At 38.2% G+C, this 64,509-nt stretch overlaps 1 protein-coding gene across 1 annotated transcript; it reads right to left on the bottom strand.

Annotated features, from left to right (window-relative positions):
• Positions 1–33,821: 33,821 nt before the first annotated feature.
• Positions 33,822–63,932, bottom strand: LOC116782502 (coiled-coil domain-containing protein 169-like). Its single transcript, XM_032679253.1, has 8 exons — positions 63,415–63,932; positions 57,353–57,435; positions 56,801–56,911; positions 56,670–56,710; positions 41,991–42,089; positions 41,744–41,797; positions 39,375–39,451; positions 33,822–35,957 (listed from the first exon to the last, which is right to left on the bottom strand). The coding sequence occupies exons 1-8, from the start codon at positions 63,930–63,932 to the stop codon at positions 35,855–35,857; spliced, it is 1,086 nt and encodes a 361-aa protein (XP_032535144.1). The 3' UTR covers positions 33,822–35,854.
• Between the last annotated feature and the right edge of the window lie 577 nt (positions 63,933–64,509).

Below are 64,509 nucleotides of genomic sequence, written 5' to 3'. Positions count from 1 at the left end.
TTTTCAGATGCAAGATCCTAGAAGAGGAGCACCTCCACATTGAGTATTTCAACAGCAACATTGCTTTTTAGTCTATTGTTTTTGAAAACCTCTCGGTCTCTGTTTAGTTGTAACAGATACAGTGATATTAGTAATGTCGGTACACCCGATGGGAGAATGGAAACTAATTTAAAAATAATTCTGATAGTCTCGTAACAAAATTCTAGTCTTTAAACCACTTCTTTTGTAGGTCGACAGTCAAGTAAAATATTCATGACCATCTTAAATTATAAGAAAAGTCAGGAGATCACAAAGATTAGAGATGGAAAATACTATCACGGTTCTGACAAAGGGTTGCTCTTTAACATTTTTCACTGCTGTTTTGTCCAGTTCATTTTAAATGTCTCGAGTAATGGGGCTTCTTCTTCCCAAAGGAGACATCTCTTCGGAGTTGAATTCTTCCAATTATAAGGAATTTTTTTCTGATGATCAGGTTAATGGAAGTTTCTTATGTTTCAACTCATTACTTTAGCTATAGTGCCCCGTGTTCACGTACATAATTTATTTCTCCCATTGGTGTTTACATCTCTCTAACATGTATTATTTACGTCTAGCCTAAGTGTGCAAAATATTTCACAGATGTTCAAGGAAGATCTTCACTCCAGTTATATTTAAAAGCAAAGAAAGGAATACAATATAAATCAATACAAAAACCCAGTAGGAAAGTATCTTTTAAAATGTGTTGTTTTGTTCATTTACAGTTTTGTGTCTAACATGAAGACACAACACTATAGTGTACAGTCTGATTGCTTCCGTCAAGCATGCTTACAGTGCTTTTCTTTTTAAAGCACTTTAAAATATGTTTTTTCTTTAGCTTTTTCCATTTGTTTGTTCTCAAATTAAAACAATGCCATTCTAAATAGAAATAAAACTTAAATAAAATTTAATAGAGTTTAATATAGTCACCCTGATAACAAAACATACTGTTTTGCTAGTACAAAATTATCTTTCCTTGTTGGACAGACTTTGAAGTATTGCATTTCCTGAGCCCTTGTAATGCATCTTTATTAACCACGAAACAGTCACTTCTTAATTCCACTTTGGCTAAAATAAGTAACCTGGCCTTCTCATCTCTGTTATTCTTAATCAAGACTCAGATCTGACAGTATTCCAGCAGTGCTCTTCTGAACATTTGGAATTTTGAAGCACTTTTGTCAAACTAGAATTGGATACAGTTATGTCACCACTCAACACTCCTGTATCTGAAGGCTATACCAAATGCCTTGGAACACTGTTCTGGGAGCTTCTCTTTAGATGGCTAACCACTGTGACCCTTAAATCCTTTTCAGAGTCACTGCTTTCCAGGACACTGTCTCCAGTCTTCTAAACGTGACCTACATTCTTTGTTCCTGCTGAATGACCTTGCATTCAGCTGTCTCAAAAAGCATGTTCGAATGATCCTGGCTTACTAAAGGATGTCAATTTCCCTACAGAAAAACTGTTTTTTGCTTGCATTATTTAGTGCTTTATGCATTTGATGTCATCTGTAAATTTTACAGTTAATGCTGTTAAATATTTCTTCAGATCACTCATAAATTTATGTAGTAGCAGAGGACAGCATTTTCTAAAATGTGGGGCTCAATCCCCCAAGGCAGCGGTATCAAGGGTGTGTTTATAACTCATTCCGCTTCATGTCAGAGAGGCACTCAGCTCTCAGGATGCCAAACCGGGCCAAGGGAACTGGTGCTAGTGCCGTCACATATGCCCAGCAAACAGTCTGTGCCAGCTCCCAGCAGGGATCTGAGCAACTGGAGCAGCACCAGCCAGCTGAGCACTGCAGAGGTGTGGGGTGGGGTGGTGGAGTCCTGGCACCAGCCACACGTTGGGAAGAACTCGCTTATGAAAAAGAACAGAACTATGTGAATTCCTCAAGATTACCCAGGGGATGATGATTAGCTGTTTATGGTTACTTTTGCAGATCTTCTATTTAGCTGGTTTTTAATTAATTATTATGTGTTACACTGATTTTGTATAATGCTAATCACTCTAATTAGATTGATATACTGCTGTGTGTCTGTTGCTTTACAGAAGGATATGTCAATGTAGTCATCTTTATCAATCATATTCAACAATTTCACCCAGCCCAATTTGACATGCTCACTGTCACTAATTACACAATCATTTTCTGTATTGATGGCATCACATATCAGGTCTTCAGTTGTTTTACCTGTTAGTGATTCCAGCATAGATAGAATTATATAACCAAGATCATATTTTTGTGTTGTTCAAATGTAACCCTAGCTTTATCCATGTTTTTAATACTTCCTTAGCATCCTTCTGTTTTCTGAATAGCAACATTAAATGTTCAGGCAGACCAGCAATAATTTCTTTTTAAAGTACTCACGTATGAAAAATTATTTGCATATTATTTTAGGCAAAAGCATATTACATTCCTGACTAGGATGGAACCACATTATGCATACATGATGACCACATCATGTTCTGGATCATTATTGACAATTTCAACTGTTCTCTTCTAATAACAATCCTATCATTTTTCTAGGATTAATTTTTATTCACAATATATTTTTTTAATTCCTCTTTCTCCTTAGTATTTCTGGCTGCAAAATTTCTCACTGATAATTTGTCATGTGTCTGTTGTTGATATTTCACTTGTCCAAACTTACTTGTCCAAATAATGGGCAAAAGAAAAGCTTTTGCTATATTGTCTGATCTTCTATATTTCTCTTCAGTGGTAAAACCATTCAATGTTAAAGACTTTTTTTGCTCATTTATTGGCTTGTAACTGACTTCTTCAAGAAATTCACCTTTTTAGACTACAAATCAAGAGTTAATTCTCTTTGCATACAGCAGATCTAAATACTTGCTGGTCATTGGATAAAACATTCTTAAAGTTATTTCCACATGTTTGCCCACTAGAAAGAGGTCCCATTATAAAGTGAACACATTTAGTATTGGAAAATTTTCTCATTTCACTTTCTGATATTCCACCAATATTTTCACTACGTCAACAAAAGACCTTCAACATGGTTTATCAAACTTATGTCTTTTATTTTTCTTTCAGATATTGTTGAGATGTTTCAAATATTACTATTACTAATTCAGGTATTATTAAGGACGTGTTTAAAGAGCTGTTTTTCTGATTTGATTTTATTGCCCATATTGGTTAACAAATTGAACCTGTAATTTGGGATTATCAATTATAAATGAACCATCCATGTGGCAGGTCAAATCCTACCTGTGAAAGCACTCCATGCATCTCCAAAATATTCTCCATTGCCATGTAATATAGAAAGATGTATATCTGAATAAACTGCTCCTATAATCTTTCTCTTTTCCAGGTTGCCAAGAAGCTGAATTAGAATAATTCTGAAGTGCAGAATCTTAATTTTTGCTCATCTTTGGTTCAAACTAATTAAAGTGAATTGATATTCTTTGCTGACTGGTAACCTTTAGCAGCAGCATTTTAAATAATTTAGAATATGTATGTCAACAATAACCTTAACTCAATCTTAGTTGTATTCACAAGCTCAAAGCTGAAGATTTCAGGAATTTCTTTTTCATTTGGAGAGAAAACTGGAATGTTTTATGAATATAAATACACAAACTGTTTTTTTGAATGACCAAAGAAGAGCATATGTAGTAGTTTTGTTTACCAGTGTTCAAAAAGTAAGTTAGGGGGGCTAGGGTTGGAACAAAATTTTTACAAATATTACTTTTAAAAAGGACCTGCTTTCCAAAAGGATTTAGAGGGTGACATATTTCACCAACTATTGGCACTTTTTAAGTAAATCCCCAAATAATTTTTTTTACAATGTGGGTTTGGTCAGTCAGAAGAGGGTTGGAACATCACAGTAGCTGAGGCAGGATTTTATGAGGAGAAGAAGGGATACACCACAGCAAGGAGCCCCAAAGAGGAGATACAAGGACTCCCTGAAACAACATCTCAGCCTTGGCCATATTGATCACCATAACTGGTCTACTCTGGCCTCCAATCGGGAGGCCTGGAGACACACCATCTATAACGCTGCTGCTTCCTTTGAGAACACACGCAGGATCACTCTCGAGGAGGAAAGACAACGCAGAAAGAATCATGTCCTGCAGAATATACCACCTAAGGAGTCTTTCTGCTGTGCCTTTTGCAACTGGATGCGTCTATCTCGCACTGACCTCTTTCACCACCAGTGCACTTGAAGCAAATGTGAGTAGAGTCCTTCCCAAATCTTTGTTCGCGAAGCCCAGGCGTGAATTGTGACTCTTGTGGTAACATGGCTCAAGGTAAAATCACATCAAAGTATAATATTCCATAGTCATCATAAATTGTACCAGGGGTGCACAGATAACCAAATTAGTACACACAAAGGGAAAAGAATGAAAGTTAGAGACTCTTTGAGATAAACTAAACAGAAAGACAACTAAACATAACTAATAGTCTTCTCACCTTCCCCTGAAGAAAGAATTTAAATGCCTAAAAGTGTACTCAGACTTTAGAAACCTAAATACAAAACTGAAATCGGCCAAACACAATACCCTTTTGGACAGTTCCAGGTGCCTCCAGTTCTACTGCACCAAACTAGAATTACCCAAAAGTTCATTAAAAACTTGAGTTTGAAAAGTCTTCAACCAGTTTAAACGACAATAATCTGGAATGATTCAAAATGAAATATCTTCAGGAGTGGCTGTTTTAGAATTACTTGTTAGAAAACGTAAGGCAAAAGCTCTGGACTGGGGTAGGTTGATGTTTGCTCTAATTTTAAAATTCTCTTGATTGTCAGCTTAGTCAGAAATAAGGTCATTGTTATCTATATGGTAACTATGTTTAGGTGGGGAAATTAATGAGCTTTAGAAGAAAATAGGGTAACTGGCTGATAATTCTTCTTCTGCTTGTCCCTGTGATTATATTTGGAAGGTTTAGGTGCAGTCAATGTGAAATATATTCACATATAGCCTTACACAAGAATTTTGATAAAAAGAGGCTATTGCAATTAATAGCCATAAAGAACTCAAAGGCAATTTTTAAGATTACAAATATCAAATCATTGTGGATAGGAAGGAAAGTAGTATTAAGAAAGCTAATCCACATGGTCTTAGATAGTAACAACACAAAACCTAATTTACCGTGACAGTGGAATTCAGAGTCCACTGTTTTGAATAACTAATTAATTTTGCTTTAGTATATGAAAGTTTAGTGTAAAATATCCCTTGAAAATTTATGAAGGGCTGTTTTACAGAAACAGAATTACTGCTCTTTAAAGAACCTTAAATCATGCATGGTTTAAGTTTGTAAAGCTTCAATAATGGAATTTATTGTGGAAAAAGCAGTATTTCTTTAGGCTTAATGATTAATTTATGATAGTGACAATAGCAGTAGATCATGACAATAAAATTTATCTTTTTTTCTTCCTTTTTGGGTGATGTAGGCCTAGGGGAACTGCCTCCAAACAATTATTCTTGTTTTGTTTCCTCAGTTTAATTTTATCAGAGTTATTACATTTAGAATTATCTAAACAACAGAAAACCTACTTCTCAGTTTAAAAAATTGACTGTTTTTTGATGCTCTGGAATGCCACTGTGGAAGGAATCAGACATTAAATAGATATGTGGAACTTCTATGGAGCCAGAAGCTCTCACAGAAGCTAGTTTCGACCATTTTTCAATCTTGTTAATTACACAGTTATCACAGAAGAGGAAGATCTTTTCTGTTCTTTCATTGGTCAGGTTCCTTTTCAAGTATCTCTAGTTCCTTAATTATATGTCCATTGTAAGAATCTCTCACAGTGATGTCAATATTGCCATGGTAAATTGAGGTTTCCCTGTAAAGCCAGGTGACAAGCTTAAGAACTAATTTCTCACTCTGTAACACTGCTGTCTAGTGTGATGGTAATAGCTCACTTTTCTAAGCAGTAAGTCACTTCGGGAGTTGAAGAGTAACCCATGTCAAAGTTGCAGGGAAAGCTTCAGCTAAGTTTTTTTTGGTCACTGACTTAATTTATCCTCTGTGGAATCTCCTATCCCTCAGTCAGTCTCGTAGCTGAAGTACTCTGTCATCCACAACTTACTGAAAAGGTTGGATGAGTTTGAGTACCTTTGGGTATCCAGCAGACCTGTGAAGTGTCACACAATTAAACAGATCCTGCCTCTCCTCTTTATCTCTTTCTGTACCTCATGCATTCATGCAGTATAATACTTTGCTTTCCTAGTCTATCATGTTCCTCAGATGACATCCTAGCTCTGTAGTTACTTCCTTCCCTCCCTTCCTCCCTCTCCTCAATCACATGTTATAAGGTGCCAGACACATCCCACACCATAAACCAATCTGTAGTGCTCTCCCATCCACAGAAGATAATTAAGGAATGTATGGAGTATGGTGTGCTTTGCAGAAGAAATAAAGCTCTTAGAAAGATCTTTTTTAACAAAAAAACAATCTAAAGATATGTTTATATTCCTTTAAGACATACAATTTTGTGTTGGTCATCTACGAAGCCTCGTTTTTATCAAAATATACCAGAAGTGTTGACTATGTCTCAGTTTTGTCCTTGCAAACTTGATTTTTCTCTGTCTTACAGGGTCCTTTTTTTACCCTGCTATCATTCTTCCAGCCTGTGTTCTCAAGCTCTGGCTCTTCTGGCCTTGTCTTCTCAAGAAGAGTTTTCAGGACCTATGTCTGTGGTCATTGACCCTTAACAGCTTATATGTATGTTAGAATACCTACATTGAGAAAATTTCTTTTCTGCCTGTTTCCTCAGGCACGGTGCTGCCGGATCACTCCGAATATAGCAAATATCCCTTTAACCAAGTAATACACCTAATCTCTCTCAGAATAGCTCTAAATTTAACACGGTCATAAAAAAAAATGCTGCTAGGGATTCATCTCATAGATCTGCTACTATTCTCTTGCCTACAAAATAAAAGACTAGTACACCATCTTAATTGTGCCAAATAATTATGAGTTACAATCAGAGACTCTTAAGATACATTTTCTCCAGAAGCTGAAGGGAGCATATGAAAAGGGGAGGGAATTAAAACGAACTTGATAATAAAGCTGAGATTTTTCCTTACTATGCATGTTACCATGTCAACCTGAGTTATGCAGCATCACATTCAAGATCTATTCAAGACCCCTTCAAAAGCTTAGCAACTAACCAGGATATTATAGATGGATTTTCAGCTGATTTTGACATCTTTTGCATGATAAATGCTTCTTAAACACATTCCTTTTCTGGTTTAATATCAAAAACAACTGAGCAAATGTTTAATTATATCCATGCAGATGGTTTGTTATGTAAGAAATAATCACTTGTCCCACTTTGAAAGTACTAAACCATGCAGAAAACATGAGGCTCAATCATTTTAAGATGACAAGTAACTTAATATAAAGTATTATTTCTTACACATAGCAGAGGAAAAACATGAAACCTCAATATCCTCTATGTGTTTGAGTTTTGATTGTTTAATGAGGATTCTTTTAAGTTATTATGTGAATATTTCCTCTGTTCCCTCTTAGCATCAGCATAGCTTTCCACTGCTGTTTGGCAGTGGTCTAAAGCCTTTTATTGAAAACTGAAGCAATGTAAAATTTGACAGCTAATCTTTCAGAAAATGCACTTTTCTTTTTTCTAAAGTACTTAAGTATATATAATGTCTTTATGATTCAAAATATTTTACAAATGTTCTGAGGAGTGTTAGTTCTGGTTTTAGCATCTTAGATTTGAGCATTGTCTAAGCTAGCACACAGCAGAAGTTGGTAGATAGAAGCTGTCAAAAAATTATAACTTTTTTACCTGTTTCCCATGTTAGTTGAGCTATTTAAGTGTTTTGAGGAACAAAAGGTGCAAAAAATATGCCTCAAAACTAAAATAAAAATATCAGCCTGAAATAGTTTAAATTTGCATTCTTAGTAAAGAACCTGGACTTTTTTTTTTTTGGTAGTAAAACACTGTATTAAACCTGCAAAAGGGAATAAACCCAGAAGTGATAAATGCACTGCACAACACCATGGTAATAACTTAGCTAGATGAAAGTCACCAATAATGTAAAAGTGGTTAAGCAAAGTTTATCATCAGTTGTTGAAAGTTCCCTCACTTTTAAGACAGATGCTAAAAAAATTGTTCCCGGAGCAGCAGAACAAATAGAGTTCATCTTGCCTGTAGAACATCTTGCCTGTATTGATTCTTTGATGTCCAATGGTGAGTGAGCTTCTTGATCTTTTCCTCAGCACAGACACAAATACCCTTTCCCTCTAGCCAGCTGCCTCACTTCATAACATTTTAAGGAATTCAAGGTACTTGAGCTCTCTCCTCTTGTCCAGTTTGATTACAGTTTCCAGTGGCTGCGTGTGAGGAGGAGGCAGCTGAATGGATTTGCTCACCAATGATAGCAGGCTGGCAGTGATCCTCCAGAGAGTGTGTGTAGTCTCTGTTGGGAGAATGGATGGGCCACACCTTAGCACTGCCAAAAACATGTTGAAAGTTCAGGTAGGTACTCAGTCTGACAGTATTTGCTCCATACTTTAGAGAAGCTCATTTTTAATTGAGCATTACTGAATTTTCTGAGTTTCATATCTTTAGCTGAACCAGTGCAGAAAACTTCTGTCTCAGCAAATGTCTGACAGACAGATCCATTTATATAATCCCTGCATATTCCTTGGCCAGCTCAGCATGTTCCCCAAACGCCCATAATCGCAGCAAGAAAATTGTCTTCTTATGCTACTTCCTATTCTGTAATGAAAGTAGGAGTACAGAATAATCGACACTCCCCTTTGGTTTACTTGTGTAACATCTGCAGGCTGATAGCATGCAGGAGCATAACCATACTGCCTAGTTACTAGTTGCTCAAAGATGTAACTCCTAGACTATGCTTTCCAGGGATCCTGTATTTTATCTAATCCCTGGTGATGCTGGATAGAGAAATAGTCCAGCAGACAGTGGGTATCTGAACCCAGGAAAAACCCATGACTTGTGTTGTTTTCTGCTTTCTCCCCTTTCTTCAGCAAATGGAAATAGAGAGCAAGAGGGAGAAGGAAGCAAAAGGAAAAGGTGGATTAGAAAGAAAGAAAAAAAATTATAATAATAATTACTTTTCACTTGTGTGACTAGTTTTGAAAAACGTACCTATAGCAAAAATTGTGCTTTTGACAGGCTTATGAGATAAAAATAATATTGTTAGAAGTTGGTAGTTGCATTTTGCAAAGGAGCTGAAGTGACCCTAGACAAACAAAGGCTGAACTCCATAGTAAGGTGAATCCTTGAATATCTGGAATGAAAAATGCTTCTTCCTCCTTTCTCATTCAACAGGGATTGCTTTATTGTTGTTGGACATACAAGTGAGCTTCCCCATAGCCACATACTGTATAGTGCAAAGCTGGAAGAATTGCCCTAGTTTCTGCACCATTTCTGTGGTTCTGTCTGTGTAGGAAGCCATGAAAACCGCAGGAAACAACATTGTAATAGCGATTTTCCTGAACTCCCTGCAGAGTTTTTGGTGTTCATACTTTTTCATTCTCAAGCTAGAGAGGAGACACAAAGCTTCTGAATGAGAAAGGATAAAACAAGCACAAAGCTGAAGGAAGAAAAAAGAGGAAACAAAGTCAAGATAGGCCTTTAGAATGTATGCTGCAGGTTATAGTATTATGACTGTGTCTGATGATATTATATGTGTAAAAAGACGCCGATTTAATCAGTAGGAATGTGCACTCTTATGTATATCTGCTATCATATGCTCTCACGTCCATCTTCAAGTTAAAATGAAAATTGTGATTATAGGTTTTAAAGAGCACTAATTACAACCCATGTTGGGTCAGTCCCATTTATATTTCACATGTGTCATCTTGAAACAACAAAGAGCAGTGTATCTTCCAAACTCAAGGAAAGCAAGTTTATGAGATGATACCCTAAACAAATTATGTATAAGATTTTTTGTTATAAGATAGTATTACTTAAAATCTCTCCTTTGGGCATATAAGGAGTCCCAGAACATTTTCTCACAAGTAGAATCCAGCAGAACAAAAGCTGAACAGGTACAATCCTGAATTTATGAAAAGTTAGATATGGGTATGTGCTGAGAATTGAGGGACTCCATAGCCGTATAGCAAAGAGGGGGTGATTGCCATGTGGGAGCTGAGAGGAAGAAACAGGCTGCTGTGTTGAAAACTGAGGGGGAGAATGGTTATATAAAGATGAAAGACAAGGTACTGCCTACAAGCCTGATATAAGAAGATATACTTTGGGGACAATCAGTGATAATGAGAGAGAAACAGGAAAAGAAAAGGATAGATACATACGCCCACGTACACACATCAGACACAATGTAAAATAAGACAAGGGAGGTTAACTGCTTAGTGTTTGCACAGATACTCTTATGTTGTATATCCTAGCCTCTCCATCCTTTTCCTTATGATTTTCTTATATATCCTTTTTTCTTTTCCTCTTGCATACAAGAACAAGCTAAAATTCAAAGGAAAGCAAATTGCCTTGTTTGGGGGGTTTTGGTTTGGTTTGGTTTTAAATTGAAACATGATACAGCATCCTTAAAGGAAATGTAGTCTATCCCAAGCAATCACAAATCTACCTCTCAAAGAGCCAGGGTTAAACCTATACATATATAATATAGGTGCTGTTTGAGAGGTACAGCCCATTGGTTTCTCAGGGCTTTCATCTGAAAATGTTTTCCATGGTGTGATTTGTGCAATACTTGCAAGCATATGCTTACCATCTAAACAGTGCTAAAGAAAATACTGCCATTTGTTTTATGATTCAGTATATTGCAGTGGTGGCCCTTTGCATGTGACTGTGATACAAATGGCATATAAATTATCCCTAAAAGCTGAGGGGGGATGTAATGGGCCATTGGATACAAGATATCCTTTTTCTTCTTAGTCCCAGTTTATGTTGTATTCAGGGAGTTCTTGCTCTTGCAATTATTAGGTTATGTATAGAGTATTAAGGCATTTACAAAATTAACAGTTCTCTTACACTGACAATTGGAAACTAGTATTAGTTAATCAGACCAGTAGCCTGTGGAAATAAGTACTGTGTGATAATGGGAGAAAGGGGTATATCTGCACATTCATCTCTGCCTCTCCCTGCGAAGCACTCTGGAAACCCTGTAGTGACATAATGCCCTGTAGTGACATAAGGCATCAGCAAAGAGAACATAACTGTGTCTTGTCATGACCAGCAGAAGGCAAACCCTTTAACCCTTTGGTGACACAGTTCTGAGTTAAAGGACTCAGTACAGAATCATGATACCAGGTCTGCCTCAAGTAATGTCAGACAGCATCTTCTCAGCTTAGTTTCTACCCTGGATTCTCCTAAAGCCTTAATCCTAAAGCTTGTCTTTCACCCTGCTGTGCCTCTGTGGTCCTCAGAGACTGTTTAATTGCCTCTTTTACTTCTATTATCCAGACAGAATATATCAGTGAAATATTCATATGGATCTTTGATGGCAGGCTCAAAGAATCTCTGCTGCCTTCTTTGCAGACATAGGTCTGCAATAAAACACAATAAAATGAACAGTGATGATAGGCTCTGAATATTGTCTTCCTTTACCCAAAAGGGCCAAATGAAAACCAAGTAGGAAATGAAAATTCCCCCTCCATCCCTAAGGGTTTTTGTTACAGTCCTTGGTTATGAAATTGCAAGAACTGGAGGGTTTGTCTGTAATTGCATTACAGATTTTTATGAAGTATCTTTATAAGATCATTGCCGAATGTTTTCTTTCAAAAACTGGTTTTGAAAGAGAGGTGAGGACATCTGTTTTATTTTCAATGCTTTATGTTCATGTCTAATGTTTCATGTTTTATCTTGACCACAGCAGCAAAAAGATATCATGAGACTGAAGATGTCTGGGAAGTAGTATTTCTGTTGATCACATTAATTGTAAAATAAAATCAAGTCAATTCTCCTTAGATTTGAAGCATCTTCCTCAGTAACTACAGCTATTGATGTTTCATGTTTAGCAAGTGATAGAAGGACTGAGTACATGGGGAATTGGTATCATGAAAACATTTGTTTTCTAAAAGTAAACAAAGAAGTAGTTTCTAAATTCCTAAAAAGACAAACAGAGAACAAATATTAGAGGGGTGAGATGAAGAAGGTATCCAAAACAACAGCTGAGCATGGGTGACCTAGACTGACTAATACAGGACAGATAATGCAATTATTATCAAAAAACCCAGAATTATGATTTAGCAGTACATTTACCTATATGCTGACTGAAGTATGTACTTAAGGCCCATAGAAATCAGTAAACCTAAGTACTTACTTAAATCTCTTCCTTTAATTAAACTATAGGAATCATGGAATTTTACTTTGTTTGGAAATAACATAAAATAGTGTGCCTGCCTAGTAGTTTTAAGAAAGTGCTAGGGATTGAACAAAAAAGTGTAATTATGTAAGGAAAGATTGTGCTGCTCAAAACTGTAAGAACAGCTCTCATGAATGAACTCAGCTTCTCTAAAGCCCAGCCAAGTTCACAGAGTGGAAAAGCCGTGTTGAGCTGTTCATCTCAGATTTGCACATTTATGTTAAAGAAAATCTCACCCTGATTCAGCGTATTGCTAACAGTAGCAAAATTCTTAATAATTTCAAGGTTTACAGGGGCAGTAGACATTTGGCATATGAGTGAAACCTGGAGATGGATATAACAAAATATAGTTTAACTGAACACTATTTCCCAAGATCAAAAAAGCATCCATTTTATTATAGGTAAGTATTATAAACCCAAGGGACTGACAAATAGTCTTTGAAGTCACTGGACTGCAGATAATTTTATATAGAGGTCATGGTGGAGCAGGCCTATATACCAAGTTGTCTTGCTCAGTCATACTCTGAATACGGTTTGGGACCCAGTCCAAAGAAGACCTAAGTACGATTAATTGCTGAGACCCAATGAAGTTATTTGCATTAGTAAAGTAATGTATATGCAGAAGTGTATGCCAAAGACAGGTATTTAGACTTTTCAAAAGATTTTTGTGGCATGATACATAATAAAGTGTTTGGATACCTCAGCAAAGTACAAAACCCATGAAATACACATGGGAACAAAGCACACATTTTTTGTGCAGAAAGGTGCAGTGGTGGACAAGTTCTGCTGGTTTTGTTTGGTGCCACTTACACAATTGTGAGATTGCCTGAATAATTGGTAAAGCTTAGTTTCTCTTGCTGTACCCTCATTGTTAAATGCATTCACTACAGTGACATCCCTGACCCTGCCCTGCAATGGTGTAGGATGGCTTATGTCCACACTGGGACTTCCCCCACTCAAACAATCTGGCTGCACCCACACTAGCCCTGGGCTTTCTTCTCAAGGACCTATATGGTGCCCTGACTGCTGAGAAAAATAATTGATTTTTAATAGCTTGTCTATTCTAGTTGAAATTGTCTGAAAAAATATGAGGATCTTGTTTCAAGAGCAATATTTGTATAGCATGAAACAGAAACCATGTATTACCTGTTTTGGTGAGACATGTAAAGCTGCTTGAGGCAGCAAAACCTACTGAGAGTGGATTGGAAGAATGTAATGCAGAAATTTTAGCTTGTGCAAGGTAATATCATCTTTGGAGAATGGTTTTCAGCCTGAATTATCCCTAGAACTGCACCTAGACTTTGTTTTGTGGGGAACTAAATGTTTTAGTCTAAAGTAGTGCTTACCGCCGGACTAATGCGTACAGTACTGACGATCAGGGAGCTGAGACCCAGAAGACAACGGAGGGACTAAAATATTTGGTAGATATGAAGTACCCCTTGAGAATAGGTTATGAATACGCAATTCTCCATTAACCATTCAGAGAGTCTAATAGCTCTCTAAAAAAATATAACCAAGTCATCTGTGAAAAATGACAACATCTTATCACAGGCTAAGGCTGACTTCTAACAAGAAACACAGATTCAAAGTAATCAAACTCAGTGGCTTGCTCTAAATTGATTCCAGTTGTTTGCATCTTTCCTTTGACATCAGCCACGTCATTTGGAATTAACCACTTAATTAACCAGGTTTCAGCTTCACTGATTCTGTAATTATAAGAGGTTATGTTTTGTCTCCAGTTTTGAGAAGTAAAAAAAATTAATTATTCATACAAGTAGGTGTGAGGAGCACAAAAGGGTATGAGATGGGTATTGGGAGATCCACCCTTGGCTCAATTCAAAGCTGTATGAGACCCAAGAAGGGTCATAAAAAAAGGTGGAAGGTGAAAAAAGTTATTTGTCCTTTATGCATCTGAACCCTTCCATATGAGTTTGTGCTTCCTGGGAAGTACATATGGGGAACAAAAATTCTTGAAACAGGCTGCAAAGTTGGGTGAAATGAACGTCATCCTAAGTTTCCAGACCTCTGTATGTTTCAGGTATGAGCCATACTGGAGTATTTCACCTATGCTGCTGGACATGCAGTGACACAGGGTATTAGGATATGCACAGAGAGCACTGCATGCCAAAGAGAAAAGATCATCAACTTCAGGGGCCTCGGTGTTTGGTAGGCAGCTGTGTAGGGAGTTGCTGGCATCAGAATTTCTTGCTTTCCTCCACATACTCAATGAGAGGAGAAAACTGACTAAAAAACCACTGTGATCTGTGAGAAAATGAGCTGCAGATTACAGCAGATTAAACATATTTCAATCTACTGGGTAGATTACAGAAAAAAAGTACTAAGATGCCTTTTTAACTGCATACCACAGGTGCAGAAGGACTGTATTCTTTGATCCTCCATTTCACTATTATGTAAAAAAATTAAATTTTAAAAAAAAGTCTTCAGGCTCAGAGGCATTTAAATATAAATATTTCCTGGCATATTAGAACTGTGATCTTATTAAAAATTCATATTTTACAAAATAGGTTTTGTGAATGAAGAGCAAATTTAAATCACATATTTCAAAGTTACTGAAAATTTATTTTCTAATGGAAAGTTTTATTATCAAGTTGACTTTTTTAGCAGAACAAGGCCCCATCAGAGAGTAAAAATAATTTGTTTTATAAAGGGAAGTTCTACCATAGTTAATCTGGAAATGTTCAGAAAGTAGTAGAGCACTATATAAAATTATCTGTTTTAGAAACTAAAATTTATGGGTTTAGTATGCTAGATGATACTGGGAAAAGTTTCAAGAGGTAATTGATTTTTTTCAGTAGAGTTCTAAAATAAGCTCCATTAGATCAAACAGTATTTATAGAAAACACTCACACAAAACAATTTCACGGCAAAACATTATTATGTATTACACAGCACCTTGTGAACTTCTGTGCTATTAAGACCTGTTTGAAAATTGTGCTTTCCATAGATTAAATCTCAGATAAATGAAGCTGTTCTTGAATAACTTAAAAAATAATTTAAAGAGTTGGTTGTTCATGTCAGATCTTCACTATAGGGAAAAAAAATATCTAAAGATTTATTTACTGAGTTATTCAGCACATTCAGGAGTTATTGCAGTCACAAAATCAAGAATGGATCGGGAACAAAATAGGATAATAAGGAGTTAAGTTGCATATGATAGTATTCAACCTCTAACCTTCTGACCAGCAAAATATCTCTATTTTGGATTAATTCAGAATTGAAAAAAAGTGGAATAAATTAGGTGGCTCAAGATACTAATTCTCATGTAACTAATACCAGGTTTGGATAACAGATAAGGCTGTAATTGAGATTAGCAGAACGCCTACATTTCTTACATTCCTCCATTGTAGTGTTCCTTAACAAGAACTTAGCTTTGTTTCTCAGTAAGTCAGATCTATGTAAATGTGGTTCCACAGAGAAAAGAACAATTTCACCTTTGCAAAGGAAGATACGTAAACAATGAGTAGCATAACATTGTTACATGATTTAAGTATTAGACAGTAAAAGCTTACTGAATCATACACAACAACCTGGCTGAGCTTTATCAGTCTGAATTTGGCCCATTGCTTTTGTCTAATACCCTATACATGTTTGGCTCTGTAATATGCACTTTCACGTTTGCAGTGTAATAGGGATAGAAAAATAGTTGGATAGCTAATTAATATTTGGTAAGCATTTGTGTATTCCAAATGTTTTGGCTGTATAAAACAATTTAAATTTAATGTTCAGTGCAACAGGTTAATTGTCTGAATTGGCAATAAATTATTATGATCTTATTTTTTTAATAAATTTTTCAGCACAAGAGTGATTGTATGTATCATTTTCTTCACACAAATCTTTAAAAAAGTGTGAGAAGTATGTAAAAGCTTTGAAAAACATGAAGATAGAAAGACAAAAGAATAATACAGAATAAACTGGGCAACAAAATTTTCATTTGAATAAAATGTCTCACAATAATACGTAAGACCATACAGGGTAAGTCCTTTCTGCTGTCTCAGATTGCCAGCCCATTCAGAAGCAACTCTTTGAGAATATCCTATTAATTCTGTTTTCAGGGACTCCATGCAGGAGAAATGAAAATAAATCTCAATATTGCTGACTGTGGTCTGCAATATTGCAGCAATAAAAGATCTAAAAAGCCCCATCAAAATGCGACAAGGAATAGATTTGCTCAATGGTATTGGATCCACATGCACTGGCATGCTGTGTATGACAGATGCACAAGCATGCTGTACATACGTGACTCCCACATCTCTGACTGGTGTTACCATATTGCCTCACTTATACAATAAAAGAAAGGAAAAGTGTGTCCACTCAACTGTGTTCAAGAATTTGATTAAACTGATTTTAAAATACAGATTACGTTAAGATTAACCTTCCATCCTGTGTTTGAGCCAGAATCTAGATTGTCTTCTGTGCTCTTCTGACCTATGTGATGATTTTCACAGGATTCAGTAGTGATAACACTCTGTGTATTTGTAGATTATCTTCAGATTCCATTTTGGTGACTTCTAGAAGACTCTGTCTCCAACTGTGCATGAATCTGCCAATTCCTTGCATCAGCACTGATAGTCCACAGGCAACCAAGTGAGTCAAACTAATTAGGAAATGTTTTGGGTATTTTTAAATTCTTCATTTGGATTCTAAGTTATTTTAGATACCTGATTGCTCTTAGGCATGTCACAATATTCTCAGACAAAACAGACAAGGCTTTCACCACTGCAAGATGAAATCTGATCAAATATTTATGAGTCATTTAAAACTTCTATGTGATTATTTGCTTCACTCACACATTTTTATAAGTTAATTGTTCTAGTGTCCTTATTACATTCCATTCCCATTTTGACGATGCACAAGAACTATGTGAAATTGTTTCAAATCAATAGTGAATTCAGTGTGTCAAACTGGTTAGTGGTTGTTACTACGATTTTATATTCCACCTGAGCTCAACTGTTTTCCAATATATTCTATGTATTATTTTACAGCAAAACTTCGGAGACTTTTTAGCTGCTGAAAGCCTCTTGCAAATTCATTCTGTTTTGACTGGATGACAGGATATCAGCAGGGGATGACTAAAAATCAGCAATAACAAAAAAACTGTTTCCCTCTAGGAGACTCAGACTCAGCTGGAATGCAGACTTCTCTCTGGATGGGAATTTTTAATTATGTAGAAAGAATAACTGCATAAGGAAGAAAACAAATAACTAACAACTGACTTCACACAACAATTGCACAAAGTCATCTTGATTACTTTCAAATAGGAAGTAATTATTATAATATTTCAGAATATAAGGAATAAACTACTTTTTTAGGTACTCTTTTCTGTTTCCTAGAATAAAACACCCCAATGAGATTGTGTCACTTAAACTTTTGTAAAGGGAAGAAAGTCGTCCGAATGTTCTTATACATATTCTGATTAGATTATGGAAATGTCAGTCTTCGCACAGGTAACTGCTGTGTGGAATTCTTCAGGATTGAAAGGAAGAGGGAAAAAAAAGCCTAGATAGTCTGCCTTCACTATAATCATGTGTTTGTAAGCAAATGGTACTATTCTGATTTAAAGAAGTTGACTGGATAACAGAGCTACATCCAGCACAGAACTTAATTGAAGAAACAGGACAATAGCTGTTAGAACTTCAGGAGGACTCCAATAGCAAACAGATTGCCATCGTCCACAGCGAAGGACACAAAACAGTGACAGAGACAAGAAATTCTGAACTTCCATATGAGCTGGCACATTGATGGTAAATGTACTTTCTAGTAAGACTTAGTTCTTCAGGATGAACCAAGCCTGTCAGAGTTCAAGAAGCATTTGGACAATGCTCTCAGGTACATGAGAATCACATCAGGAGTGGTTCTTGGGGCTACCCCGTGCAGGATTATGAGTTGGACTTTGATGATCCCTGTGGGCCGCTTAAAAGGAAACAGAAGGAACGACTCTATGAAACTGGGTAAACCGCTGGGTTTCCTTTAGAAAGTTCAAACCGTAACAGCTCTCCTTAAAGAGAACTAGGTACGCTTCATATAAAAACATGGTGGGCCCCTGAATTCCACATGGACATTAAGGATAGTGAAGGTGAGATTAATTTCATCCTGCAGGATTCCTCTTTTTCTCTCAGCCTAGTATGTACATGTTCTTCTTGTATTGGGGAGCCCAAAATTGGACAAATACTCTAGATATGGTCTCAAAAGTGCCAAATTCATGTGAAGAATCACTTACCTGAATATGAAGGCTGATGGCCTTCTTTGACTCAGGGGTGCACTGTTGACTTTTGGTCATCTTGTCATCCACTAGAGCCACCAGGTCCTTCTCTCCAAAGCTGCTTTTCAGCTGATGGCTCCCAGCCTGTGTTGGTGCCTGGAGTTTTTCTATTCCAGAGGTTCAAGTTTGAATTTGGGGTTTTTTCTTAGTTTTTGTGGATTCTGAGGTCCATAAATCAAATTATACTCAACCCCGAATTAACTGAATTTTTTATAGATTAAAAAAAAAAAGTTAAAAATAAAAGCAATGAAAAGAGATTTTCCTTCAGATGAAAAAATTTCTCCAATGAAAGGCTTGACAAACACTGTAACAGGCTGCCCAGGGAAGTGGTTGAGCCATCATCCCTACAGGTATTTAAAAGACGTGTAGATGTGGCACTGAGGGATATGGTTCAGTGGTGGACTTGGCAGTGCTGGGTTAACAGTGATCATATCCAATCCAAAAGGTTGTTTCATTCTAGGATTCTATGTTTCTTGGAAGCGTTGTAAACCTGCAAGGCTTCATTCCACGTACTGCTGGGTAACGTTTGAATGAATCTGGTGATTCTAATAAATAACCCTTGGTGCCCTATGTGAGATAACTATTTTCAGGTAATAGAAAGTCAGTAATTCAGATACAATTCTTTAGTTTATCTTTAGACCCACCATTTTGCTTTGACAGAGCAACTGTGTAAAGATTTCATTTTAGGAGGAAAGGTAGGGATGAAGGAATAACCTCAATTATTTTTTCAAGCTTCTTAGATCAGACATTTTCATACTGAAAGCAGACATTTTTACTTGTGAGCCTGGTATCTGTTCTCCTTTGTGATACTTAGCTTTATTTAAAGCTTGTAGGCATGGGCAGCTACAATCATTTCAGGAAAACAATTTACTAGTATTTCACAATTATGCAGGTATTACTGTTAAAATATATTGCTTTCAAGTTCTCCATGGACCACAAATGATGGTAGTCTAAACAGCCTTTAATCTTCTTATTGGCATGAATTTTACGCCTCTGCAAACTGACAGTGCTCTGCCTGAAATAAAAAAAAAAAGCAGATGATCTTATTTTTGCTGTGATTACTTGCATCACAGTTTCTCCTGCTGATGGAAAGGCCAGTCAAGGTGATGGAAACCCACACACTTGATTCTTACTCAGTATATTAAAAGATGTCAAGATGCAAGTCCTGAGCTACTTAACTTAGATAAACTTCAACCGCAAGAAAAAGGTACCTGGATAGTAATTAACAGTGAAGATTAACTTAGGCACACAGTAACTATTACTTTAATGAGAATTCAATAAATTTTTAAATCTGACCATCAGCTTATATTTATGTTGGTAATGCCGTATATAAATTAAGTTTAAAAAAAAATCATGTTTTACCCTGCCCAAATAACCAGATATTTAACATAACACACTTATATGATAATGTGTTGGGAACTTCATTTTGCAAATTGCAGAATTTGTTTTACCCGGATACACACTCTACACAGATACATATTTCAAACTCTTCTACAGGGCTTCAAAACACTAGCTGGGCAAAGATATAAAACTCTTTAAAGGTTAGTAAGACATAAATTCCTTGAGGAAAACAAAGGGATGAGGAAGGTCCTTAAGAGACACTGCTGAGGCATTTTCAATTGACAAGAACTGTTAGCACCACCAGAAGAGGCAGAATTAAGTGATCTCGTAACCTCTTACTAATGCTTACATTTTTGTGCCTAGGTCAAGTCTCAGGACAGAGGCTGCTTGTTTTTGTTAGCTTTTGTTTGTTATTTCACTTTTACTGATTTCCTGTTGTCAAAGAATCCAGAGCAAACTACACACTACACTAGAAAGTATGGCTGTAGTCCATTCCGTGCATACCATAGCAAAGCACAACCTCTGATGACTGGAGATGGTCTAACCAATGCAGAAAATCATCCCACCTTCTCCTAAGAACTCTTGAGATGTATGAGTCCATTCCTGTGGTTTGCCATATTCTGAACTAAGCATTGATTGCCCCCTAGCCCCAACAAGTATGGTGCATCCCTGCTTACAATCTAAAAGAAAAAAAATTAAAAATTAATCCTGACCAGTCGTATTTTATCATATTCCTGACAATTCTATCCTCCTGCACTCACAGAGTACTTTCATTCATGAAAACTTGCGTTAGCAAAGTTCAGCTTGCAAATATGGGGAAATGAGAAAGTTCTGCTTTGTACTTCTGCATGCTTTAAAAGCTGCCTGTGAAAGGCAGAGGTGAGGGCTGAAGACAATCATTAAGAAAAGTGGGATTCTAGGATGAAGAACTGGATCAATGCAAGCTGTACTCACCCACCACCATGGAAAGGAGTAACTTATGGTCTTTTTAACTGCAACTGCTTTACTCTTCGGTATTCTCATGGAGCTTGGCTGCAGCCTGGCTGGTTGAGCTGATGGGAAAGGGAAGACAGGCAACTGTGTAAAAAAAAAAACTTACAGTAACACACTATCTATAAATCAGCCCAGTAAAGGTCTTCAACAGGATCCTCAGGAAAACTGAAAGCCCAGACCAGTGCTCAAAGCATCTCTAATTTGATTATTTCTGCTTGTTTCTGAAAGGAAATCTAAAGGTCACTTAAGTCAAATCTGGTTTGAGACTCTTGAAGTAGCAGTGCAAGCTATTTCTTTGACTAGGGTATTGCTAATGACTTGCTGCAGTCTCATGTTGCCTTTCCTGTTGGCACAAAGCTCCTTTGGCAGCTGTGGTGAGTGAAAAAAAACTCCCTCAGTAGCTGTTGTGTGGTCATTTCTACTAAATTTCCAAGCAATGTATTCTGGTGTGTTTTCCAGCTCATTAGAGAAGGTGATACATAATCCTGAGACAGAAGTCTGGCCCTGGTTTTTGGAGAGCAAAGCACTGCACAACATGAATATAAAACTGTCAGAACTGCTTGTGGGAATACTTCCAGTTAACTCACATCAGGGTGCCAAGGGATTTAGTCTCATCTATGACAGACCTACATATACTTGGTGCCTTTATAATGACATATAGTCACAGAAACAGCACTCAGAAGACCAATGACCCAAGCTACTACAAAATCAAGAAAAATTATTCCTGACAAGGTACAGGTTATCCACTTTCCAAGATCATAGAATCATAGAATCCTAGAATGGTTTGGGTTGGAAGGAACCTAAAAGATCACCTAGTTCCAACCCCTCTGCCACAGGCAGGGACACCTTCCACTAGACCAGGTTAATCAAAGCCCCATCCAACCTGGCCTTGAAGACCTCTGGGGATGGGGCACCCACAGCTTGTCTGGGCAACCTGTTCCAGTGCCTCACCACCCTCACAGTAAAAAATTTCTTCCTAACACCTAAACTAAATCTACCTTCTGACAGTTTAAAAGCATTATCTCTTGTCCTATCACTTTATACCCCGGTAAAAAGTCCCTTTCCAATTCTCTTGGAGGCCCCCCTCAATGTACTGGAAGGTGCTATAAGGTCTCCCCAGAGCCTTCTCTTCTCCAGTCTGAACAGTCCAACTCTCTCAGCCTGTCTTCTTGTGCATGTTTCATGGACCTACTGTATTGACAGTCAGCAGTGAAGAAGAATGATTGACATACAGATCCTGAAGGACCCACATCTGTCAGGAATATCTCTGTGACATGACACAGGATGCTGGAGATGGAAGTCCAGGCATCAGATGCCTCTTATGAGTCCTTTATTTGCTTTGAAGTGTTTTTGCAGTGTAAAGATGGGAGGGAAATTCAGTTAAGCATAGGAAAATATTTTTAGGCAGGGTGTAAAATACTGTAACACATCCTAATCAGTTCTAAGTGCCTGAGAAACCCTATTTTGGATATAACTTATATAACCAGATAGTACCTGAGGAATTACTATAGCATCATTTCCTGTCCTTTATTTACTGTAGGAGATAAAACAGCTGATAATAGTAATACTTCATTTGTTTTCTAGTTAAAATAATCAAAAGAGTTTATATTCAACTTGAAAGCAAGCTGTGTTGCAGTAGTTGCTTAATACATTAACAACAATGCTCACCATCTTGTCTTCTTCTTGGTAGGGGGAAAGCAGCTCAAGCTCTTCCCAAGGAACACAATCCCATTTCACTTCATGTGCCCTGACTTTGTACCACAGTGGAGGAGCCCAGAGACAAAACTGTTCCATCCCTTGAAAAGTAATGTTCATAGAAGTTGTACAATACAACATCTGGATTAACAAGTTATTATTAATATTTTCTTCAATTCATACAGGCATAAATCTTCAAATTAGTGAGGTGCATCAGAAAATAAAGTGAGTCCACCTTTTAAAAAAAAAAAAACATTTACTGTCTAGAGGAATTGTTTGTTGCTCCTCTTTTAATTTACTTCCATATATTTTACTGCTTTTTTCCCCATTCAGCATGATCCAGGTAAATTTTTCTGGTTACGTCAAATATATTGACTAGTCTTCTATGTCTTTTACAAACATTCATCTGTAGTGTTTGCTCTTTACTCTTTTCATTATTAAATAATGAGATTGTAAAACCATAATTTAGAAACTTTGTAAAAACAACAGTCTAATCAATTATGAGTTTGAAAACACTTTAATTTTCATTTTCCATGTTCTATATTGCAGTGACAAATAACAATCTACCAGTGGGAGACCCTTCACTGTCTTGGGGTTTTTTTTCTAGAAATCTTGCATATTGGAAGTGATTTAAGGTGCACTGCCTCTTTTCCCTGACAACAGGCAGCTAGTTTGAAACTATACCTGTGGTAGTTTCAAACTAGCCATGTTGATGATGTGCATGGCAGTTCTGTAGGGAACTCTGCAGTGGCAGTCATGGTGTTTTGTTTCTGACAATAATTTCCTGCTAACTCATTACCAGAAGTTTGAAAACGCCTTGAAAGAAGACAGGTCTCTGCTTTCATCCTTCCGAAATTTGGAAGGATGGAGAAGAAAGAGTGTGTGCTATCATTACAGTCACGTGGGGGTTTTCTTCCCATCTAGCTAAATGTCAGCCTTTTAACAATCCAGCTTAAAGACTCTTTAACAACACACATCAAAGGCAGATTCTCAGGTGAGTTGGATGGTGTGGAAAAGTAGACAACAAATAGTGACTTACAGATACGGAGAGCATCCAGCTGAGAAACCACACTTCTGTGTTAATTGCAAAAGGACTTCAAGAAAAGCTGAGAATTTAATCTCCCCTTTGTGCTCTTGATCTATTTTTGTTCTGGAATGGGGGAAAGGTTGGTTTCACCTTTAAGTTCTTACACAACAGAACAAATTTATAAAAATGTTTACATTTTTTCCTGAAGGTTTTTACTCTGGCTATGGCTATTATAAAAGTACTGTAACAACAAGAGCTTAAAAAAAAGTTTAATTTCCCTTAGGTTGTGCAAATAACAGTACTGTGCACATATCCAGGGGCCTCTGCCAGCACGACTCAGTGAGTTTTAAGCTGAATAAGAGGCCCTTTACCAACTCAGTTGGTTCTTCTTTCTGAATAACTACATTCTCCTAGAACTACCAGTTTTTTGTCTGATAAAAAAAATTCAAAGAAAAAAAGAGAAGCAAAGGGACGAAGGAAAGCATGGACCATAGACAAGGTTAGTTCAGTTGCCAGCTCTTTGAAGAAGAGAAGGAAGCAGAAGGCAGACAGCAGAGCCTGTGTCATGTAATTCTTTTGTTGTTTCCTCTGCTTTTCAAAGTGCCTTGCCTATCTGATCTCTAGCAGATAGGTGCTGTAACCGTTTTTATGCCAGAGGCTTACCATTATAAATTCCTTTTTAGAACTATATTTCATCATCAAAGGAAAAAAAACTTTACCTACTTATCTTCAAAACAACTTGCAAGCAAAATGGCAAGCTATCATACCATCATTACCTTAATTTTTCTTTCTGAGACTCACTTTCACTTTTTTTTTTTTGGGTTGCACTCTCTCAGTGAATGTGGTGCTACTTGACATTTAAATGTCAAAATCCCCTTGAATGGCATTACTGCAAACTCTGCAGCCATGTACCATATGTGACTGGCTAATACACATAAGAATCGAGATATGTTTCATGATGGACAGCCAGGCTTATAAATTCATTTTATTATTCCTCTCACCTCCTCAACCCCATGAAAACAAATTTTCAACTAGCTACTGTTATTTTAAGAAGAGAGTAGGGAGAGTATATACTTGCAGGCTGATCAACATAAGTCACCCAACTCTACCAGCTAAAGGTTTGAGTCTGCAAGCTGTTTCTTGTGGGTGGATCTCTTGCTTAGATTGAGAAGCCTGCAGAATTTAAACTGAAATCAGCTACAGCTAAGTTATAAGACAAAAGTTATTCAAGTGAAGAACCACTTACAGAGTGAAGTCACTTTACATATTATTATCATTATTTTTATTACACCTTTCCATTTGCTCCCAAGTAGTTTTAACATACAAATGTTCTCTGTATTATTTTTTGTGTGTGTTTGTCTCAGTTTGGGCAATAAGAAGTGGTTTTAATTGCTACATCTACCTGGATGAAATCCAAAATGTGAACCAAATATCCTACTCTTTTCCTTGAAAAGCTGTGGACAAAGGCAGAGCAGGGGAGCCAGGGATGAGGAGGGAACTAAAAATATGCCCAGTACAGTCGACAGTTTCATTCAGGTTCATCTCTGTAACCCAAGGGTGTTTGGCAATTATTTAGTTGTAATAGATGTTCTGTACTGTTCTCAGCTAGGACAAAATAGCAGATTTTGTCTGGTTCTTGTGCCAGTAAGGAAGGGAAGAATAAAGGACACTTTCCTGCATCAGTTTCTGCAGCAGAACATGACAGATTAATTCAAAATAATTCAAAATATTACTTCAAAATAATGCCCATAGCATTCTGCAGAAGAGAGTATTGATTTCTACTGGTGGCTATACTTTTGCCTGCAAATGCGGACTGCTCTGCTTTATCCATGGGAGGGTCCTTCTGCCTACAGAGAAAACATTTAGCCTTCAGGAAGGGAGAATGAAAAACATGATAAACTTGCCATGATTTTTCACACTTACTCAGTCTAGACTGGTGTCACACAGAATCAGGATCAGGGCTCTGCTGTGCTGCAGAAGCAGTCCATGGCCTGAACAGCCTGCAGGAAACTAGTCACTGTAGAAACCTGGGTTTTAAATCTTGCTGGGTGGCCAGCCAATAAACCCAACCAGTTGCATTTTTTTGTGTATAAAAATATAAGCATGCATAATTTCTACCATTCATTCAATTTTCTTGTTTCTTCTGAGTTAGAAGTCATGGACTCATTTGCAGGATTTAACCGGTAACGCCTGTCATGTTGAGCTGGAAACACCTCTAGAACATGTCAGAATTATAGTGCTTACAACACCCACAGGAAACAGTTGTCATCCCACAGGCAAGTGAGAAATTGAGTCACTGTATCATCATCATCTCCTACAGCCCAGCCAAGTGTCCTAATTATAACATCATTCCATATTCAGAATCATCTAAGTAAAATGAAGCCTTAAAGATAAGTGTCTTGCCGGCACAACACGTTAGCTCACATTTGAATTTTGGACATCTAGGCTGGGTCACGACCTGTAGGATGACCCCAGGAGGTACTGCAGGCCAAAGTAAGGGCTAGTCAATATTCACCTGATGAAGTGCTTTATGCTGAAGAGAATGGATCATGGCCATCCCTGGGAACGTTCCACCCAAACACGCAAAGCTCCCTCCCCTGTGTTCACTAGTACACATTGTGACTCAACACCACATTGGTTGAGCTCCACATGGAGCTTTCCTCCCAGTTAAAGGGGCTAATTTGATTACTTAATGGCCCTTAGAAAGCAAATTTAAAAGTAATCATCTATTCTTAGCTCAACCACTTTTCCTTTCAAAAATGTTTTCCCAAGAGCTCAGCTCAGATGAATGGGATGTTTTCCACAGAGCTGTGTGGCTTGCCTACAATTTCCACCCACCAGTCTGAAGATGGTACTGATAGTTAAAGGTACAATACAGCAAAAAGAAAGAAAACCCTTCTATTACAAACACAAGAAAATCCTCTTTCAGTTACACAACTGTCACCTGAGTAGAAAATTACAGGTATTGCAGATTTTTGTGGTTTGTCATACATTAGCTTCAAGTTTTCTCATGGAATGCAAATCTCCTCCAAGTGGGCAGATATGCTGTACATGCACTCCCAGCTGAGCAAGATTACACAGGTAACGGTGATGGCAATTGTTAATCCCAGAAAACAATACCTGGATTCTTCCATGATGAAAACACTGTTTTCAGCAGCTGAAATGATGCCTTCTACCTGAAAATTCAAAGACAAAACCAAGACTCATAAATATGAGTCATAAAAGTTATTAAAAATCTTTGGTATGAAATACTTCCCACAGATTTGCTTCCATTTTTTTAATTTCAAATCAAATGCATATTTTAGAACAATAAGCATCAACACTTGGTTTCTATTTTTTCCCCATAGGAAATAGTATCTTTATCCCTGAGAAGCTGCAAACTCAGACATGGCACACGTTGTCTAGACTGACTTTGATTTCTTACCTTTTCTACCAGGAAATTCAAGCAGTTTTTCTTGAAAACTTCCTGCATTTCTCAGGTTTCTGTTTCCACTACCTAGATGCCTCAAGGTAACTTTAGATGTTAGCACCTTTAATGCTTTCACCACAGACTTCTTTTAAAAACACAGGACAAGAAATGTACAAATAGAAAAGGCTTATTTGATAACAGTGTCATACTTGGAGAGAAAATCTTTTGGTATTTCTGCACATGCTGAAGAAACCTGAACCTATCCTTCCTGAGATTCACCAGCCTGACTAACCAGCTCACAGACAGAAGACTTTTGATGTCATCACTGGGTTTAAAATTGTCAAAATCACAATTTCAGGCTCTTAAATATCAGTTGTGTTTAAGGTTAGTGAAAAAGTAGAAGAGGGAGACTGACCTGTTATATTTAAAACAGTGATTCTTGGGCAACAACTGAGATAGCTAAGCTGGTAAGAGCATCTCTCCCAGAGATGTACATATCAGAAATGTTGATTTGCCTTTTGATTTGATTGGGTGAAAAGGTTACAAAAAGTCTCTTCAGCATTCCTTATTAAAGAGACCTTTTCCTTTCACTTGGTTATGACTATTCTCAGTCTTCTTGTACAAGTAAATTTCAAAATATAAAGCGGTATTTAAAAAAAAAAAAAAGCAACTAACAGCCTGTTTTATGTAATCATTCCAGCAGGGCATTTTGTGTTTGTCAAACACCAAAGAATTCTGGATGACTGTGGAAAACATGTATATTGCAATGTACGTGCAATGACATCAGTGATGCATTTATTTCTAAACTCTGTTAACATGAAAACATCTAAACGCTGAACTGTCCCAAAGACATTTGTGGGTTTTGAAATGGAGTACAGTGCAGAATTTTCTGGATAAGCTACATTTTATCATGAAGTGGCCAATAACTGAAATGGAAGCTCTTCCCACTTGGGTCAGATGAGACAAAGCAGAGTTGACAGGTGCTCTCCACCATTCCTGGTCATCATACTGATGACTGGACTACTGGCTGGCTGCTTAGGCTTCTCCCTCTTCAGCAGCTGAGTGCTGCAAATCTCATCCTACGATTTTTAACCTTTCCAATGCAACCTACCGAGAGTGTCATCAGCAGATTCCCCTTCTGGAACCTAACTTTCAAGCCCTATATAATTTGGGGCCTCTTTGAATTTACTCTGTAAAGTCCTTTTAAAATCTGCCTTAACGTAAACCTAAACAATCCATTCTGTATTATTTGGACCCACTTTTTAAGGGTCCGGAAATCTTATGAATGCTGTTAGACAGTCTTTGCACAGATATGTGGGGCAAGTAACTCAGCTATGCTTACACTCCAGCTCAGAAGAATGCCAAAAGCATGCAGGTTTACTTTAAAACATCTTCTCTCTCTTTTTTTCTTTATATGAGAATTCTACCAGTCCATTAAACTTGTTAAACTTTACAAGTAAATAAATTAAGTAAATAAATGCCCTCAGCAAAACTCTTTTGTTTTGTAGCAGAAGTATCTTCCTTGCTTCTGAACACAGTTTTATATTTAAAATAGTCCCTCAAAGGTATTTCTTAAGCGAACCATTCAAAGGCCTTTATAGGGTAACTTTCCTCTTCTACCCCTGCTTTGTATCAATGCTTATTTAAATTTGAAGTTTATAAGAAGTTTGATACTACAATGTTTTTATATTCGTGCTGAATTTTTCCACAAAACAACTCGAAACTTGTATGTACCAGTTCTACCTTTCATTGTATAAACCTATTATTTAGATTTTAGGGAGGTTGTTTTGGGTTGAGGTTTTTTTGATGTTTGTGTGGGGTTTTTTGTTCTACATCATCACAGCACTGTTGGGAAGGCAGCAGGGTGCTGTTTATCCTCTGTAGTGTTAGCATGTTCTTTTTTCTGTCTTCGTAACTTTGGGCACAGAAGAATCTTCCATTTTTCCTTCTTGGCAATGCCATGGGTACTTCTCCTAAATGACAGTTCTCTGAGACCAGAAAAGTAGTCCACAAAGCCATACTAAGCCATGCAATTCAAGTAATTTCCAGTGAAAGTTTTGATAGTGAGAGAAGAGAGGACAGACAGTTCAAAAAGGGCATAGCAGGCACCACTGTACCTGGTGCTGGCACTAGGAAGCAGATGGTGTTGGGAAATTACCAGACTACAAAATAATGATTGAACTCTACCATGGCTCAGACTTGCACGTGACCAACTTTAATAAAATGAGATGAAGGACTAAGTTTGCAGTGCTGTGAAATGCTACGGTGAGAAAGGAGGTGCTGCAAACTGCAGAGAATAGAAGAATCAGTAATTAAAGCAATTAAGTAGAGGAGTGAGACAGTTGGTTTTGCCAAGGTTTTTGGAATATCCGCCCTGAAAACCACTACAGCTCCTTGCACTGAATGCCAGCCCAGGGGCACAGTGTGAAATGCCAAACCTCTGCAGAGGTTTTAGCACAAGTTCAAAACTCTTCCACCTCTATATCCTTCTTAACCTTTTCAGGAAAGACTAATTCCAATGAGATCCACATGGTGACAAAATAAGCCAAAAATGGAGAACGCTCTGCTATTCTGAACTACGAGATACTGTCAAATGCTGATATATACCATTAAAAGCATGCATGTTAGTATAACTGCTGATTTTTTTTTCCAATCATCACATGTCTTAAATGTATGGCTTCCAGTAACATGTGAAATCTTAACATGAAGCAGGGTCGTGGGGAGGACAGAGTAAGTGCATGAACCCACTCCTGTAAGGTAATTTGTACACACATGCTAAAGCTGTAAACCCTGGGCTGCTAGTAACAATCTGGGGCATGATAATCCCGTAAGGAGCAACAGCAGGTGCTAAAGTGCTTAAAGTAAATCACTCCTGTAGTCAGCGAATTGTTATTTATGTCAGCACTATCAGAGTGCAAATTTGACAGGATGGGCAACAGCCAGTGACCCCTGATACTGAGGGCTGGGAACTGCAGAGGATCCCCAGGCAGGTAGGGTAGGGCTGGCAGGGACCATCTTACTGTCCCAGCCAGGAGCAGCACAAACTGGGGGAGTGGTTCGGAGGGGGGGGCACCAGGGGCAATCCCAGGCCCAGGCATCGAGAACCTCCCTGGAGATGTGGACAGCCATGGCTGGGACATGACATCTGCCTGCAAGTGGAGTTGGAGATTGGGCCCCTGTGAGGGGAACCAGGGTCAGGCCCAGTCCAGGATGACTCAGGCATCAAAGCAGAGCCAAGAAATTGAGAATGGTTTTCTAATATAAAGTGGTTTTTTTCTAGTTTCGATTAGGTTGGAAAGAGATATTTTTTCTACCTCTGTTGAGCCTTTTGTTGACTTAGATTGTTAAGAATTCCCATTACTTGTCCAGCTTAGCACATCTGTGGATACACCCTAAACCACCAGCCACTGGAGAGGTATTAATACAAATTAAGAAACATTAGCAAAGGCAGTAATGAGCACAACACAGTATGTTTTCAGACTTGGTGCTTTGCTGCAGATGTCTGGAGTGGAAAACACAAGCACAGACATCTGGTCTTCCACTTCCTCTCCTCACCAGCCAGCCAAGGACACAGGGCTCTTGCACCCCTCTGAGCCAAGGCTGAGATGTGCTTTCTGACAGCAGCCTAAAGCAAGGCAGATTATTTCATCCAAACACTTTAAGTGTATTTGGACAAATTATTCTTGCCTCAGAAATATATTATACTAACGAAGTTATGTTGTCAGCTATTACAGGCCTGGCAGGAATTGCAAGGTATTTTAATCCTCCAAAAAGACATTTGCCCAGCCAACAATTTGACTTGTCATTAGTGAATTCCTAGCTCAGCTTTTTAAGAGACAGGAACACACAAAAAAGTATTGCTCTCCAGGTTATTGATTCCTATCACAACTGCATCAGATATATTCTAAGGTCTGTAGTGAATTGATCTATGGGGTCTATTTTCCCACCTTCATATTGGAGATCCATAGGCTTTAGGGAGAGCTTTTTAGCATAATGCAGCAGCTTGTTGGTTTGATTTCAAAAGAGTATGGAGCTTGCCAAATGTCTTCAAAAGGAAGGAAAAAAAAGAGGTAATTTGTCCTTGTAAATACTTATGCAACATACGAATAGATCTGTGGGCCTTGTAAATATGATGCTTGAAGAACAGGTCCTCTGTTGTGTGCTGAGCTGCTGTAAGAGGAAAAGATAAACTCATATTTGACTCAAAGAGTCAAATTGCAGCCCAGTACTGCTTCTTAGCCCAGACCCTCTACTGATCCTGGGTGTCACTGTCCCTAACCGGAGCAAGAAAAATAAAGACATTTTCAAGAACAGGATTCAAACAGGTTACTCTGAATTTGTCATCTTATAATTCCTTTCTAGTCAGTGGAGACAAATCCGGTTGATGTGTCATCTGATCCATTTTAAGCATCTTTGTTAGAATGAGAGGAACTGCACTCTGAAGGTGTCTGGGTTTTTTCCAATTGACTGCTCATGGAGTCAATATCTTAGACTTTGATGTAGGAATTTTAAGCTGCAAGTTGGGACAGATGATTCTCACACTAATTTTCCTTCTTTTCCTCTTTTTTTTAAGATGTCTCAGTATCCTATTCCTGATCTTCACAGGACAAGTCAAGGGTACACACCCTTGTTGCCTCATACTTCCCCCAAAATAACTCTTCAGCTGTGCACGATTTTTCTGGTTCCTATCCTGCATTGCTCTGTTACACCACATCATCCCTTGGCAGATTCCCTACAGGACACTTGCTAGTTGTGTAGAGGGACAAGACAGCTGCAGGGGTAAGTGCCTGTTGTACAATGGTGGGGGAGTAAGGCATGTCCTGGACCTCACATGGGATCCTTCTCTTTACAGGGCTGACATTTTTCCCTTTGACAAGACTTGCACAGCAACTGGTGTCACTGCTGGGTTGTGTTCATTGGGAAGTACCCCTACATGAATCTTTACTGGTAAAGCCACAGCTGTTAAGTTTCTGCACCAACATAGCACCAATATTATTCATTTGATTTAGATCAGGCTTACTTAGGTTCATTGTGGTTTTACCTGTTGGCTTCCTTCCAGCGCTGGTGTATTTATCTTCATATTACTTCTCAGCATCAGAAACATACTATTTTCCCCAATTTACAGATGGGTACCCGAAGCAGAATTTGTCTTCTCCCAGGTAACAAAGGGAGAGGTGAGGAAGTTACAAGGGAACTAGAGCACAGGTACTTTACCAGCCTAGAAAGGAGGTCTGTGGAGTGTTGCATCGGGTTGCTCAAAGAAACACAGGGAAAGCCTGGTCCCACCCGCATGCTGCTCCTGTAGATGTGGGATACTCATTTGGGCTCTACATGGTTCTTAGTTGGTAGTTTATGGCACAGATTAGTGAAGTATTCCAAGATTAGTGAAGTATTGCAAACTGTAACCTATGAGGAACTACATAAAATGTTTGTATTTTTGGAAGAGAGGGTTAAACTGATCTGCCAAGTTCAATTAAGTACTGCCACCTCATCATCCATTCTAGAGCTGTCTGCCACTAGTGTGACTCCTATATGTAAAGAGATAAAACTATTGCAATTAGCTATGATTTTAGTCCGTGCACTTTGCATCTGCTTCCAGATAGAGCTAGTTCAAAGAACAGTTTATGTTTGACACCAGTCTGGCAGCAATAGCAGAAGCATAATAACACAGAGGTTCGTTTATTTATTAATTTATTTATTTATTTGCCACCTAGTCAGTTTTTATATGGAGAACCCATTAAACAAAGTATTTAAGCAGTGAAATATCTTGCTTATTATTAATAATATCCTGAATATGAAGAAGCTCATCACCTAAGTTTTCTGGAACCTGTGGTTATGCTGCATAATTACACAATAATCAGCCATACAGTCAAGGCCCATCCAATAAACATTTGAATTTTATTCTATCATAGAATAATACACTGCTGCAATACTGATTCATTAAAAACAAAAATCATGATTCAATACCCTCTTAAATCATGAGACTTTAAAAGGAAAAAACGAGGCTTTTTTTTTTAAATTTTGAGCTTTTAAATTTATATTTTCCAGAAACAATATGGGTAATTACTTAAAATGCCTTAGTTACCTCAAAATCATGACTCATCTGAAATCAGTGGACTTACACGAGTAACCATGTAAAGGAAGCATCCTCTCAAGTGCCGAATTTCCCAGTACACTTATGAATGGCACTTACACACTACAACCAGCATATCTGGAATCCCATTACATTCTATGCTGCAGAAAGAAGATTGGCCAGACTCAAACCTTCACCTCTGATCCTGTCTTCCTCTGATATTTAGCTCCATTCGATCACTGACCACAGCTGTCAGCAATTCAGTTTCCCATTTTTGCTTTCAGATTCCTTCAGTTTCATGTATGATGCACAGAGACTTTAGAGGAGACAGGATTTACCTTGCAGTGGTCAGCAACTTTACAAAAAATCATGCTGCTGTGAGATCAGGGGAAAATCCGACATCACTACACTCTTATATCTACTTTAAATAAACCTAACTGTGATTCTGTCTTCTATGCCTAAAATAATAATACATACTATGCTTTGAAGGATTAATTAATCCTAAATGTGCTGAAATATTCATATAGAAGATATTGTATAAAGCTTTGTAACTGTTCATTGTGTAAATGGCAACAAACCACATTTCACAGGACAATACAATAGCAGTAAGAAAATCCCACACAGATAAATCCAGGAATTTCAAAACAGTTATCCACCCAAAACCACCAAACCAAACAAAAAATTCCTACATGGCTGGGGATAGCTAGAAGCGTAAAAGTTTTATTTAGGTCCAAAGAGACAACACAGCATTTCTGAAACCAAAAACTTCATTTGCTGTTGCAAAGAAAGGAGAGTTGTCAAACTTAATCATCAGGTTTGTCCTTATTTTCAGAAAGACAGAAAGAAAATGAAATGCCAAGTAATTCAAAGTAAGAGTACAGAACTATAACCACTTTGCACAGCAAACATTACAGCTGGACATTGCATTAGAATTAGAATGTTTTAGTGCTTAATTATCATACTACTGAGTTTCAAATCCCGAGACTGCTCCTGGCAAGCTGAAACAGGAACTAAACAGGATATAGTCTGCTCTTCTCCTTAGGTCATTACTGTACCAAACTGTACCAATAAATGTCTCTTTTTAGGCTTCAAAAAAAGTCTCTTTTTAAGTCTTCAGTGCGGACCACGCATGAGGGAAGCATCCAAGTCTCCTGCTGTGAATAAATGCTGTTCTGCCATATTTGTGCAATGTTTCCACCTATTCTGAGGTTCTACAGGGTCCAGACTTGAGCGCATTAACTAACATTTGATTCAGCAGTAGTAAATGTCTGCTGCATGAATCCAAGAACTCAATCTTCTTTACTACTGCAGATGTCCCTTGTCTTTTATGCCAATAGGACCATTATGGAGATTTTTCCCCTTTTCTTATCCACAAAGACAAATGCCAGCACAATCAACCTTCAGAAATTTTCCAGGCGAAAAACAGGAACAGAAGAGTGCTAAGCTAATCAGCTGTGCTATGCTGTGAGGAAAAAAACTGGCCAGGCAGATCACCCTGCTTACGAAAGAATGATACCAGGTGCATTATGGTAACATTAGAAATATTCGTAATAAATTTCATACTATGTAAGAGAAAAAAATGGGGTTTCCATACTGAATAGGCTGCAGGTCTTTTCCCTCTGCATTTCAGAATGGCACCCTTGGTCTTTTTGGATGAATTTAATTACACCAACACTTTAATGCTGCCAGTAATAAAGAACTATTAGTACTGCTCTTAAAGGCAAAAAGCTTTCATACTGCAAAGAGCTAGGGATGCTCTTAAAATAATAAAGGGCAGTCAAGCAATCACATTTGCTCTACCAAGAGCTTTCAAGATGTAACCCAGAGGCTTGAAGCTTCATTGCCAAAACTTTTTTCCTGTTGCCACTTGAAAAATTTCTGCTGAAGTTTAATGACTAAAATGTAGGTAATAAAACTGCAACAATAATTGCACGCTTAAGAATGAAAAGACAAAGTAGTTCTATTTTCACTGAAGAGATGAATTTTAGGGCTGGCACTATTTTGGACCCTAAAAGTACAGGGATCAGTGCCACTGAAGAATACAAGAGACTTTTATGGAACACAGACTGTGGATACAAGGGCTCATCTGAGAGTTCAAATTTCAAAGAGCAACATACCAATATCAGGAAAAATAACATGGATATAGTGTTTAAAAGAAACAACCTCCTGATAAGATAGGCTCTGAAGAATCCTTAATAAAAAGTGCTCAATTTTTCTGTTATTTCTACCCATTACTACTGCCTAAAGTAGCTGGAAATGGTGCTATGCTTCTGAACCATGCAGACGGAAAGTGGGAGTCAACACAGGATCTGTGGCAAGCCAGCTTTTAAAAAGGTTATGTTTGAGACAATAGGTTACATCAGTTTGCCTTTTTCTTCTTCTTGGTGGAGAGGTCAAAATTGCTAGAGGCATGTTTGTTTTCCATGGTTAATGTGCAGAGCTCAAGGGTCTACATAGTGTATAAAGACATTAAATATTCTCCAAGTATTCTAACATCCTCACACCCAGAATCACTGATGTGAAGCAGAATGGAAAGGATCAGAGATCACCAGTGGAAAGATGGCAACTAGAAGAAAAATTCCATTAGACACAGGCACACTTACATTAAGGCTGCCAAGAAGACACGTCAATCTGGTTCTGGCATTACAATAAGGCACTAATACTTTCATTTTCAATTTAGAAACTTTTAATCACTTTTAAAAGTGACTGGAAATTCTTGGCAGTAACATTATATCAGTGCTTTAGTTGTGGAAGCTTGTTCACTCCTACAGTCTTTTTAATTGATCGTTTTTGAGGACTAACCATCTTCGGGTTTCCTGGAACACTGTATCTCCCTCTGAAATAAAATGGGTGAAGTTAGTCATCAAGTGTCACACTCCCTGTAAGCTTTAACTGCTAAAAATGTGCATGCTTTTTATATTTGCATATCTGATTACTATCATGAATTAATAAACCTGAGATAGAAAAAAACAAGTATATTTCTGGGTTTGCAGGTTAGCAGAGCATCTAATTATTCTGCATACAAACTCAATCTTCATCTCATGATTCCTTTTATGTAAGTGATGGCATTTGAAGAACATGAATAGAATACTAAACACAGGCACTAAGAGGATGATACCTGCCTAAGGAGGCATTTTTGTCAATTAAAGAATCACCATCAGAAAATGGAAAAACACTTCATGTAGATGTAATTACAGTGCAGGTATTCCACTCTGGAGACCCAGGCTCTCAAGCCCATGACTGTAAGAAATCCTACAGCATTTCCCATGACTGTAGGAAATGCTTCCAGCAGACTTCTGAAGTGGTACTCATCATGAATACATACACCACCTACATGAAACTACTAGAGCTTCATCTTGATCATCTAAGAAGTCAGTGGAAATGTAAGCAATTCTCCAGAGAAAGAATGGTTCTTCCTCAAACCGAAAGGATTATGCTCATGACCAAGCAGCATGCATCTCTGCTCCTGTGCAACGTACCTCTGTTTCTCTTCCTGTTCATTACTCGAGAGGACAGACAGCACTTTACATACTCCAATGACAATAATAATACAGAGTTTCAGTGTCTTTCTCAAGTAAAGGCATTTTCAGGGAAAATATATCACAACATCAAATCATTATATTCATCATGATAGCCAGATATGTGGTAGAAGCTGTGATGATGTGATCTGTGCAAGTTTCAACTTTACAAGCAAAGAACCAGCAAAGTCATCCCTAGAGATCACTAGTCTTCCTGACAGATCCTTTGTTCCAGCTCTGACAACTGGTCTTGATCTTGAAGGGAGAACTGTGCCCATACAGATATGGAGATGGTTCTACTCACAGTTGGAACACCAGAACCCAAGCCCCCACAAATGCTCAATAATCGATTGTTTAAATTCAAATTAGTTGATTACTTAAAATCAGTTGATTAATCTGCAGATGACTGTATGGCTTGATGAAGCAGACAGAAAATATCCATGTGGAATTTGTTAGGCACAAAACCTCTTTCAGTCAAAACCAGCTGGATTTACAGACTAAAAAGCCAGGTAGCTGCAGCAATGCAGTGTTGAAACTGAGCTAATAAGCCCCATTATATGCCTCAGTATAAGAAAGGGCTCCAAATGACAATAAATTGGCTGCTTACATTGCATCAGAGATATGAGTCATCAGGACATCCATGTTCTTCCCAACCCTCAGTTAGCCTATCTTCTTGTCCTCTGAATAACCATAAAAAGGACCTCTACTGAACTGAATGCATCAACAATCAGTGTTCACAATTACTACTCAAAAATGTGTTCAGTGTTGCTTTAATATACAGGTTGGGCTTTCCATACCTGTACCTATAGCTAAAACAAACATTAACCATAGTTTCTTAGTACGGTTTGAGATCCAATGCAGGTATTTTGTGAAAGGGCAACAGAGGTGAAATAAGAACTCTGGACAGAAAATCTTCAAATTATTCTCAAGAATATGCTTAATTTCAATCATGCAGGTTTTCTCTTATTTTAATGAAATTAGTTCTCATTAATGTCAGCTTGAACAAACAACCCTCAGGCTGTAAATCAATAAGGGCATAATATGACAATGGCTGTGGTTTCCTTGTGATGATCAGGGAGTGCACACTTACATTCTAGTATTTCCTTAAAATTGTCAAATCCCCATTCTTAAATCCATTTTACCAACAATGATCAAAGTTTGTCCTGAAAGTTCTAAGTCACTGGTTATAAAAGGCAATCCTTTGCAAATTAGGTCCTTTTATACTAAGAACAACTTAAAAGATGAACAATTATCTTTATGGATTTAATGTACTTTGAATAGCTAAAAAAGAAAACCTCTTAGGTAAAATGGATTGAAAAGGGATATTTGTAACAATACACATCTTCTGAGACCAGCAGTTACAGGACACTTTATTTTATTTTACACTTCATTTTCTTTTGTTTGATACAAAGAAAATTACAGAAACACATTGTCGTGTAATTTCAGGGTAGTAATGCTCTACTAAAATAGATTGTAAAAAAATAATCTCAGGTCAGTGCTAACTCTCAGCAAATCTCAGTATCTAGCTGATGATATTTAATTTCAATGCACAGGTAGTGAATTCTCCTGGTTCTAGCTTTCTAATCTTCTCCATATGAACCACATTAAATATCACTGGAGCCAGAAGCAACACTGGCATACGGGGCACTTCAGTATCCCACAGTGCTTTTTCTATATGGAGAAACTTCAGTTACAGAATTGAATTCACATTGCATTACATTAATTCATATTCTACTAATATCCTCTTCTGGAGCATGGAAGTTCACTGTTCCGACTTACAAAATCCTGTGATTCTGTGCTTACACGGAATGAGAAGATAAAGCTGGTAGGCAAACATGTCCACACAATTTCATGCTCATAATTTACTCATTATATTTTCAGATTATGCCAATATATACTGTGTATGCTCATTTTAATAATATGGGTAAGTGGGTTTGTGGAAGGGTATTTAATGTGAGATCCTAAATACCTAGAAACCATACTAGCTTAAGAAGTCTCTCAATAAAAAGTATTTGGGAGAGTTCCAAGAGCAAATATTGTATCTGCTTGCTTACACACTTTTGTAGGTATCTGCTTTTGGGCACTGGAGGAAAGTTACTGGGTTCAACAAACTTTTGATGTGATTCCCTCTATTCTTCATACTTTATATTCTTAACATTTCTAGTTCAGGTAAAAAATAAATCTCCAATTTCAAGCTTATCCACAAGCATTACAATCAGAAACTAATTTTATTTCTATATATCTCAGAGCAGGTGGACTCTTCAAATTTATATTTCTAACCCATACAACTAAAGAGAAATCTGTTAAACAATAAAGCCTTTGTATGTTGACATCTAAAATCACACTATCATCCACAAAAAGCTTTACAATCCATCGGCTAAAAAGGACCTAGCAAGGCACTTATTTAATTGATTTACTCTTAAGGTACTAATGGGTATACTTGTTGCTCTCGACTCTGCAGTAATATAAAAGAAATATCCATTTCAAACACAGGTTAAAAAGAAAAATCATCAGAAGTATTTTAAGATTTAAAAAGGCCATTTAAATATATGTATTTTCAACACTGAAAGATATTTAATATTAAATAAAACTGATTGAAAAACAGTATCAAAAATTATGTTAAGAGCAATACTTTGTCAGTGGGGTTATGCTTAGTGATATTTACCATGAATAGAAATTTGCAATGTTTAAAACATAAAATAAATCGGAAAACAGGAAATATAAAGGAAATTTACCTGAGTATCTGTTTTTCTCCCTTGCCAGTCAGAGCATCTGGTTTTTGCCTTTCAGCAATTTTAAGTGGAGTTGAGGTCTGTAATAGCCAAATTTTTGCAAAACAAGTTAAATCCTAACCACAATCACAGTTAAGGAAGTAAATATTTCCAAACTAGTTTTGACGTACTATGGCCTTACTGACCTAAAGTATTTTAAGTACATATTATACTGATGCCATGTTGATTTAGGTAATTGAACACATACCAAAATCCCTTGTTGTGCAAAAATACCATTATTTATTAAGATGGATGATGAGAGAATATGTAATTTCAATCAGCATATTTTTGGTGATTTTCCCTATAACTCCATATTTCCAATGAAGAAGCATTATGTTTCTAACATACTTCCCTGAATGCAAAACAAAACAAATTGTAGTCACTTAGTTGTCTTTTTGAATGGTTAAACCATTAAGAATGGAAACTACATCATCAAGTCCAACTCCCTGCTCCTTGCAGGGCTACCTAAAACTAAACTCTATACTAAGAGCGTCATCCAGATGCTTCTTGCAGTCTGACAGGCTTGGTGCTGTGACTAACTCCCTGGAGATTCTGATCCAGTGACTGACCACCCTCTCAATGCAATGAAGAACCTTTTCCTAATGTTCAGTCTGCACTTCCCCTGATGCTGCTTCATTCCATTTCCTCGTGTCATATCTCTAGGCACCACAGAGAGGAGATCAGCAGCTCGCTCTCTGCTGCCCTCCTTGAGGAAGCCGTATACTGTGATGGATGTGGTCACCACTCAGCAATAAGGTCACCCCTCAGCTTTCTCTCATCCAAGTTGAACAAGCGAAGTGACCTCAGCGTCTCCTCATAACTCTTGCCCTTGAGGCCTTTTGCCATATTGTTCTCCCTCCCTGGGACACACTCTAATAGTGTGATGCCCTTCTTATACTGAAGTGCTCAAAACTGCACTGAGTAGTTGAATTGTGGCAAGCTGCACCAGTGCAGTTAGGTTTACTGTCATGTTCAAATTAGCAATGTAAAAGGTAGATGTCTAAACAGAAAAGTCCCCAGGAAATTAATTTCATCTTGACCTAAAAAAGCTGTGATGGTTTGCACCTTAGACATGATTCGCTCTCCATAGATTACAGAGGATTCCTCTGCATCTACTTCAGAATGGCTATTTTACATTCAGAGAACTAAAGATAGGAATATTAATCTGAAGATTACTATTTTGCTCTCATATGATTCTGAAATCATATGAGTAAATAATTAATTGCTGAAAACATAATGCACTAACTACCCTGAGTGTCACGGGTAAAATCCTGTCCCCACTGCTTCATTTAAGCAACATGCCAGTGCATATATTTCACTTCAAACTATGTTTTATGCATGTTTAAGTGTTTTTCTAGGGAGTTGAACATAGGCACTCTGCTTGCTAGCATGTTCAGCAACAAAATCAGCTTTTATTTCCTACATTCTTCCTCCGGAAGTTCTTAGTTTCACTGTTAAAGATATTAATAGTTATCATGGGCATTTCCTGGGCTTTTTCTTGGTTTCATGCTGGACAGTCAGTTTAAGCAATTCTTTCAGATTTCCCAAAGCAGCAATGAACCATGTAAGATAATAAGTTGCCCACTGTGCAAACACATGAAACACTGCTAATTACAGGCTTTCACCCCAGTTAGCTATGACAGTAATTCAGAGACAGCCTTCTTGAGTGTCACACTAAGCTATTACTTTTACATTATTCAGGAATTAAGGGCTTTTCCAGAATAAAAAGTACTATAAATCTTTACAGATTCCATTGCAGGTTCCTCCAGTTTGTAGTATCAAATTTTATGTATTATGTAATTTGCAGCAATAAAATTTAACCTGTGATTTCACCAAAACAAGGTGTCTTATGCCTACCTTATAAAATTCATGAAAATATGTGCTGTAAAGTAATTTTGAACTGGTTGCCTAATTTATCTTTAAAAGAAGAAAGGAAAAATATGAAAAAGAGAAATTGATACTTAAGGTAGGTGTCACTCCTGCTAATAATTTGCTTCTATCCTGTTCAACTGCACAGCAGCCTTGTGACTAATGGATGGGCAAGCAAGTATCAGAAAATTGCTTCAGCTTTGTCAGCTAAGAGCACTTTGACTATGCTAGGAAACAATGAAACTCCAATTGATACAAAAGCAAAAAAGTATTTAAAATTAATAAACTGTAGCAATCTTTCAATTTATAGCTCTTAACATTTTTTAAAAAGCAGCTTTTGTAACAGATTTGGTATATGAATGAAGTGCTGAAACACTTTGACCTAACAGCATTAACAGATGCTGTTGCTACATTAAGAAAGTACAATGATTTTTGAAAGTTACTGAGTCACACATTTTTCTTACCTGTAAGATCTCTGAGAGGTACGTGCGCCGCTCATCATTAGCTTTGTGGTAAGCCTACAGTTAGAGATACAGGCTACCATTAAACAAAATTTTTAAAAGTTGAATCACACAGGAAAACTCCAATATACAGCAGAACGTTTTTCCAGTGACATATTTTGTGGAACTATTCTATTGTGTGTTTCACACACACTGTTTGTCAGACAACATAATAGCTTTTATAGATTAGAGGCATACAGCGATTACAAACCTTTGCTTCCTGTTTCAGTCTAAGTTCATAGTCCTTTAGCTGATTCTGGAGACGACTCTTCTCTTCTTCCAGCTGTTTAAGAATCTTCTTTAAGGAACCCTGTGGTTATAGTAAATAAAACAATGCTTTACAAATATTTCCATTCTGTATAAAGATGTCATCACCATAGCCCTTATTTTTTAACCATTATGATGTTTGTCATTCTCTTTGGTTCTTGTGCACTTTTTTGTTTTCATGGTTCTGGCTGCCACACTGCAGAGACAGAAGCAATTAGCCATATGCTACAATTATTACTTATGCACTACATTTCCACTGTGTTAAAAATGATGCAGGTACAGCTTTCCACACTCCTGCTCCTTGACAGATTAGCAAAGTAACCTTGTGGTGACCAGTCAGAATTGCTCCCTTCTTCTAACCAAAATTTCCTCTGATTTCAGATCTTACCAGCACATCCATTTTCAAACCACTTGCTGAGAGAGCTGCTGAACTGACTGAAGAGGCACATGGGATGTCAAAGGCAACTCATACCAACTTGGCTAGAAAGTAGTATTTTGTGGGAACTCTGTCTTAGGTGTTCAGCCATTTACCTTGCCTACAACTGGGATAAATTAGGGTAACAGCAGTAGTCCATTTTGACTACTGGCACTAGCTGAATCTTTGCTTGCTGTGTAATGGAAGTAAAACACACACTCAAGCAGGACCTCCTCCACTTCTACCATGGAAAACTGCTTCTCATAATCCCTTTTATAAACTAGTCCAGTAGAGACATTCTTATAGAAGCCTCTAGCATAGATGACTTTAAATTCCTTATCTTAGAGTTTCTTCTATCAAACTCAGGAACAATGCACTCCAACAAAGAGGAATTTGGGCAGACATGCCAGGAGGCCTGCAAACAAGGAGCTCCTGGACAAGCTCCACCACAAAAAGAAAGCCTAGAGAGGGTGTAAACACAGACAGTAACCTAAGAGGAATACAGAGATTGTTCAGTCAGGGATCAGGTTAGGAAAGTTAATGTCCTGATAGAATTAAACCAGGCCAGGGATGTCAAGGGCAACAAGAAAAGCTTCTATAGGTATGCTAGTGATAATAGGAAGTCCAGGGAAAATGTAGGCCCTTTCCAGAAAGAAACAGGAGACCATGTCCAAGGACATGGAGAAGGCTGAGGTTCTCAATTACTTCATTGCCTATGTCTTCACCAGCAAGTGAAGGGATGGCACGCAGAGTGACCTTGACAGGCTTTCCTGTGCAAACCTCAGGAAGTTCAACAAGGCCAAGTGCAAGGACCTGCAGCTGGGTCAGGGCAATCCCAAGCACAAACACAGGCTGGGATGACAATGGACTGAGAGCAGCCCTGAGAAGAAGGACTTGGGAGTGATGGTGGATAAAAAGCTTGACATGAGCTGGAAATGTGCACTTGCAGCCCAGAAAGACAACCATATGCTGGGCTGCATCATAAGAAGCGCAGCCAGCAGGTTGAGGGAAGTGACTGTCCTCCTCTGCTCTGCTCTCTTGAGACCCCCCTTGGAGTACTGCGTCCAGCTTTGGGGCCCTCAAGAAGGATGTGGACCTGCTGCATCAAGTCCAGAGAAGGGAGCTGGAGCACTTCTTCTCTGAAGACAGGCTGAGACAGTTAGGGTTGTTCAGCCTGGACAAGAGAAAGCTCTATAGAGACCTTACAGCACCTTCCTGTACCTGAAGGGAGCTTACAAGAAGGCTGGAGAGGGACTTTGTCTTACAAAGGCATGTAGTGACAGGGGTAATGGTTTTAAACTGAGAGTAGATTTAGATTAGATATTAGGAAGAAACTCTTTACTGTGAGGGACTGGAAGAGGTTACCCAGAGAGGTTGTGGATATCCCGTCCCTGGAAGTGTTTTAGGTTGGATGGGACTCAGAGCAACCTAATCTAGTGGAAAATGTCCCTGCCTACAGCAGGGGTGTTGGAACAAGATGATCTTTAAGGTCCCTTCCAACTGAAACCATTCTATGATTATTCAAGGTCAGTTTGTACCTGATTGTTCTTGTACTGAAATGTGTTTTAAGATAAACGTTCTTCCTCCCTGGTGTTTGTCCTCAGCATGTACAGACTGAAAACATGAGCATCTTTTTTCAACATTCATTTTACTAGGATAAATAAACTGAACTTGGCTCACAGTCAACAACGAATCAGCTAGAATACCTAGATGTTCCTCTGCAGTGGTATCAGCTCTCAATTCATAACAGAATTTCTTTATTATTTCCTAAATCCTTTGGTCTACACTATTAAATTTTACCCCCATTTTTAATAATTTAGCCTTCAGTGTCTTTCTTTTCCTAGACAACATCCAGATCCCAATTATATTATATAATTGGTTTCAGGAGAGAGATATCATAATCTAATTCTACTTTGTGCATCAAGGTCATGCATTAAATATTAAGATTCTTCCTAAACCTGGTCCTGGAAGAACTCTGCTTGTACTCTCCCAGCAGACTCCCTCACTAATCACTGCTATCATGTTCCATTTGCCAGTTCTTTATTCTTTTAACAAATCTACTCATTTTCATTTTCTCAATTAATCAGTCACTTCCCATGTGACATGGTGTCTTTATCAGAGGTCACAATTAATAAGATTACTATATTTATTGTGTCAACAAATCTACTGTCTCATCACAGAATGTCAACAGGTTTGCCCACCATGAGACATTTTTAATAAATCCATGCTTCAGTTTCATTTTGCAACAATTATTTCTCTCTTTATCTTAAAACTGAAAAAAGTGCTTTACTCCAGCACACACAATGCACATATCTTTATTAAAACCACTTGCAGATCAGTGATGTAGCAAGCCAGTTCTTTCAGAATCCTAAGGTACAGATTACCCATTTCCCTCATTTTAAGCACATCCAGCTCTTTGAGTTTTCCTTAGGATTTGGTTACTGTCATTTCCTCTTCCAAGCACTCGCTGATGTTAGCTATTTTTTCCTTTGTTTTGCATTTTATTGCTTCTACCTGTACGGAAAACTTAGGCAATATATACGTTCAATTTAAAGTGAATGAATTCATGATCCCTGGCAGGCTTTTTGACCGGTTTTTCTGAAATGTTTTTGTAGATTTTAAAAATCTAAAATAGCATTACTTCCTTTTTATTCAGTATTTTCTGATAAAATACGTTAATTATCACATCCACTGATGTCTGTGCCTCATCATTATTATTATTAGCCCTTGGTTTTTAGTCTTTATTTATAAGTATCACATATGATACAATTTCTGGCAGTAATTTAATAATATTATAGCCAAATTCAACCGTGCAAATGTTATATTTATATCTATATCTGACTGCATGGATGGGATTTAGTCTGACGTGAGTATATCTACATTTGAGTGCCAATATGTGAACTGAGCTCCTCCTAAGAGCCACGGTGAAGACAATCACTGATGTGCAGTGATTCATTCAGCTAAGCAGCTGAAGAGCTCAACTTAGTTGCCATCTGAGATGTTCTAGAGAGGCCAAGACATTCATGTGTGGCAGATACAACATATGGGTTGCACAAGACACATCCTTCTGGAGCAGTAGTGGGTTACTCTGCACTGAAACATCTGCAAGACCATTTATACAACTATTCCACGGAAGATGCCAACCTAGATAAATCTAAATACAAATCTCTGTACTCAGCTGACTGTATTAATAAGACCTGCACTGCCTGTAGTAGGAATTAAAATATCTAGCCAAGAGGTAGACATCTATATAGAGAAAAGAAAATATCTGTGCCCTAATATTTAAGTAAATCATATTGTTTCAATGTATATTTCAATATTATTTCCCAATATTATTGTGACTAAACTTTGTTTTCCCTACCCATCCTCAAGATGAATTCATCCAAACAGCTGATGAAGAAAAAAACCAACAACATTTATGGTAAAAGTCTCTCATATCTGCTACATACCACATCTATCCCTGTTATGTTCTTTCATGACAAGTGTGTACCTTTAATACTTGTTGTCCCTTCACGTTTTCATTATCAATGCTATTGCATTCCTGGCTTGTCAGCTTCTCCAATTTGTCTGCTTAGGTCCCCTGTGTAAAATACTTATCTGTCACAGAATTTTTTTTTTCTTTTTATTTCTAACACAAGAACCTCCTTAGTCAGAATAGATGAATCCTTTCACTTTTTGTACTGATTACCTGACCATTGCCTTAATAATCAATTATTTCTTCTCATGACCTTAATGCTTTGCTAGGCCTTTATTTACCAGATTTTCTCAGTAAGCAAGGAAAGGAAGAAAACATGATTCTCCAAATATTTCTGTCTTCTTTTTCCATGGAAATTTCAACATTTTTTCCCTTTTTAGTATGCAAATCTCAGATCCAGAAGGCCAGTATCCCTATATGGTATATTTCTCAGAGAGTTTATGAATGTTTGCTAATAGTAAAAAATTACATCTGCCTGTTTGAAGTCTCGAGTCTTTTCTAGCATCTACAGATCACGGCATCTTTAATTTTTTTTTGCATAATTTTCTGTATAACATGTTAGTTATTTGGCTTCAAATTTTATTTTTCATTTAAAAAATCCTGGCCTTTACTGAGATTTCCCTCAGAATGATTTCTATTGAAATTAAGATTTTGAAGAAGCGTGGCAAAAGGCACAGTACTTTTAAAACATGTTGCAAAAAAGAATAACTCCTCCCACTGTTCAATATGAAAAAAAAGGAGAAGAAGAGATGTATCTTTGGAAAATATTTTGCATATGACTGAATTGTTATTAACTTTAATCTGTTAAAACAGAGACATGAAAAAGAACTTGGGACATGAAAAGAATTGAGGAGTTGTTAGGTATTATTTCCTAATTAAAGCAGAAGTACCTTGGATGCAGATGCAAACTTTGTCCTAATACAGAGGACTCCTACAGTCAATGTAGGCAATGTTGGCCAATTCAAGGAGAAAAAGTAAGCTGCAGATTAAAGAGATTTGGCTAAATTCCACTAGGGTCATGTGCTATTTCATTTCAACATCAGTGTCTCTATGGAACTAAACAAGACAGATAGAGAAGGCCTCAGCCTTCCAACTACGAAACTAAGGTTTTTTGCTTTCTTCACCTCACTGGACATTAAAGACTATGACCATCTGACAGCATATTTTGTACAGCATATTTTGTACCATTTACTACATATTTTGTATCACCACAGTAAGCTTAAACACAATAAATACAGAAGCTTATGCTGCTCTCCAGATCTGTTCTATGTAAATCCACAACCCACTATTTATTTCCTTACTAGATTGTCCATCAGTATTATATAAGATAGCAGGACTTGGTGTTGCAGCTGTTACTTACAACAGAGCAATTTGGTATCTCCTCAGTGATGGTACTCATCTAATATCTTTGAGTTCTTTCACTTACAAAGTAGACTACTTTTAGATCTTTTCTTCATTAGTCTTTTCAGAAGCACTGTCTATTTTTTGCTGCCAATGCAGCTGGTCCACTGCAGATGCCTGGGCATTCATTCAGCTCTGGAGCAAGGATGCTATCCAAACGCAAGCAAACAAACGGGGCACTACACTGCTTCTGATTAGCAAACAGATGGAAATAGGTTGATAATGTGACTAAAAGTATACAGTTACCATCCCTACAGTATCTGGGTACCTCATAAATTGTAATAAGCCTATGCTTACAATTCTCCTGTGAAATAAGAAAGCTGTAAAATACTCCAAATTTTCAGATTGGGAAGTGAAACCCAAAATCAAAATAGGACTGGAGCTGACACAGCACTTCAGGAAGAATTTAACATCCTCACGTTAGTAAAGCAGTCTATGCAATGTCTTACATTCCTCACATTTGGTTTTGTTGAATAACAGGTAGGCATCTGAGCTGTTGCTGTTGTGGTTGCCCATAAGCGTAAGCTTAACTGAGCTGCTTAGTTTGCTGCTTAAAGTTTTCATGGAGTCTCAAAGTAAGGCTTTCTGGAGGTCATCTCTCTAACAGAGTACAGACTGGCAAGGATGCTCTACCCACATTACGTGAGGAAGAAGGCACATGACCCTATCTGACAGCCTAGAGTTTAACCCAGAAAGAAATTAGTTGAGTTACATTTTAGTCCTCTCCTACACTAAGAGCTTGCATTCTCATATCTCATATCCTGAAAATGTCCTTGCCACCATCATACTTAACTAGTGCTGAGATAATTTTTGAAGCCAGGCTGTTAATCAGTCAGAAATGCAAAAATTTATATGGAGGGAAAAGGAACAAGTGAAAAAGGCTGCAAGGTCATGTCTACTTCTGGAACGAAGGCATGATTTCAGCCACAGTTCTTGGGTATTTCTTATCAACTTCCCATTGGTTTTCCATCTTTATATGTAATCTGTTGTGAATCCCAGTCTAACTGCCTTTCTCCCAGCTAATACCTAGGAACTTTAGTCAGCTAGTTCAGCCTTTTGACTTCTGTTCCTGCATTCATGTACCTAATTGATGATGCAGAGTTCAGTAGGCAATACTGAAGACTCTATGGGAATCTAGCAACACAAATGTTACTCAACTAAAAGACCTCTCCAAGTCGCCAAATACTATTAAATGCAATTTCAAAAATAGACACTAGAAAATTTTAAATGGGAAAACTTCAGAGAGGTTCTAGAGGACTACTTTAGCCAGGCCTGGTTATAAGTTACCTACTATCCCTACTTCTAATGCAGTAACTGGATAACTAGCTGAGTCCTTATATATCTGAAGTCTTTAGCTGCTGTACTTCAATACAAATCAAGAGAGGAGGAACACCAGCATATAAACTCAGCCAAAACATTAAGGGCTGGATTTGCCTGTCCTGAATTCTGTGGGAAACAAGCAAAAAGAAACCTCACCAAAACAAATTGAATTCTCAATGCTCATGATTGTATGAGCAGCTTAGTGCTTAGTACTGTAAAACAACACAAAAGCAAAACCTCACAGAAAACAGAGCTTAAAGGATACAGTAACACAGACTCATAGCAAAGTTCTTGCATCACAGAAAAGCCCCAAAACAAAGCAAAGACTAGTGAGAACTCAAAAGAACCAGAAGGAGGTTCTTAGCTATGCAACACTCCCCCAGGAGAAATTGCCAACAAAACTTCAGAAGGAATCAGTGAGATAAATTCTGAAAAAGCTTATTAGAAGTAGTTTAATTGAATACTGAAATGTTTGGGGTTTTTTAAGATGGATTCAATACAGGTTTTTCTACTAAGCCTTGAACAGCTGGACAATGTGTTCCTGAAAAGGAGACATAAGCTGACTAAGGCATTTAACCTGAATTTAAGATCCTTAGTTTTCAGTAAATTGTCCACTCAGAGCAAGCTGGTAAGTTAAAAGACACATTGAGATTTTAAGTGAATACTTTCTTTATGTAGTAGAATTTTGCAAGGCTTAGCATGATTCACTTTAGGAACAATTGTACATTAATCTTGTGTCCAGCAGTGACCAAGCCCAGACTTTCACAAAGGGAACACTGATTCTCCAGTTCTTTTTTTCACACAATTTCCTTTTTACTTGACTGAAGTTACATATTTGGCTTAATGCTTGCCAGAAAATGAAATTATACAGAAAGATACAGAAAGAAAGTTGAATTTTAAGGCCACCCACATAAGTTGCTCTTTCGGGATTTTTCCTTGCCCTGCTATCAGTGGCAAAAGAGGTGACAATTTCTTACAATAATTACACAGCAGACAAGGTGACAAATCTTAACATCATCAAGCAGCTCAAACTTGCTTTCATCAGAGCCCAGCTCATGCAGACTATTGATACTTGTGGCAATTTGCTTCAGCTCTAATCCTCTGTAAATTTTCTCCATGAGTTAGAACAGAAGCAATATACCTGTCAGCTGTATAGAACAAAAAACAGCAGAAGAAGCCTTCGCAATCCATTCTACTTGACATTTGAAATGAAATGAAGTTTTGTTTAGAAAACAAACTCCCCCCCAACACTACGAGGTGACATTCATCGGTCGATTTAGCTGAAATCTTTTAACATATCATTTTAAACTCATTAAGAGCAAAAAGAAATACTACATCTTTAGTTTTACCGAAATGGAAATTGATTTTAGATTGTTATCAATAAACTCACTAGTCATATATTACTGAAAAAATTATGCCTAAGAATTATTGATATTTTGACATCCAACATGCACTTGACATATATACACTAGATCCTGTAAGAGCTTTAGGACAGGTGAGGAAAGGTTCCACATACTTGACCCTGGCAGGATGCCAGGTACCCACTAAAGCCACTCTCTCACTCTCCCTCTGCAACTGGACAGAGGAAAAAAACCAAAACAGCTAAGGATTCATGAGTTAACAGCTGGGAGAGGTCAGTTACTGATTACCTTCATGGGCAAAACAGCCTAATGGTGGGGATAGTACTTAAATTTATTACTTACAGGATCAGAGCAAAAGAGTGAGAAGTAAAATAATCTTAAAAACACCTTCCCTCCACCCCTCCTTCCTTCCATGTTCCCCCTGCGGGGAACGGGGAATGGGGGTTTTGATCAGTTGCTGTTTCTGCCGCTACTCAGGGAGAAGAGTCTTTCCCCTGCTCCCATGGGGTCCCTCCCACGGGAGACAGTCCTTCACAGACTTCTCTGGTGTGAGTCCATCCCTCGGGCAGCAGTTCTTCCCAACCCGTGGTTCACTTCTCCATGGGGTGCAGTCCTTCACAAATGAGCTTCTTCACCATGGATCCCCCACAGGGTCCCCCACAGGGGCCACAAGTCCTACCCAGGAAAAACCTGCTCCAGCGTGAGCTTCTGTCTTCATGGGTTGCAGGTCAGCGGCAGGACCCTGCTCCATCTCAGGCCTCCCACGGGGTCACAAACTCCTTCAGATATCCACCTGCTTCAGCATGGGCTTCTCCATGGGCTGCAGGTGGGTCTCTGCACCCCGACGGTCCTCCATGGGCTGCAGGGGCACAGCTCCAGTGTCTGGAGCACCTCCTGCCCCTCCTTCTGCACTGACTTTGGTGTCTGCATTGTTGTTCACATGTTCTCACTCCACTCTTTCCTGGCTGGAATTCTTTCTGCACAATACCTTTCTGTTCTTAAATATGTTATCACAGAGGCATTACTATTACTCCAGATTGGCTTGACCTTGGCCAGCAGCAGGAATCCTGTCCTGGAGCTGGCTGGCATTGGGTCCACCAGAGAGGAGAAGCTTCTAGCAGCTTCTAACAGAAGCCACCCCTCTAGCCCTCAACCCCAGCTATCAAAACCCAGCCACAGAAACCCCACTACAACTTGCCTAAATGCCAAGTGCCCCCTTGTGGTCAGCATCATCTTTAGATTCCAAACCAGACCCAGAATGGAACTACTTTAACACAATGTAGTAAGTGTGGGATATTGATACCCTAAATCCTTATGTCAGTGGTCTCCACAGCTTTGCTCACACAGGTTACCTGCTGACTTGGGCAGGAGGAAGTTAAAACTGACAACTCCACTGCTGTAGTTCAGAACTGACAGAACAAGGAGTTGCTGACTCTGAAATGTTTCACTTGCTATCTCTCCTGGTAGGCCTGAAAAGGGCTGGAGATTGCTTCCTTATACATTTTCTCTGAAAGATATCCCAGAGTCCCCACCAATTGCTAAGGAATTCTTGAGAAAAGCAGATAAGAATGTCACTTGACTCCAAGATTTTTCCTTGATTGTTTTCTTTGAAACAGGAAGTGTATTCTGCCTCTGGGCATACCACAGAGTGATTTGAGTAACACAGTCTCCTGGTTTGTGCAAGGCCACCAGGAGGAACAACTAACGCCAATATGACAATTAAAGGAAAAAATGCAAATCAAAAAGGTCTCTTGGAGGAATTCGAAGTATTTATTTGAGGCCAAATGAAAGGAGTAGGAAGGGGAAATCTGGGGGAAGCCAGAATACAGCTTAGGGCAATCAGACTAGACTACAGAACTTTCTCCAAAACACTTCCAAGTTTCAAGAAAAGCTAGGATACCAGATTTCTTCTTCTCATACAGCTACTGATGACTTAATCCAGGATGAGCAACAGGGTTCATTTAACAGTTACTTCTAGAATTGTCAACATTTGCTATGCAATTATAAAGTGCTGATGTTCCCTATAGGCAGTTATCAACACCTACTGAAATACAAAGTCTTCATCGCATGTTTTCACAAACTTAAGATTCCCTTCCTGTCATATTGCAATCACATACGTCTCCAGTGTGACACTGCCCCACCTTCTACTTGCAGTTTAAAACTGAGAGCAAAACCCCTGAGGTGGTTCTGTGAGGGTCTCAGTTCTGCGGTCACTGTGCTCCCACAAAGACAGCTTTGCAAGGCAAGTATCTGAGCCTTAATGTCAGAATTTTCTCAGCTGTGGTGCTGGACATTCTGGAAAATGGTGATTTATCCCAGAAACCCTGGTTCCTTGGCTAATCTTAACTAGAGCGTTGCTAAGGCAATGCTATCAGGAGTGTGCTCTTCTGAACCGATTTTGCAGTATGCTTTTCAGTATTTGCATACTAAAGCCATTATCTTTGTTCTTGCAGAAAGGGTGAGAGAGAAAGGAATAGTTTTCTTTCTGCTTATATAAGAAATCATGCTAAGCAGAAAGCATGTATTTTACCAAAACTCATTTAATGCATTAAATAATTAAAATGCAAACAAATGAAAGCAGCATGTTTAAAAGAAGTAAGTAAAATTCACATCATGTTATACCTTAGAGAGAAGGCATTCCTTCTGTAATTATTTCTGAAGTACTGTATGACACTTGTATTATTCATTGGGACATAAAGGAAATTACTGACCAAACAGTTTTCACTGTTGAAACTCCCTTGTGCTTTTCACCATTTAGGTTATTTTTAATCTGTCCTCAGTACACAAAAATTATTGTCTAAACCCTGGCTGTAACAAACTGTGTGTTCAAGGTATTGATTCTGCATTTACTGCTACGTGACACTTACATGATTTTTTTGTATTAGAAAAAAAGGATTATCTCACATCAGTATAAGGACTTCAGAAAGATAACTGTATATTTAAATGGTTTAGTGGTGTTTTCAATGGCAAGAAATCATTCATCAATACAATTCTAATTCTAAATCAAAAATAGTGCAAGCCATCTGTAACAATTGCTGCAATTTATCAACACAGAAAATCCCCTGTGCCTCCTTGTTCATCACTCCAGAATTTGCATTTGTATTCTACTCTATCATTCAGGTTTTTATAGCTTGCTAACTACCAGGGTCCCTGATGACCAATCTTTTTTATTTATTTTCCCTCAAGTGCTTGATATCAAGAAAATATTTTATGCTACCTATCTCTAAATGAGCTGAATTACTGTACAGATGTGTTTTTCTCCTTCTATTCACTATAGCAGGACCTTAAATGACTAGCTGAGTGAGATAAATCTCTTTAGTATCTTTGAGATAACTCCTCTTTTAAACACAGATTAAATTGTTTAGTAAGTTAAGAATTATTAGAGGTTCTTCTAATAAATCTAACTGTATAATTCTAAATTCATTGGGAATACAGGTTAAAAATATTTGAAAATTATATTTAATTTTCTAAATATGTTGCTCAAAACAAAATCTACTATCTACGGTTGCCACATTACGAAATTGTATGATCTTGCTGAAAGAATCACTTAGTGATCTTTCCACAGAGCTTCATAAAATCACAGAATCAACTTTTAAGATCATCAAGTCCAACCATTAATCCAGTACTGCCAAATCCACCACTAAACCATGTCCCCAAGTGCCACATCTGTAGGGATGGTGACTCAACCACTTCCCTGGACAGTCTGTTCCAGTGCTTGACAACCTCTCTGGTGAAGGGGTTTTTTTTCCTATGCAACACATAGGAAATATATTTTCATATAGGAATATATTCCTATTCATATGCAACTGCAAGTTGAAAGCTAAATATCAGAGTGTACTTTTGATTTTTACAGACATATACACTATGTTTTATATACCCACCCTCTACATTTTTACTTTGAGCAAATGTATAATGATGACTAGCTGAAAACTCTTTGTTTTTCTACTCACTCACCAGATCTCTCTTTTATTCCCTTCTGCGAAAAAGCTAAATATTTCCCCCTAGTCCCCTGAAAAACTCTCAAAAATACAAAAAGGATTTTAACAAACCTACATGCTTAAACACCACAAAATTTTCTGTGTATTTTTACCAATGTTTTACCTCCTAAAATATATATTAAAAAAGAAAAAGCAGCTCTACCTTCCCCAAGAGTATCTGTAAATATACACTGACTATTCTGATAGCTTCAGTAAAAAAAAAAACAAAACAAAACAGAAAAAACACACCAAAAAGCAAGAACCTAGAAAACAAACAAAAATCAGAACAAGATAAAAATTAAACATTTCACTAAATCCTTAAGCACTCTTCTTTCCTTTCCGGCTAGCAAACCGGAGAACGTATTAACATTCAGCTGGAACACTGAAGGAAGGACTTGAAACAGCAAAAGAAAAAGCCATGGCATGGCATGCAGGCTCCAGGCTTGCCCAGACTTCATAAAGTAAGCCTAGGACTCTTCATCCTGTCTTCTAGGCTCCTGGCAAGTATGAACCTTTCAGCTGTGCTGGTATTCTTTCCTTTACGGGAACAGTAATCAAACCTCTCCGAACCATAACTCACTATAACTGGTGAGGAGGCAATGCCGTATTTAGTATGGATTAGAAATGTACTGGACTGGTGCAGCCCAGCTTCCAGTAAAGGAGATTATCTCACTGGTAATGTCTCCTGGAGTGCTTGGCAAGGTGTAATTGGATTGGTTAAGAGAGAACTAGCAATTGGACGGAAATAAACACTTCTGATACTGTAAGCATGCACGTCAATCTGTGCTTTACAGGCTGACAGGAATAACATTGTCTGAAACCGTAAATTTTCTAGATCAATATTCTGTCTTCAAGACTCTTCTTCAAACTCAGTTGTATTTTTAAACCAATTCAGTGAAACAGAAAAGTGAGATGTGAAAGATTTTGTTCTCCTTTTAATTGGTTGTTTAGAATAAAATATGTCCTGCCTACCCAGAAAACACCATGGTCTTAGCACAACACTAAAACTGGCAAAAATGTTTACTGTCTGAAAGCCATGGACCAGATCAGAAAAAGCAGTTAATTATTCACACCCTGCTTACAATAGATTCCCACTAATAGAGCATGCAGCCTCCTCTAGGCTCAGTAAACTCCCATTAATCTTCAGAATCCAAAGCACAAAAAAAGTCAGATGGTAAGCATAAGCAACAGGAATAAAAATCCTAAGAGCCCTGCATCATAATGTTCATTATCCCTGCCTATGTTAAAAGGCATTATCACATCTTTATCTACCTTCCCTATTTCTAAAAGTGGGTAAGAAGCAGAAAAGGCGTCAAAGATTTCAGCAGATGGCAGATTAAGGAAAAAATCATTCTGAATCTAAAATGATTTGCACTTCATTTTCCACTTTAGAAAACAAAATGGCCAAAATATTTGCTGGTTTTTTTTTGCTGTTTTCATCTCAAGATTGCTTTCTTGAAATACAGGGCATGAAGTACGAGTGATATGGAATAAAATTTAAAAAAATTAAAACAGATATTTCCTTTATTGATGCAATGATACTGTACAATGAGGAATTTTCCAGTGACTATACTATGCAAAATGTTACTGCAACTATTCATCTATGTTATCACAGTTGATACAAAATTGGGAGTACTGACTGATACAAGAGAGGATAATGTTGCCGTTTAGAGGGGCTGCAACAGGCTGCAAAAATAGGCAGAGAGGAATCATCTAAAGTGGGAAATGCAAAGTCCTGGCCTGGGGGAGAAGTAGCCTAGGCAGAAGTATATGCTGGGGCTGACTGCCTAGGAAGTAGCTTGGGAGAGAAACACCTTGGGGTCCTGATGAAGAAAACCACAAGAAAGCAATGCTTCTTTCTGCAAAGGTGGCCAATGGCCATCTGGAGTGCATTAGGAAGAACTCTGCCAGCAGGTCAAGGGAGGTAATCCATCCCTTCTCCTTAGCACTGGTCAGACATATCTGAAGTGCTGGATCCGGTTCTGGACTCCTCAGTACGAGAAAGACTAGACTTTCTGGAACAAGTCCAGTATGGAGCTATGAAGATGATTAAGGAATTGGAGCATCTGATAGATAAGGAGAGAGCTGCCACAGTTCGGCCCAGGGAAGAGAAGGCCTAGGGATCCCTATCAAGGTGCATAAATATGTGATGGGAAGGAATGAAGAAGACGGAGCCAGGCTCTCCTCAGCGGTGCCCAGTGAGAGAACAAGAGGCAGTAGGCACAAACTGAAACGTGCAAAATTCCATTTGGTCACAACTAAGAATATTTTTTTATTGTGAGAGTGGTCAAACAGTAAATGATTCCACGATTTTGTGACCAAGGTTTAACATTTTCCCATCTATTTTTAGAACTACTATTTTTAGTCCAGCGACTCCATCTCACATGCCTTACTGCAGATTCAATCATAAACCCTTTACTCAGTTAAAAATTTCACTACATGATTCTACCCAACATTCAGGTCTTATGCACCTTCTACTTAAGGATTTTATTCTACATTTTATAAATTTATAAGCAACTGCACATCTGAAAAAATACAAACATAAGCAGGACTGATTGTTTTGGCTTCTAGACCAGGTTGCTGCTATTTTTTGTCATGAAAAAACAAAGACTATACAAGTTTTTCAATTACACCGTGATTTGTTGTTCAGCCAACTAAATGTCACAGTACTCACCACAGGCATACGATCAAATGTGCGAACAATGGACAATTTATCTACAAATAAGCAGAAAATGTGACCTGTTGACAAAATGTCAATATATAAGCAATAATTCTATTGAAAAAGTTATGAATATCCATTTCTACCTGCTGGATTTCCACGAATAAGCTCCACCTTATCTCGAAGGATATTAATTTGCCTTTCCAGCTGTTTGTTCAATTCTACTTGTGTCTCATATCTGGTTTTCCATTCATTACCTTAAAAAAAATAGAGAATTATTATATTTCCCAGATTATTTCATGTCATTTTAAGTAAAAGAATTTTTTAAAACTGTTCCTTTTAACTAACTGGAGACTGAGAAAGTTAGTAATCCTCATAAACAAGGATCTTTGCATACAAAAGAGCCTGAAAATATAAATCAAGGAAAATTTTCACTGGGCTTACTGTGGCCAGAATATTAACCAACTCATGTTATTCATGTTATTCATAGTTTCATTAATAATTAACAGAAAAAAAGCTAACATGGCTGCATGTAGCATTCCTTAATTTCCAATTTGAAACAACGCAGTCATGTTTGAAAAGGGAAAACTTAAATTTCCAAATAAAAATTTGAACCTCTATACTGTAAGGGCTTCCCAAAAGAATAAATTTTCTGTATTTCCTAATCAATTAGCAAGACTCTGTTGTAATTCACTTACCTTCATCTTCAATACTGTTAAGTCTTTTTTCCAGTTCTGTTACAGTGTTTCTCAGTTCAAATATTGAGATTTCAAGCATCTGCCTGTGGTATTTAAAGGAGGCAATAATTGGCTATTGCATTAGTCCTGTTACTGAAATTAGAAAAAACAGATCAAATATATTTTCAGAAGAAGTATCTATTGGTCATTCCTATGTAATTACATTATCTTGTCCATTATTAAATGTTCTTTTCTCTATGGATACTACAGTGCCTTAGAAGCATTTCTACTTCGTGAATAAGACTGCTTCCATAAAAACACAAGATTGACATTTCCTAAAATAGAATAATTTTCTAACAGATCATCACAATTAAACAAATGTAGATAAGACATTGGCCTTAATTTTTCATCTAAAAGAAAATGAACATGTTTTTTAAAACAAGAATATGCCTGAGAGATGTGCTATTTGAAGTTGTGAATTAATACTTCATTTTGACTCACTGTTCAATGATTAACAGTCATTTTCTAAATTGCACACATAACAAAACCAATCAAAACAAACCATGTTTTATGACTATCAGAAAAGAAAGCCAGTAATTAAAGTGAGTGTTAAAAAATACACTGTAGCTAAAACCACAATTTTTTTTCAGTACCTTAATACTGAAGGAAAAAATACTTTTGCTCATTGATTAATTCTGTATACGGGTCGGCCAGGCAGTGAAAGGTACTATGAAAACCAGGCTCTTTCTATCTCAGAAGGTATGACCAGAAGCAGAAGGTAGCAGAGGACTTTGATGCATCAGATGTGCTGGGTGACTCTTATTCTTCAAAGTGGCAAGATGGGAGTTTAGTGTGTTACAATGCATCATATGATCTTGATCACGTCAAGAGGAAATTACTGCTAAGTTGTTGACCATATTTATGCCAACAGCCTGGTTCTTTGAGGAGATGCCTATAGAGAAATGCTCCTGCCTGTGAGATCTCAGACCACATCAGGAGGGGTGCAAGCAAAACACAACACATCAAAATGCAAAAGCAATTTGTGGTTTTGTTCTTTAAAGTTAAATTTGAAAGACCAAGATTTCAAAAAGCAACCAATGGTTCCTGGGTGCCTCAGTGTTTCAGAGCCCAAACTGAGATAGTCCAAAAGAACTGAGAACACAACTCTGCAAATAAAGCCCTTTGAAAATGCTCTAAAATGTCAATATGACTATTGACATTTTTGAAACCCTAGCCTAGTTCATTAAAACATGCAACAGAGAAAATTACTATTTTTTTCATGGGAGGAGTGGTTTTTTTTAAAGCAGAGCTTCCATTGCCAACATGGATCTTCATTTTCCTAATAGTTCATGAGAAATGCTCTTCAAGAAACAGTTATCTAGCCTATGAGAAATCAGAGCTCTGATAACAGAGATGATGACCGAGAAATAGTATCACCTCTTGCAGTCCTTGCACCAACCTTCAGTAGATGACACTTTTTCATAGCTTGAAACAACAGATTTCAACTGGAAACAAATCAACTAATCATAAGGAAGTGAAGAGCTATGCTTGGAATAAGGACGGCTGAAGAGCTGAAATAGTAAAGAAATGTAAAGAAGAGTAATTTAAGGTAATTCAAGTACGATTTCAGTGAAAGAAACACCCTGTAGAACAGTAAGACAGACATCTTGAATGTGGCAAGGAAGAGCTGGGTCTTCCGAGCCCTCCTTGCTCCACTGCTCTTTTTGCCTTTAGCAACATGAAATTAGAGAGGAAAAGAAATAATGACAGCATTGGTAACCTGCTGGAGACAAAAAAGGATGTCCTTTTGGATGAAACCCAGCCAAAGACAGCCTTGAAACATCAGTCAAAAAGCTTAGATGCAGGAAAACCAAAGGAAATTTGATTGCTGCTGCCTGTTTGCTCTCACTCCAAATAAAAGAGGCAGATGGCTAGGAAGAAGAAAGATAAAATCTTACTACATTGCTGCTATCATTCCGACACAAATAGATAAGGTTTCTGCAAAGCATATTCTATCAACCTCTCAGAGTTTGGAAAAGAGGAAATCGTGATGACAGTGAGTGCTAAAATTAAATTTTTTGAAGGAAATAATGCTGAAAATTAGAAACATTTAAAGCTGTAACCAGAGCTGAGCTGTACCAAAATGAAATTGTTTTCCTTTTCAAAGAAATCTTAACTAAGTGCTCAGATGGATGCAGAGGGATAACACATGAAGAAAGAGTTCTTTAAATCCAATGTCTTCAGTTTTTAATTTGTGTTAATTCCAAGACTATATACAATATTTCTCACATTAGATTTTATTATTCTTTCTGCACCATTAGCAAAACTGCAAGCCAAATTACAATTATATTTTGTCCTGATGAATATATCTACAGAAATGATAAATTGTCAGGTGTCACACTGTAATTGCTACACTGACAGAAAGTCTTATTTCCATTTGGCAACAGAAACCCATTTAAAAAAACTAATTGTTATTAAACATTTAATACTCCAATAGCACTCAGAATGCATCCAGGGTGCAATATTTCCATTTTAGTCAATGTATATGCAGTAAAATACAATCCCTTCTCTGGTAGACAAAGGATGTAGAAATACACCACTTTGACCAACTCAGTAAATATTTCGGCTTTTTAATGTATCAGAGTATTTTGCATTTCTGGAGTTATTTCTAATTGTGATAGGAAGCAGGGGTCATGCCATGTATCTGTTAGTGTGAATTTAATGCAGCTGTGTACAGCTGCCTGCCTGCCCAGAGACTTGATCTGTACTTAGAGGGACTGTGCTGTGATTTTACCTGCAACCTTAAGTGTTAAACATAATGAGACATATTCAAGGCCTATAAATCTTTTTCATGTCAATGGACAATTTACAGTCATCACAGCAGAAAGCCATAAATCCTGAAAGCTCACATTTAAGTCATCAGGGGAACTTAACAACATCCTTGCATACTAAGTGTAACAAGAAAGCTCTTGTGAGAAAAGGAGAAGGAAAGTGCAGTTCAGATAAGCAGGCTCTGATTGAAACTACAAAAGAGAAAAAAATGCTAAGTTTCTTTTTAAGGTAGTGTACAGGTGCTATTTTACTTGACAATGACAGCCACTTAGGATGAAAGCCATTTCCCTGCACGTTTTTCTACCCAGACCTGGATATCTGGTACATGTATCAGGCAAAAGGCTGCCCGAAGCAATTTTCTATAGTTGAGAGAGAAACCAGTGAAATACTACAGCAGAAGCTCAGGGCAAGTCATCAGTTCTAGAGCATCAGCTCAATAATATGGCAGACCTTTATTGAGTCCTGTAGAAGACAAAATGCATAGATGCCTTCAGAAGCTATGAACAAAGCAGAAACAATATTGCACAGTGCAGAGCCACCACATGGAAGAGCACATACAGTATTGAAAGCTATGGACTTGTGACACTTGCAGTCAGCAGTGTGCTGGGAAAATGCTGCAGCTTTCCTGGCAAGAAAAGCCACAGAAAATGAAATCTCATAAGATGAATTAACACACAATTCCATCAATATTAGTAAGTAGCTGCCATGCATAAATATATGTCTTTAAAACCTCTTTGTCTGTTAAGGATACTGCAGTATTTTGTGCCTTTTCTCTCTCTCTCTGAAACATTTGTCATGACATTTCCCAATCAAAACGTGTACTGAATCTTGATTACAACAATTCAGAGTCACATTTAAGCTGACTTCCACTAGAGTCAGAAAAGATTTTGAAAGATTTCACACTAGATCCACAATCATTGAGAATCAGTAGGTACTTTAGAGACAGATCCCTTACACACATGGATGATTCAATTTATTCTGTGAAGAAAAAAAATCTCCTCCTGACTGTTAAATGAGAGTGGTAGATGGGCTGTTAGCAAACTGCTTAAATGGCACAATAATCAAATAAGCCAGTAAAAAGACAACAAGTGTGAGATGGCTGTGAAGGAATGCAGACGTCCATTTGCAAGCCACTCATCCTCAGCTCGCTTTATACCCAAGGGAAAAAAACTGGCACCTGCTAGGGTGTGAGTCATCTCATGCTAGAACAGCCAGGCAAAGTAGGTCAGATGAATCACACCTTCCAAAAGCCTTTCTGTATTCAGGGACTATACATGTCACCGGTCTAACAAGCCTGGTCATTGGCAATTACGTTGAATAAATAATTCCTGTGAAATTGGCAATAATGGTATTGTCTCTTTGTACACATGAGAAATACACAGGAAACAGCTGTAGAATCCACCTGGAGCACCTTTTACTGTCATGCCATCACTGTTAAGGATTTTATTAAATATATATTTTGCTTCCATCAGTAAATAAGTCACCACAACTTGACCTGAACTTTGGGCACAGTCTTGCAGAAGATCCTCAGGGATATTAGCAAGAATTTAAGGTACATAAATAATCCAGGTTTTCATTAATTAAAAAAAAAATATATAAATTCAGGCAGTGAAACAAAGTCAATACAATTCTACTTCTTACCTGAACACCAATAATATCAGGATCATGTGTCAGGTAGAAGAACTGGTACATGCAGAGAATAACTGATATATTACACTGACACACTACTAAGTCAGGGAACTCAGTGAAATGAAATTTGCTTACGCAGTGGTGCAAGTATGTCCAAACTCCTTTTTTGCCATTTTGAACAGAGAAGGTGCCCATAACCATTCTGACTTAGTTAATATTGGTTTCCCCCTTTCCATTTGTGAATAAACCTTTCATAAAGTCCCCAACTGCAGGACTAGTTTGAAGAGATCTGCAGTTCAGACACTGAAAGAAACACTGTTCAGGGGAAAAATCAGTATGAACAGAATGTTTGAAAATAGTAAGGAAATGTAAATATCAAGGATCTGAATTAAGGCTGCATGGGAGCTTCTGACATTTCCTAAGTTTTAATTTACTAACACTCAAAAGGCAATCATGCTGTTTAACATAGGGGAAAAATGTATAACTTCCTAAGCAAACTGGGGGAAAACCAACCTAGAATGCCATGGCATGAGCATGAACAATCCTCACAGCACTGAAACATTTGCTGCTTAAGCAAGGGGACTGACTGCTAACAGTAACAAGTCCTCATCTCTGCAAACTGCACTACAGAGATGCTGTACCTTCCCTGTAAATTACAGAGCTATTTACTGACAGCAGAGAGGGGTGAAAATCCAGCTTTCCAGTTTTACTCAAAACCATGGAAAAAAGAGTGCATTGTCCATTTTATTCATCTTCCGCCAACAAGGCGTGCACCCATGGGAGGGCTCCTCTATTCTTCCTCCAACATGGCTTCCAATCACAGTGTACTGTTTTTGCCTTGGATCCATTTAATTCTCTGGTATGGGACTATGTTTTGGATTTGTGATGAAAACAGTGTTGATAACACAGGGATGTTTTAGTTACTGCTGAACAGCGTTTACACTTTTCTGCTTCTCACACCAGCCCACAAGCAAATGGGCTGGGGGAACACAAGAAGTTGGAAAGGGACACAGCTGATCCCAACTGACCCAAGGGATGTCCTATACCATGTAACGTCATCTTTGGAAATAAAAACTGGGGTGGTGGGGCTGTCTTGCTTTGGAAAAGGTATTAGCCTGCTAGTGGTGAGCACCTCAGGGTTTTCTAATAATTTACTATTCTTGGGTTTCCTTTTTATCTTTTCTTTTGCCTTTGTCTCAACCCACAGATTTTCTCACCTTTACCCTTCCGATTCGATCCCCCATCCCACTGGGAGGGGAGCGAGCGAGGGGCTGTGTAGCGTTCAGCTGCCTGCTGCGGTTAACTGCAGCTGGTCCTATTCTCCTTTTCGGCTGGTATTACTCATCCTGTAATACCAGGATTACTTGTCCCACCCCCAGCCCTCGGGCCAGCCCTTCCTATTGCGCACCAGCCGTAGGCGCGGTCCTACCACAGCCGTGCCAGGCAGACCCCCGCTCCCCCAGCCAGCTCCCCGCACACCGCAGCGCCCAGAGCACCCGCCCGCGGCAGAGGCCGCCATTTTGCCGCAAGGAGGCGGCGGGCGGCCCCGCACGGGCGGTGCTGCGGAGGGGCTCCCGGGGTCGCTGCGATACGGCCTCGCCCCGTCCCCCGCCCGCACTCACTTCTTCTGACACTCCCGCCCCAGCTCCAGCGCCAGGCGGTCGGGCTTTGCCGCCTGCCGCTCGCCGCCTTCCCACATTGCGGCCGCCGGTGCCCGCCCCGCACGCAGCCTCCGCGTCGGCCGACGTTGCGCGGGGCGACGGCTGCGAGCGCCCGGCGGAGCCTGAGGGAGCGGCGCGGTGGGGCCAGAGGCGGGCGGGAGGGCGGCAGTGCTGACCCTCGGCTCGGGGACTCCTTTCTCCGCAGCCCATGTGGCTCTCCCTCTGCTCAGGGCGAGACAGGGCCGGGAGCGACCGGCAGCCGGTGTCATCGTCACCTGCTCCGGCCCCGGCGTGCGCTGCCGCGTCCCGTCTGCCCGCGTGTGCAGCGCCGCTCGCTCGCCCGCCGCTGCCGGGACGGCCCCGCGTGTGACGGCGCTTCTCTGCCTTCTGACCAGCGAAACCCCCGGCACGTGGCTCAGGCAGCACCAGAAATTGATGGGAAAAACACGAAACATCTCTGGCCCAGTTACAGAGGCCATGTAGGGCGAACTGTTGTGCCGAACTTTACATAATTTGAGGAAACATGGTTGTGTGCCGGTTGTTTTAAAAACACTTACTCTGGATGGAAAGTAGCACGGTTTTAAATAAATGCTGTGGCCCACGTGTGAAGTCAGGCACAGTGTGGCGGAGCCCGGTCTTACTACGTGCCTAGTCTGTGTTTAGCACCCTCAGTAATTGTGATCTGTGTTGTGCACAAACTGGTTTGGCAGACCCTAACTTGAGACAGAAAAGCTTGGAATAATCAGGTCTTAACACTGATCAAGTCAATGGAGTTAGTTAGTTAATATAAAATGGCAAATATTTTATGTCTTACCTTGGAATAATCAGGTCTTAACACTGATCAAGTCAATGGAGTTAGTTAGTCAATATAAAATGGCAAATATTTTATGTCTTACCTTGGTCTGGATTCATACTTAAAAAATGTTTGATGTTTCATTTTTCAAACAAAAAATGTTAGATCAGTTCAGGGCATTCTCAAGGTAAAGATTTCCAAGTTAATCTATCAGTTTTAATGCTGCAAGAGTGGCATCACCTCTATCAGGTTCTTCATGCTAC

The sequence above is a fragment of the Chiroxiphia lanceolata genome, chromosome 2 (genome assembly GCF_009829145.1).
Source record: "Chiroxiphia lanceolata isolate bChiLan1 chromosome 2, bChiLan1.pri, whole genome shotgun sequence".
Taxonomy (NCBI): Eukaryota; Metazoa; Chordata; class Aves; order Passeriformes; family Pipridae; genus Chiroxiphia; species Chiroxiphia lanceolata.
Note: the sequence above shows the minus strand (reverse complement) of the source record. Positions and strands in the feature narration are given on the sequence as shown.

What these genes read in the sequence shown, in the direction of transcription:
- LOC116782502 (XM_032679253.1), bottom strand. Translation starts at nt 63,932, where the DNA reads ATGGCCTCTGTAACTGGGCCAGAGATGTTTCGTGTTTTTCCCATCAAT. An exon ending in TAACAGTATTGAAGATGAAG is followed by an intron (nt 56,912 to 57,352) that starts GTAAGTGAATTA and finishes ATTTTTTTTAAG; the next exon opens with GTAATGAATGGAAAACCAGA. An exon ending in GGAGAAAAACAGATACTCAG is followed by an intron (nt 35,958 to 39,374) that starts GTAAATTTCCTT and finishes ATTTTATTTCAG; the next exon opens with AGGGAGATACAGTGTTCCAG.